This window comes from Felis catus, chromosome C2, assembly GCF_018350175.1.
Source record: "Felis catus isolate Fca126 chromosome C2, F.catus_Fca126_mat1.0, whole genome shotgun sequence".
NCBI classification, from domain to species: Eukaryota; Metazoa; Chordata; class Mammalia; order Carnivora; family Felidae; genus Felis; species Felis catus.
In genome coordinates, this window is record NC_058376.1 from 110,909,411 (window position 1) to 110,981,499 (window position 72,089).

The window sequence follows — 72,089 nt, forward strand, 5'->3', positions numbered from 1 at the left end:
AGAAGTAAATATATAATAACTGAAATAAAATAGATGGCTTAAACAGATTGAGCCAAACTAAAAGGAGAATGAATGAAGTGAAAAATAGGCCTGATGATATAATGTGGTATGTGCTATGGAAAAAACAGAGCAAGATCAGGGGGATCAGCAGTACAGGTGGAGAGACAGAAGTTGGGTGCAATTTAAAGAGAGCAGTCAAGGGCACCTGGGTGGCTCAGTTCGTTGAGCATCTGACTTTGGCTCAGGTCATGATCTCATGGTTTGTGATTTCAAGCCTCGCATAGGGCTTGCTGCTGTTAGCACAGAGACTGCTTCAGATCCTTTGTTCCCCTTTCTCTCTGCCCCTTCTCTGCTCATGCTATATCTCTCATGAATAAATACAACATTAAAAAAAACTTAAAAAAGAGAGAGCAGAGTAAGAGGTGTCACAGAGAAAGAAGTGAAGGAGGTAGCCACATGGATATTGGAGGGATCAGTGTTACAGGCAAAAGGAACAGCAACTAGTTGAAAGTAGAGCCATGGGGCACCTGGTGGCTCAGTCACTTAAGCATCTGACTTCAGCTCAGATCATGATCTCCTGGTTCTTGGGTTCAAGCCCTCCCCCCGCCCCCCTGAGCTGTCAGCACAGAGCCTGGAGCCTGATTCGGATTCTGTGTCTCCTTCTCTCTCTGCCCCTCCCCCACTTGCACTCTGTGTCTCCATCTCTCATAAGTAAACATTAAAAAAATTTTTTTAATGGAAGTAGAGCCAAATCAACATATATATATATATATATATATATATATATATATATATATGATAGTGAAATTACTGAACTTTGAGGATAACACAAAGATTCTATAAGCTTCCAAAGAGAGAAAAAAATACTGTCACAGACAAAATATACGGAATCATAATGACTTCAGACTTCTCAATAGTGGCACTGAACATGATAAAATTCTAAGCAACCATCCCAAAATTCAAAAGGAAAATTCTATATAATTCTCCACAGCCAAACTCTCCCAATCAGTGTGAAAACATTTTCAGACATACGGGTCTCAAAATTTACCTTCCTTGCTCCTTTTGCTTAAAAACTTTTGAAAAATGTAGTCCAGCAGAATGAGGAAATACACCACGAGGAAAAAAAAATTCTGGTAGAGAAAAGAGTTGATCCAACAGGAGCATAGTAAGGGGAATCCCAAGAATGGTGCAGAAGAGGGATTTCACATGAATGCTGTGCATCCAATAAAAAACACCCATTGTGGTCTGGGGTGGGTTTGATGACTCCTAATGGAACTTCTGCAGAAAGAGGAAACTGAAAGAATACCAGATACATCTGACATCTTAAGAAGAGATCTAGAAAACTGGCAAAGGTTTTAGGGCTGTATTATTTATAAGCGCATAGAAGCGCATAGAAAACATAGAGGAAGAAGGTCCATATTAGTGAAACAAAAAGTTGTACGGAAAACTTGGTCAGTCATGGTTCTCTACCTGCCTCAGTTGTGAATGGAGCTCTCATAAGTCATGATGATGCAAACACTGCTATGGGTGGGAAATAATCCTTGGGGACTGAGGGAAGGCAACGAAGGGGCTGAATGTGGTAAGACCGAGGCTAAAAATCAAAAAGTAGCAACAGAATATGTTCTTTAGAGAGGAAGTTATAATTTCCAAATCACCTACATCAGCCACCTGATTGATGAGAAGAGGTGAAAATGCATGCAGGGAGTGGAGAGGTGGAGATGATGGAGAAGAGGGAGGCGTACTGTTAGTTTTCTTAACAAGACTCAGTATGATAGTGCTTTTAATGAAATATAATGAGAGACATGGATGTAAGTTTTCTAATAGCCCCATTTAAGAAAAAGTAAAAAGAAACAAGTGAAATTAATTCAGTAATATATTTTTAACCCAATATATCCAAAATATTTCTATTGGTAATCATTATAAAAAATATTTAAGAGATTTTTAACTTTCTTTTTTTTTTCATATCAAGTATGAAATTCAGGATATACTTTATACTTGGAGAACATCTCAGGACTAGTCACATTCCCTGTACTCAGTAGCCCCACAAAGCTAGGACTACCTTATTTGACAGTGAAACTTTACATACACATATAACTTTGGTAAATTTTAAAAACTTAGGAAGGCGCACTAGCATGGACAATTTGCCCCACTTATTTTGTGAATGAAGAGGTGCACTAATACCATCAAAACAGGGGACAAAACAGTGGAAAAGGTCAGGAAAAATGGAACTTCCTAAGAAAACCTCTTGAAAAAGTGAAATCATGGGTTATTCATTCACCATCAGAGCATGGAACCTCATCACCCATATGGCCTACTCTTTATATATTATTCATGTATGTTTACAACCCACTTCCTTTATAGGTGAAGAAACCAATGCAGGTAAGTGACTTGCCTGAATTTATTAAGCTAATACGCAGCAAGTGAGATTCGAATTCAGACAGTCCAACACCACTGACCGCAAGCTTGGTCACAAGCTTCACCACATGTGAAGCGCTCCGAAAGGGGACTTCACCGGAGTGTGGGGGTGAAGTTTGTTGAAGATAGTAAATGTCTAAAGTATATTACTCACCTTGATCTTAATGTAATGCCTACCCACACAGTGGTGAAAAGACCATCAAGATGTTTCTGCTTCTTTTTCTTGAGGGAGTGATTTGGAATAAATATCCCTATTTTAACTTTTTGAAGCTGTGCCTTTGAGTGAAGTAATTTGGTTTTAGTCTATGTAGGCATTGAACGCAGTTTGAAATAGAAGGGTTGCATTTCTCAACAAACTATCAATGTCTTTCAGGGGGTTATGCAGTTAGATGGAGTCTTTTTAACTAGTGAATTTCCTTCAGCAAATTAATTCAATTGTATTGACTTTCTATTGCTGTCAACAAATTACCCCAAAATGTAATGGGTTAAAACAATAAACATTACCTCATAATTTTTTGAGTCAGGAATCAAAATGCAGTTTAATAGGGGCACCTGGGTGGCTCAGTCGGTAGTGTCTGACTTCGGCTCAGGTCATGATCTCACAGTTTGTGAGTGTGAGCCCCGCGTCAGGCTCTGTTGACAGCTCGGAGCCTGGAGCCTGCTTCAGATTCTGTCTCCCTTTCTCTCTGGCCCTCCCCCACTCACACTCTTTGTCTCTCTCAAAAATAAACATTAAAAAAATGCAGTTTAATAGTGTGTCTCTGACCCAAGTTCTCTCACAGGGCCACAGTCATCTGAAAGTTCAACTACAGAGGGTCTGTTTCCAAGACCTGTAATGTTGGAGGGCTCAGGGAGGGCTCAGGGCTCTTGGATGCTGACAAAGGGAATCATCTCTTAGCTGCCTGTGCCTCTCCATTGGGCCACTCACTCCATGGCAACTTGCCTCCCCCAGAATGAGGGCTCTGAGTAGGGCTGATCACAGCAAGACACAAGTCATAGTGATTTCATCAGCTTCACTCAGATGTCATATACCATCACATTTGCTATTCAAGTCACTAGATCCATCCCACAGTCAAAGAGAAGATATTACAAAAGGCATAAATACAAGGAGGCAGAGGTCATTTGGGCCAGTCTAGAGACTGACTGCCACAACAACAAACATTCAACATTTTGCCCTTTAAAAATATGCAATTTCTTTTTTCATGCATTTATCCATCAGTATTTACTGAGTACGAACTTTGTGCCAAGCCCTAGAAATCTGGGGAAAAAACCAAGCATTCTCATGACCTTCCTAAAACCTACAAGCCAGTGTCCTCGACATTAAACATCTCAATTTTGCTTTGATTAAACAGCAAGAAAGACGTCAGGAGCCTCTCAGTACTTTTTCTCAACTATCGTGCTTATAAATCAAATACTGATGACCTTTTGGTAAATATGAAGAATTACCCTGGTCTTCCTAGGTCATAATTATGTTATAGCCCTTTACTCGGATCTCTAGACTTCCTACCTCAGTCAGAACCTGAGTGATTTACTTTAATTTCTGTAGTGACAATATAACGTAAGGCCTGCAGATCAGAAGTTTGAGCTCCTCCAGCTGTAGAAAGAAATGCTGCTTAAGAATTTAGTTCTTTGACTCTCTCTCTAAACTATAAACTGACAGAAAAATCTATGAGGTCAGTGAGGTTCTATTCAGATCCCCTGACCACTCTTTGTCCTCTAACAAAAAAACTGAAGTTTTTCACAAAAACTGAAACCAGGATGATTTCAGTGATTGCAAAATAAACATATTACCGGTGATTAAAGGAGCCTGTGAAGTTTATTTCTGGAATTCTTGAAGTTCTTTCTGTTATCCTTATCAGTCTCTCCCCTCAGTGGATATTTCATCCAGTCCCAAGTACCCATTTCTCACACTTCAGTCTGTTTCTCAAGGGAGTGCACTTAATGGGTTTTATTTTCATTTTAGAGTTGATAATGTTTTCAGATTTTTTAAGTCACCACTGTGAGTAGATAAACAGTAGCGCCCCCCCCCACACACACACACACGCACGTGCACACACACATATACCTTGCTCCTTGCTCCTTACTCCTTGCGCTTTGCTCCTTCCTCACCAAATAGAGGTTGCATGAAAAATGTCTCAACCGGACTTATTTTCTACTTAGTTGGGTTTAAATAATCTGAGTATTTCAAGGTGGCACAAAGTCTTCCTCATAAAAAATTAAAATAGATCATTAAGCTTTGAATAACACCACTGAATATATGTGAAACAAGTTTATGTTGTAAATCATTTAGCTTAAATGCAAATCAGAATGCTGGCATACCTCATAAAAAGAACTATACCATATATTTATGATGTACATGATTTATAGAAGCAAACTGACCAGATATCTGTGCATTTAGAACTTATAAAATTCTAAGGATCCTCCTGCCCCAAACTCTAGCAGTAGCTTCAATTCTGAATGGCTTTCTGACCTGCTACTGTGTTCCAGCTTCGAAAGTTGCCACCAAAATAGTACACATATTGTTCACAGCTCAGCAATTTACTTTTACAGATCTAATCCATGAAAAATAATTTCTGCTATGGGAGCAATTTTAAATGCTTTTCTCCACTTCAGTTAAAAGTATAAAGGGGCGGCTGGGTGGCCCAGCTGGTTAAGCGTCGACTTCAGCTCAGGTCATGATCTTGCAGTCTGTGGATTCGAGCCCCACATTGGGCTGTGTGCTGACAGCTCAGAGCCTGGAGCTTGCTTCGGATTCTGTGTCTCCCTCTTTCTCTGCCCTTCTCCCATTTGTGCTCTGTCTTTCTCTGTGTCTCAAAAATAAATAAAAAACATTTTTAAAAAGTATACCTTAGAGACACACATTCTTTTCCCCAAATTAGTGGGACACTGTCAGTCCCATGCTCAAGATATGCTAATAATGAGCCCTGAAATGTGAGAATTCAATTTACACTGATTTGTTAAGAATAAACATGGTTTCTAAAATCATGTCACTTGTTTCTTAAAATTAAGGGTCAGATAATTCATATAATTTCATGAAAGCACTTGTAGCAAATGTGGGTTCTGAACCAAATGTATAGAAGCAAAATAATACAGAACTCTGTGAACTCAAAAGATGGGGTACCCTGGAAGTTTATCTGGTAATGACCTGAGAATGGTGAGTTGGCAAATATTTGTATAAAGAACTAGAATAGAAGGCAGGATGACTTCAATAATAAATAAATACAAGATTGGTGGTTGAAGAAGCCTGCAAATTTTATTTTTAGGATTCTGTCTTCTTCAGAAATTCACATACTGCACAAAGATTTATGTGCAAAGATATTTACCGCTGTTTATTTGCACAAGCAAAAGGCATATAAAAAAGTGGAAAACTTGAAAAAAAAAACTAAACTTCTAGGGAAATGCTTCTGATGGTTAAACTCCTATGGGTAGGAGAATAATTATAGCTATGGAATACTTTGCAGCTCTTAACGGAATATGAAGCAAGCCCATATGTAGTGACCAAGGAGAATATATTATGAATAGAAAAAAAACACATGTTGCATAACCATGTGTATAAATGTAGCATTATCTTATCAAAAATAAGTATGCTATAATACAATCTTACTAAAATATGTATGGGCAGAAAAATATTAAAGACATGTTGATATCTAACAACCTCCAATTTCAGTGATATTAAATGGCAGTGCAATAGCTAAACTGCACATTAAAATAGTTTCAAATGTACAGTGTAACATTATGTATATATTGTTTGGTTTATGCAATAATCCTGAGGCTGCAAATTGTTCAAGAATGAGTAGTCTGTGGCTTGGTCCACGAGGCTTCTAAGCAGGGAGACTCTCCCTCAAAGGTACATACTACTGGGGCATCTGGGTGGCTCAGTCGGTTAAGTGCCTGACTTCAGCTCAGGTCATGATCTCTCACAGCTTGTGAGTTTGAGCCCCATATCAGGCTCTCTGCTGTGAACGTGGAGCCGGATTCAGATCCTCTGTCTCCCAGTCTCTGCCTCTCTCTCTCTATATCAATAGTTCCCTACAAATCTGGGCTTGATATATTGTTTTATTGTCTTAAGAAATTGTTGTAAATAATGTTAATAGTGCAGATTAAGTCTACATATTTGTTACATCAATAGCCATTACACTACTGCACATAGTCCAAACTATGTGCAACGGTCCAAAAAATGAACCATTCTTTCAGTATTTAACGTCTCATCTGATTCAATAAAGTTACATATGTCATTGGTGGTCAAAGTTCCAACATAAGTCTTCAATGTATTACTTCTTATTAATAAAAGCAAAAATATTAACTAATAGTCCTATAGGACCTACTCATTCATCAATTGCAGTCATAAGGCCGATATCAATGAGGCATTCCATGTGAATCAATTGTCTACCTGGAACATACAATAATGAATATTTATACATTTTATTGTTTATAAACAGTGCGCTTCACATCTTTGCTATAACACACATGCGTGCGCGCACACACACTTTTTTTCAGAACTGATTGTTTAACATTTATTAACGTACTGCTGAGTTATAGTAGTGTAGTAATGCTCATCCAGCTTGAAACTTCATTAGTAGATACCGTTGGTGTATCTGTTCAAAAGAACTCATGCGTTGTGTGTGACCAAATTGGTATAGGTAAATTCAAAACAGAGAAATGGTGGCCAAAGCCTGCATTTTAAGCCTAGCTCCAAATATTCTGTTTGGCTGCATGCTTTTTAGGACTAGATGCTTAAAATGAAATTATTTTACAAAGGCCAGGGATAGGCATACTTGTACAGTAATTAATTAAAATTTCATACACACCCACCAAAAACTCTTTGGAAAATGTGCCTGAGGAAAATGTTTTTTTCCATAATCACAAATAATTCCTCCATGTTAAAAGAAGTGAACTTTATTGACTTAGGTTTGAACTCCAGAAAATAAAAATTCGACACACACACACTTCTGCAAATAAAACACCATGGACCTGGGGTTAGCCACGGGAAAGCATATTGGGATTTTGCAGCACAAATTTGAGGAGAAGCAAGTATTGAGGGACGGAGATAAACTCTGGCAGAGTAAAAACATTTTGATTTAAAATTTTGGGGGGTGGGGTGGAGTAGGTAAGCCCAATAGATTTATTGGATTATCTTTCATTATCTTGGTTGAAATGTCACAAGTTTCTAGGAATTCTTTTTGTCAATTGTGAACATACACAAAAAAATGGCTAAAAATGGAGACCTGTATAATCAATAATAATAAAATAGAGTGCAATTCATTACTTATCACATTTAATATTTAGCTCTGTTCTTGCACGTTATTTGGTCCAGAATATATTCAAGACCAATCAGTGGCTCGCTAAACTCCTCTCCTGTATAAACCCCAGAGACTCAGCATGAACAGCACGCCCAGTCCACTTTGTTCACAAGCTGGGCTTCCTAGTCCTGCCTTCAGCTACTCTTTAATACCAGCTGTTTGTTCTCTCCAGTCCTCCCCCTTCTCTACCTCCTCCAGGTCTCATTTTTAAAAACCTACCCCATAGATACCCAATTCCATCCTCTGAGTTGCCTTGGCAACTCTCAAAGATAGGATAGTTCACAGCTTCCCAAACTAATTCTATCACATCCCTCAATTAGTTCAGTCTTTTATGAGCAGTCAGCTATTCCTTAGAACTATAATCAGGAATTGGCTCACTCTGAATTTGTAGATTCTCAAAGGGTGAATTCCTATGCACATCCTCTGTGTTCTCTTCTTACAGGGTCCATTTTCCTAAGACCAGAAATCCTGGCCAGATAATTATACAGCCTATTTCCATGCTTCCCTCTACTCTCTGTTGACTTTTCCTTGAAGATTTACTCTTATAGTCTTTTGGCTGCCCTGCCCTTTGGCATCTACGAAAGGTTGGCAGGGTTCCTTGGTTGGCAGTAATTACTAAGGTTGTTATGTGTTCAACCTCAGGTCCTCATCTGAAAATCAAAATGTTCATGTTTTAAGCCAAATATTCCATTGTATACGATGTTTGCAAAGCACACAGACATAGGTCTTTCTTTCCTTATATTGTGAGAAGAGAAAAATCACCTCTGGCCCACCTTTTCACCCAAGTAGTATTGCCACACAACACTACCTGCCAAACAAGGTCAATCCAAATTATTTCCAACTTTGCTGAAGCTGCCCAGATGGAATTACTTGGCTCTTCAGATCTCTAGAAAATTATGCTAACTTTGAAAAAAATTCAGGTGGGAACAAATTGTTGTCATGAGAATTTGACAGCACTCCTTTGAAAATCCAGTTCTGGTCATTAAATGCATTTAACATAATAAGGCACAGCAACAACTAAGAAGGTGGTTTATTTTAATTCATTGCATGAAATGTATGAATTAATTAAGCATTTAACACCACACTAAAGATGGCGGAATATAAAGAAACATAATCTTGAGCTGGCTTACTCTCTTAAATAAGCAAATGGAATTAGATTTTTATACAGTAATTTATGTTCAATTAAGCCAAGAGTTTGCTATTATACATTTACAGTGAATATAAAAGCAAGGCAACAAACACAAAATTGTTATAAAGTAATAAATCACACTGAGATGGAGATGAATGGGAACATTTTCTGGAGTATTAATTCAATTTGGAGTGGCTGTTTTGGGGATCATGCAATGTTGAAGTGCAGCTAAGATTGCCTCTTCTAGTCTGATGAGAGCTATGAATTCATGCATCACAGAAAGTAAACCTGAGTTTCCAAACTGACTTGGCCAGTGGACATTTAGGAAAACTGAAATCACAATTTGTGGCAGTATCCCCCGTTGCTGAGAGCATTTCCCAGTAAAAAACCACTTTCTCTCTTTGTTATACTTCTCTCCCTTCAAAATATGTGTACGCTACATATTTTTGACCAAACCTAAGCAAAGGTGATCTGATCAACGTTTACTGCCTGCAATAAATTTAGAGAAAAAGAGCAGATTTTCTGTCTTCAGTCCTTGAGGTGGTCAAGGCAACTTGAAAACAACTCACATCCTATTATGGATTCAGGACTTACTTATTTTTAAAGCAATGAGCCCATGAAAAGTTATTTTTATTGTATGATGGCCTGTGAGGGGTAGTTATATATCAAAACGTCATGAAACTAAAAAAAAAAATATTAACACTTACATTGACCTGGAAAAGTTACCAAAGATTGTCTGGTCCATTTCTTAAGTCAAAACACTTCAATTTATTAGTTTAATCATAGGAGGGGCATTCAAAGCACATCCTGGAAAAGAGGTGCTAAAATTTGTTTATATACTAAGCAATCTTCATATATAGTACCTTAGAAATTGTTTCAACAAATGGCCCCCAAATATTGTCATGAAGCTGTCCGCATTACTAAGGAAAGTTTGCTTGTACTTTCAGATAAATAGAATTATTCCCTGTTCTTTGCCTATGTAATAGTGATTGCAGGACCAGAGTCCTTAGGAGATAAAATCAAGTTTATTGATTTTAAAAATCAGCCTGCCATATAAAAAATGTTTCATTATAATCCAGTTTAGGTAGTTCTTGCTATCATCTGCTTGTTTGTAAGACAGATTTACTGCCAAAAACTCTTTCTCTGTGCCTAACTCCAGTCACTATTTTTATAATTTGTTCTTGTTATGTTTCCAGTGAAAAGAGAGGTTAGCAAGTTATTCTTCCTCACATATAAGTCAGTGTGAATAAGCCTCCTTTTATTTTTTAAAGGAAAGGAACACTCCCTAGCTGCTGATTTATTTTTTCTATTGTGCATCCATGGAGGGAAATAGATTTTTTAAAGTGTAAGTAAATTCTTTTGTATTTATTGAAAACCCCTATCCAATTTAGCTTGTAGAGAAGAATATACACAAAAGACCATGAAGTCTTCTTGGTCCTAAGAAAATAAATCTATATCTTGTTATGAAGTATTTAGTCCTTGTTGCTTATGTTCCCGAAGTAATAAAAATCTTTGTAAATAGTAGCTTCTAACCCGAATGTGCATTTTTGCTACTGTTATTCCGATAAAGACATTTATCATAATTAAAGACTGAAATCTAGTGGGGTTTCTTTATCAAAATGAATTAACTTTACAAAAACATCCTTAAGGAATTTGTAGGGACTCCTGAATTACATTAATAGATCATTTTTCTTTTAACATTTGGCATGGAACTTTTATATTAGCCTTCCCCATTTCTACCTTGTGGACCAAGTTGTGCAGACCCAAAAGACCCATAATCCTTGGTTGCTCTTCTTCCCTCAGGCCTCCTCTCAGCATCCACAAGCTAGGCTGTCTCCTCTTACCGCCAAAGTAGATCCCAAGTCTGATCACTTCTCACTGCCATCACCATTACCATGTGGGACCATGCCAACATCCTCCCTCTCTGGGCTTTCCTACTCTCCAGTCTCCACTCAGCACGCAAAGGGCTTTTCAAAAAATGTAAGTCAGATCTTGCCTTTTCCTCTGCTTAAGCCTGGCCAGTGGCTTCCTATCAAGCTTAGAACAAACTCCGATTTCTTAGCCATGGCCATGGTGTCCTGTCCCTGCCTACCTCCCCAGCTTCACCTTTTGCCACACCCCTGTGTGCACAGTGAAGCTCAGCCACAATGGTTTCTTCTTATTCTTCACACACCTAAAGATTATGGGTCTCTGGGCCTTTTCCCCTGCTCTCTTTTCTGCCAAGAAGGCTCTTTCCTTTCAACTTCTTATTGTTATACCTCATAATTCAGGTCTCTGCACAAATATTACCTCCTCAGAGAGGATGTTCCTGAATACCTTCTCTACCTTTCTCACTTACCATGCTTAACTGTTTGCACTTATTACTATAGAAACTACCTTTTCTTTTTCCTTGTCTGCTTCCGAGGAAGTCTCATGAGCACATGGATTTCATATACTTCACTGCTATGTCCTCCAAGTCTGTTTATTACATAGTAAGCATTCAGTAAGTATTTGTTGATTGAGTAAACAAATGGGAAGAACTCTTTCAAACATGAGTTCCACTTTTAAAATCCCACTCACTCATAGTGGTTAGTATGTCTTCCTTATTTACCTTATGTCTCTTAGAAACAAACACATAAAATGCACTGATTTTCCTTAAAACACTAAGATTGCTAAAACAGAAATAATAGGGTTCAGAAAATCGTACCTAACCTGTAGTGTGAAACAAAGTAATGTAAAATCATAAAACAGTCACAAAATTTCTCCTGTTAATAGGTTAATTTCCATTGTTCAGATAAGTCTTAATCTCACAATTACTCACTTGAAGTTAGTGTTTAAAAACATCTCCTCCCTTTGACAGTGGCTTGAAGGCCATTTCTCTCTTTGGCAGTTTAAATTCAATAATTATGTCATTTGTCATTACCAAGAGTGTTCTGAACTAAATATTCTATTAGTAATATGCCAATCTAAAAATTGATGAATGTTAGTCACAAATAATTCTCATGTCATTTTTTCTTTAATATACTCAACAGGGACCATCTGTAAATCCTAGAGGATGTCTCAGATAAGCCCCCAGATGTAGTATATTCTCCCCTAATGTCAAAATAGCTGATAGAAATTGTAGGCAGTTTGAATCTTATTTTTCCTTTATCTAAATCCATCAGTCTATTATTGTGAACTTAAGGCACTTTATTAAAAGTTTTTATTAAAAGCACTTTATTGAGTTTTCCAACACAATCATTATTGTAAACTTAATATACAGAAAATGATTGGAGGTGACAGTAACTAAGGTAAGTATAATCTTACAGACTCAAAGCTCTGGTTTATTAAGAATTTAAATTGTGATAATAACAATGACAATAAATGAAAGTAATAATAGGTTTAGTTCTTGGGAATAATTAGGAAGAGAAAATACTACCTGTAGTGGTTACTCTAGTACTTCTGGGTCCCTTAGTTATATTTTTCACCCCCTAATAACTTAATGACCCAACCTGAAGTATTTTCTTTTCACCAGTGCATCTGGCTTGCTACTATAAATCAGTATCTCCCCAAGTGTATTCTATAGAACACTAATCTTAGAATGTTGAAAGGTACTTTGCAGGGTGCCTGGGTGCTCAGGCACCTGCTCGGTTAAGCGTCCAACATTGGCTCAGGTCATGATCTCCTGATTTGTAAGCTTGAGTCCTGCCTCAGGCTCTGTGTTGACAGCTCAGAGCCTGGAGCCTGCTTCACATTCTGTGTCTCCCTCTCTCTCTGTCTCTCCCCTGCTCAGGCTTGCTCTCGCTCTCTCTCTCTCTCTCTCTCTCTCAAAAATAAACATTAAAAATGTTTTTTTTAAAAAGGTACTTTGCAGATGATGATGATGATGATGATGATAGTAATAATGAGGTTCTTTGGTCAATGTGTTTAAGAAAGATTGAGCTAATCAAAATGTAGTATCTTTGTGTCAGGACTTCTCAGAGCCTTGAATATGCTAAAATGAATTTTAAATTTCCAAAAGAAATTAAATATCAGTTTCCTAAATCACCTGACCCCTGAACCATTATTTTAAGGAATATCTTTTGGGTGTATATTGTGGAAAATTCTTCTGTAATTCATCATCAACAAACATTTGAGACATTGTTGTGACCCTTCTCTGATAGTAAGACATATAGAACTTTCCTTTTTTCTTTTAAGCTGAATGGGGTTTTTATTCATTAATTTATTCATTTAACAAATTCTTACTGAGTGCATTTATGTGCTAAGGGTATTCTCTAGATATAATAACAATGAATATGGGGTGCCTGGGTGGCTCAGACATTTAGGCATCTGACTCTTGATTTCAGCTCAGGTCATGATCTCATGGTTGGTGGGATTGAGCCCTGCATTGGGTTCTGCACTGACAGTCCAGAGTCTGCTTGGGATTCTCTCTTCCCTTTTCTCTGTCCCTCCCCTGCTTACGTTCTCTCTGTCTCTCTCTCAAAATAAATAAATGAACATTAAAAAAATAATAATGTAATACAAAGAGAAATACAGACAGTGGGAGATTCTGTTTACACATTTTGGGTGAAACATAGGTTTGCAAATAGAGATTATGAGTGGAAAACTCACATCAGTTTATAAATTTAATTTTTTAAATTTTGGTTTCAAGTTTCTATTTAAATTAGAGTTAGTTTAACATTTGGTGTATGATTTCAGAAGTAGAATTTAGTAATCCATTGCTTACATATGACACCCAGTGCTTATCACAATCATAGAGCTTTCCCATTGATGTAGTGGCCATCAATGGTGGTGATCATAAGTGGTCTCTTCTCCTTTTTGCTTGATCCCTGAAATTCCAATACTTAATGTTTATTATTAACTATTAAAAATTGTTCATTGTCCAACAACAACTCAACTCTGTAGTCTTATGACCTTTTCAGAGAGAAATCCAGTGGCTTTTTTACTCCTTATCTCATGTAATGATGTTATTGATCACTCACTAATACTTAAAATTCTTGAATTCTTTGGTTTCTTCTACCTCTTTGACTCTCTCTCTCTCTGCAGTTTTCTGTATGATTCCACTTTCTCTGTTTACTCTTATGTTGTGCCCATTTTTTTGCTAGCTTTCTTTTCTCTTTACATTCTCTTGTTATTGTATCCCATCCATATTTATTGTTTCAAATGCCATTATAGGCTGATGACTCACAAAGCTACATCTCAAAGATCTTCTTTCTCATCGGTTGACAGTGTGAGGCTGTGGGAAAAACATTTAGCTTGGAGATGGGTTTCTTGAGTTTGGGTTGCATGGCTGCCTAATAACTTATATAACTCTGAGTAGGTCAGTTCACAATTCTGGACTTCAGATCCCTCATGTATAAAATATTAGATAATCCTATACTTCTTTGTTGCCTTCTTTCACTGACTATATTATCTCCCTTCATTCTTGGAAGATTTTGGGTCCTAGCTCAATAGGACTCTGTCCAATGGTATCTGTTAGTGCTTCGCTTTGTTTGTATTACCTTCCCAACGTCTTTAACACGTAATTCTCAGAATTCCTCTGCTCCAGTGGTCATGTCCTCTATAATACCTCAGCCACTTGTTCCCATTGTTGAATTGTAGACCTTGTCACTACAAATAAAGCAATCCCTCAAAAATCCTAATTCCTAGCACCCATTCAAGCATTTTACTCCCTCAGTCCTTCAACTGTACTGGGATCTACAATGCATTGATCCAAATATTTTTCCTCTGGCATTCTTCCCTCCTAAAATTATTTACTCCTCGCCTGAAAAGATTAAATTCTATGGGCAAGCCTTTGGTACGATCTTGCATACACCCTGAATTATCTTACCTTTGTCTTCTTTGTATTCATGTGGTAAAACTCCTACTCTGGTTACATTGTTACATTCTTTGCCTGACTCATAATTCCTTTGATGCAGTTAACAAGCCCAGAAGAAAACATACAATTATCTAATATATTAATCATTGATCTTCTCTTATTGGAATGTAAGGATTTTTTTGTTGTTGTTTGGCTCACTAATATATCCATAGGATCTAGCAAAGTGCTTTGCATACAGTAATTACTTAATAAATATTTGTTGAATATATAAATAAAACGTGCTCATAATTCATGCAATATTTCATTGACTCAACCTGTGAATATGTAATTCATTTTTTCCACTGTAAAAAGCCCATATGATTTGGGAAAGGCATGTTTAACTCAGAAGGACAGATTAGTAAATTCTTTGTGGTTATCTTCAAGGCAGCCATAAGCATATTTGTAATTATTGAATCCAAAGTTAATATTTTCACTTTGACTATGGAGCTTTTATATCAAATATGTGACGATTTGCAGAAACTGTGGCATTTTCCTGCCTCAAAGCTTTAAAATAATTTTATCTTTAATTTATTATTGTACCAGGGTAAGTTTAGACTAGAATGTTATAATATTGGTGGTTTAATGATGAGAGAAAGCCAGCAAGACTTTGGTATCCATAGCAACATGGAATTCTTCTTTCCATCTTTCAAGTGACCAAAGGTGATATTGTTTCTTTACATTATCATATCAGAGTGTTGTGACGGAAGTAAAGAACGTGTTCTAACATTCAAGTAAGGTGAGGTATTAAGGGCAGAAGTAGATACAACTACCACTGGACTCCCCACAGGATTCTTCCCCTCCCCCAAATGAAGGAATTTATATTTCTATTAGAAGAAAAGGGGTTATAAACAAGACTTAAAATATTACTTGTCAATTAAAACTTTCAACTAGTTTGGATAGAAAATAACTATGGTATGAAATCTTACCCATTAAAATGATGTCATAAAACATTAGGGAAGTAGAAGGAGTATCAGTGAGATCCATACAAGTCCTAAGAAGTTCAGCCTATTGAAATAAGACCAAAGTTCTTTAGGCAGCAGAATTTACAAGAGATAGAAAGAGAGAGAGACAACGATAGAGATAGAGACATAAAGACAATATGGCAAAAGTTAATATGAGAATGAAAGATTTTAAAAGAGGGAAGTTATATTATTTTCACTATTTCATGTACATTTGAAATATTTCATAATTAAAATAACTTTAAGGTTAAAAGAGAAATAATAAGATGGATTTAAAGAAACAGAAAATTGTAGGATTAAAGGGCCTGAAAGCTAAGTTACTCTTGAAACTGGCTTTGTCCTATATGACTTGTTAGTTATGTTAGTTAATAGATGATTGGGGAAAAGTTTATCACATAATGTATAAAACTAGTTTTATCTATTTTTAAAGAATTGACCAAACCGGGGCACCTGGGTGGTTCAGTCAGTTAAGCATGTGACTTTGGCTCAGGTCATGATCTTGCGGTTCTTGTGTTCAAGCCCCGTGTCGGGCTCTGTGCTGACAGCTCAGAGTCTGGAACCTGCTTCCAATTCTGTGTTTCCCTCTCTCTCCGCCTCTCCCCCGTTTGTACTCTATCTCTCTTTCTCAAAAAATAAATAAACATTAAAAAAAATAATAAATTAAAAAAAAAACGAATTGATCAAACCAGTTCTTCCATGCGATGAGATGCCAAATACTTATGGACACCTGTCTCTTATTTTCTAGGAACCAGTAGTAGATTAATATGTTTAGGTCCATGATAGACTCACCAAACTTGCAGTTTCCATTTCCCCTTTTATTCTGCCAAAACGATGATTAGAAGAGCAACATCAGCACATATCATGCCAAGTACACATCATATTTAATTTAATTAGTCCTCACATCACCCTTATGAAGTAGATGCTCTTTAGTATCCTATTTTTACAGATCAGGAAACTGACTTACAGAGAGATAAGAAACCTGCCCAGGATCATAGCGGTGTTCTTAAACATTCGTCCATACTGCCTCTTGATCATGGCTCTGGGAAGTTAAGGAGCTTTTATTAATCATACACTATAATTTATTCATGCCATAAATGGTTATTCTATTTCAGTCTCCTAGGTTCTAGGGATTTTAGTGAATGAGGAAAGTTCCATCCCGAATCCCAGGAAGAGAGAATTAAATAAACAGTAACAACATGAGGTAAGAATGATGGTGCTGAAGCCGTTAGTAATAGCGAGAGCAGCTGAAACTTTGTAAGGAAAATGCGACTTCTTGCCAAAGAATTCATACAAATTAGAAGAGGCAACCAGAGCATCGTTCCATGCAGGTGGCAGTGAGCTCTGAATGAGTGAAGCAAGTGGCCAAAGGGTGATTATGCACCAAGCTACACCCAAAGAAAATTCACCAAGTTTACAAGGCCAGCTAAGAGCCTGCCACTTTGCCAGGGTCCCTGCTAGAAGACAGGGAGTTAGGTTCGGATTTCTTATTGCAGGAGACACAGAGACGCGCTGCCCAGAATTCCCTCCCTGGAAGGACTTGCTGCCCAACTGTGTGAGGTCAGCAACAGACTCCAGATGTTAACTCCAGGTTTGCCCCAGCTGTAAAGGATGACCTTCCCTACACCCCCTCCTTCCTAGGGTAGCCTACCAGTTAATGTCACGATAAAGGAGTTCAGATAGTTATCTCAAGATAAAAAAATACGTGTGATTTTTATTTTATATTAAAAGCATGTTCACTTATGTAAGTTCCTTCACATCCTGGGTTTTGATTCAGGCAAATTATTTGGATAAGGTTACATTATGTAGTGTCCATAAAAAAGTATCCAAAGAGCAAGTGTAGGTGAAATACTTCAAAGTCTGATGTTCAGTGATTATTTTGACATTTTTATAAAGAAAAAAAAATCTCAATGTTGAGATTTTGTTTCTGTGCTTGCAAAATTGGAATTGGTTTGTGAACGTTCACGTACAATTTACCTGAACACAAATCCCCAAGGCTCCCACTGAAAACAATTCAGATTTGTTTGTCGCACTTATCTTTTCTTCCACCCTGTTTACAAGATCAAGGCCGCCTGCTTCCTTTGTGCCTCATTTTCAATAGCTTTCCTCAACCCATCTTACCCTCATTCTAAATTGTTCCCCTTGAATTCACTTTTACGAAACCAGCATTATATCTATCTAAACTTACCACAGAATGGAAAAAAAATGAAAGAAGACAGAAAATAAATGAATAGAAAACCAGGAAATTGCTCTCCAAAGAACAAGTAAAAGAGACTAGTAAAAAGTAAAAAGCGGATAGATGTTAAATATAGCTAGTTCTTTTTGGAGCAGTTCAAGAATAAATCAAAACTCAAAAAAAAATCTTCAGGATATATTATAATTTACAACAATTATTTTCTGAATGCAAACAAAAAGCAATCGCTTATGTTTACAGCCAGACTTCTGGTTTCAATACATTTGGATTTTTCCCATTTGCCTCTCAGAAATCACCCAAAACCCACAAGGAGAACAAGAAACAAAAGCAAACTCCATGCTTGATGATTCTGGAAAATAAATAAACTACAAATCAGGACATAAGGAAACGGGCTACCAAAATCAGTGAAGGTCCAACAGGCGAGCATGTAGGAAAATGTGAAAGGAATATTCCTGCAGCTACACATTCTCAGAAAATGATGACAGGGTACTCTTCGAGGAAGGAAGGAAAGGAAAAGAAAAGAGAGCAGGGGGAAGGAGAAGAGGGGAGAGGGGAGGAGAGGAGAGGAAGTAAAAAGATTTCAAAACAAGCAACCTCCTGATCATGACATTAGGAAAAAGGTGAGAACTTGGCTGTGGTGGGAGCTTGTCTACCCTCAGTGTGGCTCTGAAGAGTGGAGGAGGCAGGGCTGAGGGATAAGTCACCTAGCATCAGATGTACAGGAAAGACGTCATCAGTGAGGCAAGGGTAGTAGAGGTCCTCTGCCTTATCATTAGCCCAGTAATGCTAATCCTGGTTGGTCTTTGGGGAAAAAATGTTAAAAGAATTCACATGTGCCAATCTTGAGAGATAACAGAAAATTTCTGTTGCCATAAAATAATGGCCTGGCCCCTCCCTTACATGAACTTCTAGCAAATAAATGATCTAGAGAGAATGTACCTAATTTAAAGATTAATAAAAATTAAAAGGAACCAACACAGACATTACACAGGATAAAGTTTAAAAAAAAAGCGTGTGTGTATGTGGGGGTGGGGGGTAATGGGAATAACGAAAATAGAGAGTAAGTAAACTAGAAAGATAGTTGCCTGGAAACAAATTAAAATACAATCAAACTCATTGGTGCATTTTTTTAAAAATTAAGAGTAGTAAATGATGTATCAGAGTTTAGGATGGTGAGATAAAAAAATGAGATGAAACATAATAAGCTAGCAGGGCTCAAAAAAAGAAAACATAAAATATTAGAGAAATGAAGGCCAAGAAAAAATAGAAGGCAGGTGAAAGAAAATAGAGTAATTCATATAAAGAATATAAAGAATAGAACCAAGATTCCCGGCCCTACCCGCGGGGCATGCCCCGCTGGGGGTCAGGACCCAGACCCGACAGGGAGCGGTGCGGAGAGCTCCTCACTGGAAAACGGGGCGCAGCCAGAAAGGGGGCCGCCCCCTAGCCCTTCACGCAACACACATTCGTGGGGGTGGGGAACCTGGTGCTAAGCCATTCGTAAATGACCTGCTTCTGAGTCGGGGTTCCATAGGTAGGGGAGCAGCTCCCTGGCTACCATCTATTGAAAGACCTGGACACAAGGGTTTAAAAAAAAAATAGAACCAAGAAAAGCAAATGACGTAAAATGTGAATGAATACAATGTTTTAAAAGATTTTTTGAAGAAAAACAATCTGCGGAATGGGCAAAGGATGGGCAATATGTACATAATTGGTGTTCACGATAAAGGGAACAAAAATAATGACGACAAATACATAAGAGTTAACCTCAAGAAAATTTTCTAGAAAGAAAAGAAGAATTGAATCTGTTGATTTAAAGAATATAGTGCATCCCAAACCAAAAAATAACCCAAAACACAAAATGGTAAACTGAGATATATGCTGGTAAAATTTGGGGGCTCTAATATAAAGACTCTTCTAAATCTGCAGATATAGTAATCGTATCATCGATAATAACACAAGCAGGCTGGCCTCAGATATCTACAAAGAGATAGTTGACTCTAAGGAACATTGGAGCCGCACCCTCAAAAGCCACAAAGTGTGACCCAAACACTGTCTTCTTAGCCAAACCATTGTGCAAGTGTAAAGGTCATTGGAAAAATTTCTGAATATGTGGGAATCCATCTTTTCTTCAAAACTGTTAGACTGCAATATATGTGTATTAAATCATCCCATCATACACCTTAAATGTACATAAAGTTATAGATCTATTATATTTCAATAAAACTAAGAAAATTAATAAAATATTGATAGAGGACAAACTTCAGTCAATGAAGAGGTGACAGGAAACACCATAGCAAACTGACTGGAAATGAGTCTGAATTCGTTTTATCAGTAGCTGGCAAAATAAAAAAAAAAGTGTGATTATAGAATATAATACAGAAATGATTAAAAAATAGCAATAGCCCAAAGTAAAAAGGAAAAGGGGAGAGAGAGTAAAAGTATGCTGATTCCCTCATCTATAAATATCATTGAAAAGTGATGGTCTTTCATATACATAGATCTATCATATACATTTATCACCAGTTCAGATGTAAACATCAAATATTCAACTTAATTTTATATCTCCTGCAGTAAAATGTCCAAGTGGAATACAGAGCAATAATTGTATTCAACTTATATTTGTCTAGTATTTACCAGACTTCCATAATGATTGCAGATTTTCACCTATAATATTCACCAGATTTCCCTGCAATAAACTTTATTATGACTATTGTTTAGATTGGGAAATTAATGTTCTCCATAAGTGAAATAATCAGGGTCAAGCAGCTAACAAGTTGTGTATGACCTTGTATATGAAGATAAGTGCTCTGATTACCAAATCCTGTTGACTTGCTGGGTTTGGATATTTTTCAACCCAGCACATATGGTACATAGCATGAGAGTAAAGAGTACAGGCTCTGGTGGGGATTCCAGCTCTACCATTACTTGCTGTGTGATCTTGGAAGAGTTGCTTAACCTTTCTGTGACTTACCTTCATCATGTATTCATCTATAAAATGAGGATTAAAAAGTACCAATGTCATGGATTTGTTGTTATTGCCTTTGCTTCTTTTTTATAACAATTTAGGAAACATTTGAAAATAGAATTCTGTGTTCATAGCTACACAAATAGGGAACTGAAGACTTAAAGTCATTGAACCAACAAAGTATTTTTCATGGATGTTTATTACAAAAGGAATTCAGACATTGTATAATTTAGAGAAATTATATAATTGTGAGTTTATGTAATTATCTAAATTATATAGTTTTTGAAGTATGTCCCCCCAAAATAACTTCAAAGTAGCTATTTTTAAGTTTGTATTTTTCTTTCCAAAACCTTTCTATGCTTTATTTTTCACAGTTGTGATCAAATTATATGACATTTTACATTACATTATATAAAATTTCCCACACTATTCAATATCTTAAAAGTGATTTTAATAGGTATATAAAAGATGATTTGAAAAAAATTTTGATGTTTATTTTTGAGAGAGACACACAGAGTACAAGCAAGGGAGGGGTAGAGAGAGAGGGAGACACAGAATCTGAAGCAGGTTCCAGGCTCTTAGCAGTCAGCACAGAAGCCGACGCAGGGCTCAAACCCATAAACCAGGAGATCATGACCTGAGCCAAAGTCGGATGCTTACCGACTGAGCCACCCACATACCCCAAAGCTGATTCTTTTAAAAATGCTCTCATGTCTAACTATTCCTCTTTTTGGTGTAATATATTTTAAGAACAAATGTTTTTCTTCATTTGTAATTATTTACTTAGAGCCCCAGAAATGCATTTACATGGTTAAAACTGATTAATATTTTTAAGACTTTTGATATATATTTACAAATAGCTATGTGATAAATGATTTATTTAAAATAATGCTGGAGGCATAGAAGAATGTAGCAAGGATATTTTTAACTGTTTATTTGTTTTAAACATTTCCCTTTTGGTGGTTTGTTTTTTAAATATACATGTGGTCTCTTTTAAATGTAAAATTTTACATTTTAATTACATCCATTGATCCTTTTGTTTATAATTTCCTTTAATGCTTTTTCATCTAATGAAATTCTCCCCCAGATAGATATCTAATATTTTCTTCAATTTCCTCATTTAATAGCTTAAACCAAAGACTTTATTTATAATCCCACATGATTTAACTACATTTTTCTTTAACATTCTACTTATGCTAATGAGTCTTATGATCTGGATGAAAATCAAAGTTATTAAAATTAGTTTAGACTTAATCAAAATTTGCTATATGTCCAGCTCAGAACAAAACATATTTCAGATATAACTTAGAAAGCAGCGTTTCAAGGTTATTCTGGCTCTGTTTTTATTTATTTTTTCTAATCAGCAAATGTTCTCCAAAACTACAAGAGATATGAAATTCTTGGGGCGCCTCAGTGGCTCAGTCGGTTAAGTGTCCGCCTTCGGCTAAGGTCACTATCTCGTCGGTCCCGAGTTCGAACTCCGAGTCAGCTGTGTGCTGACAGCTTGGAGCCTGCCTCAGATCCTGTGTCTCCCTCTCTCTCTGCCCCTACCTCACTCGTGCACGTGCACACGCTCTTGCTCTCTCTCGCTCTCTCTCTCTCAAAAAAATGGATATATAAAAAAGGAGATATGAAATCCTAGGAAAATAGTAAGTTAGATTGCTTTTGGATTATTAGTCTTAAACTCTTGCATTTAAGAGATGAGAAGTAGGGGCTCACTGTTTTGTAAAAAAAAAAAATCTGATAGGTGTTAAGGTTTATTTATTCCATTGGTTGGAGGATCATCTTGATAGAAATCGTTGCAATTAGAAGGCATCGTCAGAGTTATCTACTCAGCCACCTACTGTTACCACGTTGTAATACGTTAAACATTTGAGTTCAAGGCCTGAATGTGCCAAGAAACTTAACACAAAGAAAAGATTTTCTTATATCCAAACTAAGCAACGAGGTCCGACATTTCATAAACTAGCAATCAAATGAAATTGGATAAATATCACTGTTGCTATAGAGTGAATTCATACAACAACAACCATAAAAATTAGGGTGATAATAATGGTTAGAATATTGCCCCTGGGAAGAAACCTTGGTCTGATTCCAATTTTGTTATATTAATGAGTCCCCTCAAGAAAGGAGAGTAAGATGATAAGTTAGCTTGCCAGTCGCTCTCCTACTGCTTTTGTGGTATATATTTGAAATATGGTTAGTTTGTCAACAAAATGCCCATTTTATTTCCAAAAAATATTACATTAAAATGAAGAGCTTGTAAACCAAGAATATTAAATAATTTTTCAGAGCCCTTAAGCAACGATGCTTTTAGGATTTATATTACATCACATTTCCGGCAACCATATCATAATAACCAGCACTTTACAAACAAGAGATCAACATGTATGTATTCGAAAAGAATTATATTTATAAATATATTTTAACAATAACCAAAAGAACCCCCACTTGAGTATGGCTTTAAGTTACTTGGTACCCCAAAGCTGATGATATTTTTATCTAAGTTCTATTACAAAAATAACTTGACCTATTAGACAAATATTTATTGAGCACTCACTACATGCCAGACCACTGGAATACATCAATGAATTAAACAAACAAAAATTCCTACCCTGATTCTTGTGAGGGACCTATATACATACACAAATGGATTCGTGTAAAATCATGACACCTGAATAAGGTGGATGAAGTGCATCAATGTCAATTTTCTGGTTGTGATAGTGTACTATTTTTTGGTAAGATGTTACCATTGGAGGAAACTGGGTGACTGGTATATATGATCTTTGTACCGTATCTGCCAACTGCTTGTGAATCCACGACCATCTGAAAATGAAAATTAAAAAAAAAAAATCTTACCCTCAGAGCTTAAATTCTAGTGGCTGAAGACAGACAAAAAATAGCAAACGTAGTAAATAAATTGTATAGTAAGTTAGCGAGTTATTAAATGTTACAGGAAAAATAGGGCATGAGAAGGAGATATATTATGGAGTATCCTAGATGTATTATGAAGATGATATCTGAGCAAATACTTAGGTGGTTGGAGTTTGGCTGTGGGAAAAGCATTCAGTGGAGGGAACAGCCACTGTAAAGCCTCTAGGGTAGGAATGAACTTGAGTGCTTAAAGAGCTACAAGTGGCCAGCTGGCTAGAGCAGAGGGAGAGCAGCAGATGATGAAGTCAGAGAATGACAAAGCACCAAAGGGTAGAACACTTAGGAGGCCATTGCAGCGACTTCGGCTTTTTCTCTGAGTTGAGAAGTCTTCAAAGGGGTCTTTGAATAGAGTGACTTATTTGTAAAGGATCACTCTGGCTCCCATGTCAGAAACGGTGTCTAGGGCAATAAAAGTGAAGGCACAGAGGCCTGTCAGGAGGCTAATGCAGGCATCCAGATGAGAGAAAATAGTGGTGGATAGGGAACTTAATGAGAACTATGACAAAATCTAGCAATTTACTGATTCTACACACTAACTCGCACATCAGTGCCTAATACGGCACTTATGGTTTCCACAAACTCACAATGTATTTCCAAGGAGAACTGTATATAAGTAGATTATGTAATGCCTAATTTGCATCATTACAAATTTTGCTTTTTATAATGAGAAATCATAAAAATCCAATTTGTAAATGGTAAGTCTTTTCTCTACGAAATACAGAAACACATAATAAAAGTCTTGCCATATCTGATTCAGAAAACTTCTGCTACCCTCTCTGCCCCTATTCCACTTGTTTGGAACACAAAGGAAACTCTGGCTACAATGCTCTTGTCTGAAGCATGCTAGGTCAGGGCCACTGGCTAGGTAACTTTGGCTCCCTCTGCTGACTCGAAAAGAAGGCCAACAAGAAACCAGATTCATCAGCCCCATCTAAAAAGAAAGCGAAATCAAAAGAAGTTTTTCTGTATGTTATCCAAGTACATTTTCATCCAAGATAAACATGTTTAAAGCTTTTGAAGAACACAGATGTCTGCATTGCCTATTGTTTAGAAACTGAACATACCTATAAGCCGAATACCACAGATACTGAGCCCCTTCTGTACCATGCAGCCTATAGTTTCTCTCTGTCATTTTACTCTGAGTATATAACAGGTGTCTTATTAACTGTGTATATGGCCCATAAACAACGTCTCTTTAAAATCATGAAAATATACATGCTTGCTACATAACACATGACATTTTGAAACAATTCAGTCTCTTTGGTAGTCAGAAGCAGATGTTCTTTTGAAAATGTGGTTTATCCTGAAGTTCTGCCAGCCAGGTGGAAAAGTTTTAATACAATTAAATGTGCCTAAACTTGAAGAAAAGAAAAATGTACAATGTGGTAGAGGAAAATAAAAAGCAACAGTCTACTTAAAGAACTCTTGAAAGTAACAAAAAAGCTGCATATTCATGTATTAAAGATTGCTTCTCTTTTTTTCTTTTCTTTTTTTTTTTTTAGCAACATGATCTTGACAATGAAAGTTTTTACGTGTCCTGGACATTAAAAGAAAGTAATCTCAGCGCCATTAATTCTATGAAAACCTCCACATTTTAACATCTCTCAACCATAGGCTCTGTTTTCCTGTTCCTAGACAACACAGCAGGGGGAGTTGCCTCCTGCAAGAAGGTTTCCTGCAGCTTAAAGGTGTTTCATAGGCTAGAATTTTCTTTATGCTTTTCTAGATGTCATAATCTTTAAGAAGTGAAGCTAAGTGAAGATTTTTAAATTTCCATACTTCCCATCCTGCTCACAAATTAATCTATGAAAGTAGATCATAAATCTGACTTAAAAATATACTAAGAAGGAAAAAGCATTTATAACTCAAAGGTACAGATCCCACAAGTTCCGTTTTTTACATAGTAACAAATAAGCTGGTTTTGCATCGTTTGTTTATTTGCATACTCATTTTGTAAATTATTAATTTAAAACACATCGGACACTTAACCAACTGAGCCACCCAGGCGCCCCGATTATTTATTAATTTCAAACACCATCATTCTACATCACATTAAGAATGATACAGGCTGAGACTTTAAATTTGGATCAATAGAATATTTTACCCTTTGGACACATTCATTATATTCGTCAATATTGACAATAGGTCTTCAAAACCTCTTAAACTTTCTGGACATAATGCTTTATTTAAAAACTGTTATAACAAGTTCTTTCCTTGGCTTATTCAGTACCTGATATTTATAGCATAATCAAAAATTCTCCTGTGCTTTTTCTTTCTATCGTATTTCTTCTCAGAGAAGGAAACATGCCTTTATTATGTCTATATCTGAATAAATCTTATACAATTAACTACCCCAGACCCTGCGATTTAACTCCATTTCTGAAGAAAAAAATGCTTTGGTCTCTATAGTTTAAAATTGTATTTCCTCTCCCTCGTTGCTGATCTCCAAGGGAGTTAACACATCACAGCAACCTGCTGCTAACTCTTCTCCCACAACCACTGTATTCAAACTAAATGAATTCCATGCATTTCCTGCTGCCAGTCACCATTCTCGCCTGCAGTCAGCATCACATGATGTTTTTCAATGGTCCCTGAAATGACTCCGTTCTCCAGAATCCACTTGAGAAGTCTTTACCCACGCACTCACTCTTCTCTCAGCCTCTTGTATTGGTCACTGTACCACCCCCTGCTGCCTGCAGTCTTACTGCAAACATTATCCTCACCAGCTGCAAACAAAACCTTGTTTCCCTTCAATTTCCTAGTAAACCAAATCCATATGCCGTCCTTGAGAGCCTCTGTTCTTCCCATCCACCAATCTACCCTCTCATTCTGCTTCTCAAATAGAACTTTTGCTAATTCGCCTCTCTCAAACATGGAGGCAGGAGGTCAGGAACCCATGGGGCTACAGTGTTGAGACAGATAGAGGAGAGTGTGCAGAACTGACCAAGGGCTTTAGTACTGTCTGATCAGCAATATTTCCTCTCCCCCACAGTTCTCCACATATTCTGAAATCACACTGGGAACCAAAGCAAAACACGAAGTGTCAATAGTTGATATGGTAAATTCCCTTTGACTGCCATACAAAGTAATTACTCTGCTCTACTAAGGGGAGAGCAACTAGAGAAGCAGCATGTAAATAGCTGTTGCATTACCCGTCTTGGAAATCAGCAGGAGTGAAACAACAATAAAGTTCAAGGGAGCACGAGGTAAGAACTGACTCATGAGTTGGTAGATATGAAAGTATGCTCAGTCGGATTTTCTTGTCCAATTTTAAATGAAGACATAATTGCAGAGGCCACTTTTATGCCACGGACTTGAGCAATGGAAACTTCAGCAAGGCAAAAGGGCCCACAGTGACCAGAAGCTGAATGCAAACAAGGCTTATTAAGTGACCCACCTCAAAATGGCCATCGGCCCTAACTAGCCAGTGGGCTACTTACAACCAGGCACTGTTACCAAAAAGGGAAAATTCCATAGTTCCCATACTTCCTCACTCTACCCTGTAATTATAGCCCCTCACGGCAGACAGTCTCTCCTTTGCTCTCCTGCCCGCTGCGCCCTTGCAGTGTAGTCAATACATTTCTAGCCCCTTTGTCCTACCTTGGGTGAATTCTTTCACCTCCCATTCAACTAGCCCCCACCCAATCGGAATGCACCAATAATTTCTCAAGGAAAACTAAAATTATGAATACTTTCATTTTTGTATTAAGGATCCTCAAAGAAGAAGAAGCAAAACCATAGCCCCTCAGTTTATTCATACTCCTTTGACTCTTTTCAGTATTTATCCTTCCTTGAGAATTGTTAGCAGTGACTCTTTGTCATTTCATCTCAAGCTGCTGCTTAGTGTCACTTACTTTCTGGAAACACAATACTGACAATGAAAATACTTACTCATTTGTTTCTCTGTCTTTGTCACTTTACTCTGAGCGTATTAGAGGTGTCTTAATACTGTATTAAATATAGTCATGTTGTTATAATAGAGGTAACGTTCCATGTGTCAATACCATGCTAGGAAAGAGCTGTTGTTGACTTTACCTCTTGGGAATCCCTCAACACAGTGTTCTGAACGTAATAAACTTGTGCTGAATGATAGTGTGCTGTGCACCTGCCAATCATGGGATTTTGGTCCTCGAATCCATCAGTCCATGTCTTCATGTGATTATCATTAAATCATTATTTTGCATATAACTCCTCCAATCCAAAACAATGTGTGCATGCGTGTGTACGTGTGTGTGTGCGCGCGCGCACACACACACACACACACACACACACGCTTTTTTTTTTTTTGCTAATTTTTCTCAAGTTCAAGTTTCTCCACAATCAGTTCCTTGTGGATTTCTCTGATCTCATCTCTGCAGATCTCTACACAAATGAGCAGTATTAGCAGCAGGCATGAGGAGTCTGGCTTTTCACCTTTGCCCCATCCAGAGTTTTAAAATTCTAGGACTTCTTTAAATATCAAAGCCAGAGGAGACTAGATAGGACAATATGGATAAAATTCTCCAATTTTATGTACCCAACAATGATACCATCTAAAGCCAGCCACAGAAACAACAGGTCAACAGTGCCTGGAAATTCTCTCTTCTTTGGCCCAGGTCTTATTTACTTTATTTGCTTTTAATGCCACTACTACAAAGCAGAGATCCTATTGGTGGGGCAAAAAGGAAAATGTGCAAAGCAGTTCTGGCAAAGACTTAACTAGACCTTGTCAAAAGCCCACTGTCTTAGGCTATACTCACTCTTAAAGGAATGCAAACCAGAACAGACTTCTGCATGTTTACTCCATTGTTTTGTCTCTCCTTTCCCATAAAGTCTGGCTGACCTGTAGGTAGTTTTTTTTCTAAATCTATTGGCTTAACTTCTACTAGCTAAACTGGGCATCTTTTATCTCACCTTGTGCAATAGATTCATATCATGATAAAAATATCCCATTACCCTATGTATTAGTCCGGGTTCTCCATAAAAACAGAATCAATAGGGAATACATATATATAAAATGTATATATTTGTACTTATAGGTAACATATATAATATATACAATGTATAATATTTTTATGCACATAGTTATGTGTAGAGAGATGTTTATTATACTATAAGGAATTGGTTCATGAGCCAGTTATATATAGATGCTGCAGTAAGCAAGATGGAGACCCAGGAGAGGTGAAAGCCCTGAGACATCAGGAGAACCAGTGGTGTAAGTTCCAGCCCAAGCCCAGGTCTAAAGCCTGAGACATGTCCCAGATCAAAGACAGGCAGCGAGAGCAATTTCTTCCTCACTTTGCCTATTCAGGCCGTCCATGACTAAGGCTCACCCACACTAGGGTGGATAATCTACTCAGTCTACCAATGTATACGCTAATCTCATCAAGAATCACCCTCACACACCAAGAATAATGTGTAACTAAATATCTGGGCATCCTGTGGCCCTGGCAAGTTGACACATAAAATTAACCATCACAATACATGACATGTTTTCATCTCTACACATTCACTCAAATTCATATACACGTGAAAGGGTGTTTCCCATTATTTCTATTTAAGAGTTCTGCTTTCTTCAAGGTGAAGCCCATGACTCTGTGTTTCATGAAAGTCTTCTCAACCACACCCAACCCCTGGTGATTCTTTTTTCTGTTGAATTCTTATAGCATTGATGTGTAGACTCATAGTATACACATGTAAAATGAAAAAAATATATATCCTATAAGATGGCATGTGCTAAATCCCAACAGAACATACATATTAAATAACTACCATATGCATATTCTTCAGACTGAACTATTCTGAGGGCATCAGGTAAGGTCAGACCAAATATACGTTGAACTCATAGCTCCTACAAAATACACTTGTAAATTATTTCCTGGAATCAGGCTTTCTTTCAAAGCTACAGACATTTAATGCTACAGAGATAACTCAATATTTCTATACTCAGACTCACTCTACCAGGGAGTGTGAATGTGAGCATTACAGACTCCAAACTCATTTGGCATTAAAGCATCTGTAAGCTCCATGTAACTCTATACAAAATATTGTGTTTGTAATATACTTGTGAGAGTTCAGGACTCTGCTCATATTCTCTAAAGTCCCTGACCCCAAGAGGTTAAGAACGAGTATCATTGGTCATTTCCTATAGTATCTGTTGTGGACATCAAACTTTTTTACCCTAGTATTTTTAATGAATCATTTTTTTTTCTCCTTGGTAGACTGTATGTGCTTGTATTGAATTATTTTTCTATTATAATGAAACAGTTTGATTTAAAATCTATTGAAACATGGCTATTAACCACTGTGTCTCTTGGCCATTGCTGTATAATAACCACAAAATCTTGCAGGCTCAGAATAACAGAGGGTATGTATTTTACTCAAGAGCCTGTGAGTCCCCTGGAGCAGCTCTGCTCAGCATGTCTGATATCCTCCTGGGTCCATCCGGGCTGGGTTCTTCTTGGGGGCAATGGCAGAGTATAAGAAAGCAAACCCTATCTTGTAAGTCCCATTCAAGACTCTGCTTGTGGTGAGTCTTTTAGCAACCCTTGGCCAAAATAAGTCATGTGGCCAAGTTCAAAGTCAGAGGAGGTCAGGGGTGATGCTGGAAAATATCCACCTTAGAGGGAGAAACTGCAAAGCTGTAGGCAAAGGAGAGGAATACAGGAAAGGATTTAGACTTGAGCCCAAGACTTACCACATTTTCTAACTCTAACTGTAAATTAGAGCTACAATTAAAGTATGCCACAGATAATAATAAGAGCAGGTACAATTTAGAGACTCAGAGTAATGCATTTTACATACAGCATCTTATTTAACTCACACAACCACCCATAAATAAATCATTGTGAATAAATCTTATCCTTATGACAGATGACAAACTGAATAGAGAGTTTAAATAACTTGCCAAGGACACACAGCTAGTAAGTGATAGAACAGGAATTCTAATCTATATCCACTTCTGTGTTAGAAATAAAGTATTGTGGATGGCAACTAAAGACATGATTGTTCAATTTGCAAATAACAAAAACAAACCAGTTTACACAAAAATGTGGGAGGGAAGTGATTACTGGCTACATGTTCAAAATACGGGAAAGGAAAGGGGAAGAGTTGCAGGGTCAGCAGGACTGGGGGCTCTTCCCTGTTGGGCATTTCCCTCTTTAGGTTTCTTTTCCACCTCTCTCCGCAAGTGGGCTGTATTTTCTCAGATAGGCTTTTCTGAGAAGTAGATCTGGCTTCCAGAAGCTTCTGATTTATACTTTACCTAAATGTGTCCAAAGAAGAAGCAAATATTTATCCACAACCCCAACTATAGTCACTTTCTGGAAGGATTTTCTTGGCTGGACTGAGTCACAGGTCCACCTCTAGACCAATTACTGTGCTGGGGAATCCGGGAGTACTATGATTGGACCAGCCTGCCTCCCCACCAATCACCATAGTCAAGGATCTCATTAGAATGAGGCTCTCATTACAATCCCATGGGCTTTGGGCAATGATGGGGAAGGGAGTAGGAATGCTATTCCTAAAAGAAGAGACAGACAAAACAAGTAATGATAATGATCACTAAATTGCAATAATTATTTAACATCTTAAAAAAAATTGTTTTGATGTTTATCATTTTTGAGACAGAGCGTGGGTGGGGGAGGAGCAGAGAGAGAGAGAGAGAGAGAGAGAATCTGATGCAGGCTCCAGGCGCCTAGCTGTCAGCGCAGAGCCCAGTGTGGGGCTTGAACTCACAGACTGTGAGATCATGACCTGAGCTGAAGTCTGATGCTTAACCCCCTGAGCCACCCAGATGCCCCTAATTATTTAACATCTTATTTCAAACTGTTCTCAAATGATCAACTGTCCCTTCTCCAGTGTTAAAAAATTATGTTTTCTTCGTCATGTAACAACCACATTCCAGTGCTAATTTGATTAAGAGCAGTCCTGCTTTTGAGAAATGTAATAATCTCAATTTGCACTTATTCTGAGTGTTCCACTAATCAATCCTGAATCTGTAATGTGAATCAAGTGTTCTGATGTTCATCAATAGTAATACAATACAAAACTGTCATTGAAAATAGAAATGGTAGAATTAATTCTTTTAGGGATAAGCTTTATCAGTATAGTGGGAAGAGAAAAATAAGCAGGAAAGATTACACATTTCTAAAAATCAAGTGACTTTGTTTTAACAAATTATATATCCTATAGATATTTAAGAACATAATTTTACTCAAAGCCGAAGGAACAGAATGTTACATTGAACAAGAAATTCCTTTTAGGAGATCATTCTTCTGCAGGGAAGAAAGGTGTTTATTTGATTCCACCTTCTGACCCTGGTAACGTTACTAGCCTAGCTTTGTAAGCTGTGTCATAAGGCGTGTATGTGCATGGTGTAAAACAAACAAACAAAAAACAAAAAATGTGTGGAGCATCAGCAGCCTCGTCAGGTTAAAAATGTGGAACACATTCTCATTTTTACCCTTCCACTTTACCTAGGGGTCTGAAAGTTTGATCATACAAAATATGGCTGTCTTTGCAGATGAGAAATAATGGAAGGATTCATAGAAAAACAGTGCGATTAGGTGAAATGGACCCAGAGATTTGGTGATTAACTCAGACCTTATAGTTTCTTTTACCTCTCTGACCTATGGCTCCTCTTGTTTAAAATGAAGATAAGTCTGATAATAATCAATTTTTAGTATTGTAAAGAATTAAATTACATTTTGAGGGTATTTGAGGTTGCAAAGTACAAAATACCCCAGAAGTTATGGAATGAAAGAATATTACCAGATGACACTGCTAATATGAATTCTCTCCTCATCAGACTTGAGAAATATAGGGTGTCCTTTTTTTGACCACTAATAAGAAGAAAGGGTGTCCTGAACAAATTAATACCATTGATGAGACCACAGAAGGCTTCTTTAATCTTCTTAAAGGAATAGATTTTTATCATCTGTTTTTCTTGAATGATAAATTATCAATTTCAAATGATCCATCCCCTTATGGAAACAAATCAGGATCTGCTATTTTAAATGAAAAATTAACTTCATTAGTAAATTCAAGTTACTAAATAGAACTATAAAAGTAAATTTCACAAAATAAAAGTAAACTATATAACTATAAAAGTAAAGTTCATAAAAGTAAATTTCACAAAAATAGTGACACGCTTATTGTGGTCATATTTTTAAAAAGTCCTTATCTTATACATAAAGAAAGATTTGCAATTAATTATATGAAGTCTAAGTTTTCCATAAAAATTTGAGGAGTGAGTGAATGAGTGAGGGTATAAGTAATAGAAGATTACCCATGAGTTGATAATCATTGAAGTACCAGGGCTCATTCTCTGTACATCTGTATTTGCAAATTTTACGTTTAAAAAAATGTAATAAACATCCAGTGATAGCATTTTCTTAAATTTGAAATGGCTAATCAGTTTTTATGTGTGTGTATTATTTTATATATATAAATGACTTAAGTTTTGATAGGTACTTTTCCCAGTAATTGACATCATAGATAATTTTATATAGGCTAAAATATCTGGCAGTAATCCTACCATTATATCAAAAATTTTTTAAAATGTATGTATATATGTACATTTATACACACACACACATATATATATGTGTGTGTGTGTGTGTGTGTATATATACATATATATACATATATATATATATACATATATATATATATATATATATATATATATATATATATGGCAGAGAGAAAAAGAGAAGGAAGGAGAAAAGGAGGGAAGGAGGGAAATTGAGAAGAAAGGAGGGAGGGAAAGGTAGGGGACGGGAGACAACATTAAACAGGTAGCCTTCATGATACCCCAGGCTTTAGGCCTTAGGTTTCCTAACATTTTGTAGCTCTATAGAACACATTTGTTTTGGTCTCTAGAAAGACTTCTATTAGTTATACCTCCACTGGGGTAGCTAACTCCTCCCTTTAAGGTGGTCTTACAAACAGTATACATTGTATATGGGGAAAAAAGTAGGGAGATGTTTTCAGACAGTCCAGCAGAATTGCCATCTGTCCACTCTGCCCCCAACCAGGGACATTTCTTCTTTCCACGTTTTTAGTCTCCCCTTCTACAGTCTACCTCAGCATACAAAAAGATTCCCCACTGCAGATCTGCCATGTGTGATGTTCCTACTTTTAAGACAATTCCATACAGCGAATGTGTCGAACGCCCACAGCATGTCAGGCACTAAGCCATTTGCGTGGGGTATGATGAAACACAAGATGGATGGATGCCATCCCTACCCTCAGAGAGTGCATTCTCTTGGGAAATGAGTAATTTTTGAGTGTGCTGAGTTTTAAGAAGGTGAAGTGCAGGAAACTATGGGGAGTATATAGCAAAAGTTAAGCTCTGCCGTGTGTTAGACTACAGAGATTTGTTTGGGCCCGAAGAACGCCATGACAAATCTTGGTTTTAGACATTTAGTAAACATTAGTAAACTTGTGATTTGTAAAACTTCAAGTTGCACTATTTCTGATGACATAAACTTTTCAAATCATTCACTAATCAAAATTTTAATTTCATTTGATGATCAAGTTAATGCAGTTTTTGAGTGCATAGCAAACTGAGCTGGTATTTTGGGGGGTGTTGGTACTTCTGGATATTACATTCTGAGAGTCTCAGATTCTATCTAAAGAATGCTACTCCTTTCAGAAAACTTGGCTGACTCCATCCAGCATAGCCTTATCCTTCCAGGTTAGGACTCTGAATCTGTGATTGCATAATGTCCATGGGTGTTCTTTCCTGTATTATATTATTGTGTTAGTCTGAACTCCCGGATGTTCAAAGAAGCAAGAGTAGGAAAGCTTGGATATAAGTGATCAAATCATGTCATAATGATAATGTCTCTTTCCGTGTGCTACTTTTAGTTCCCTCTGTCTGTTGTTCACATCCTCAGGCTAGCCCTCTCTAAATGGGAGAGTGCTGGTTGTCCCAAACTTGCAATCCAAAAGGAAGAGAGATATCCTGATACTCATATATCAAATTTTATAAAAGGGCCCTGGGTGAAATTTTTCAGCTCGTATTTTTACCATTGGACTAGTCTATGAGTTTTGTGAAATAAACATGGAGTGATGGAGGACTTGTTTCTCAAAGGCACATTTGCTGTTCAGACAAAAATGACACTTTATGTATTTTATGACTTTTTGACTATGTGTCTGTCTCCCCTAATGGACTACATGCTAGAATAACGACTGTGTCTTATTAATCTTTATATACTCAGTAACTAGTATAGGACCTCAGTCATAAAAAGTATTCAATAAATACTACTTAAATAAATATGCTATAAAAGAATGTAAATAAGCATCTAAGAAGAGAAGAGAGAAAGGATAGACTGTGCTGAAATAAGTCCTTAAGCACATCAGAGTGTGTGAGTGCCCAGATTGCCAATGCCAGGCAATGTGTAGAGGATCAGAACTATTAAGAATAAGTACCTCTTAACCTTTAAATCACTTTGAAAATGTTTCTGAGAGGATGTACTCCCTTATTACTCAGCTGACATCAGTCACAGAGAGGCTTCATTTAAATCTTAACGTCTCTCTTTTTAATAACAACAAGAATGCTCAGGGGATGATTAAAATTGTTCATGTTCCTATACTTTGTGCCAACTCTGCCTCTGTGTCATTGAATATTCTAGTCTGTGATGGATTAGGGATTGGGGGCCCAAGGTACCACCTGCGAAGCCAGAAGCCTTGCTGACTTCAACTTAAGTTTTGGGAACTATAAAGTGAAAGCATTCAAAAGCAGAAAATTCTATGCCATTTTTATTATACCCTGATGTTTCTGTTCACATAACTAAATTATTAATTTTCCTAAGTGATGAGCTAGAGTCTAGATGAATATGTCATATTATGTAGGGGGCAGTGGTGATGATTCAAAGTGGTCGAGCAATCGTAAACAGGACCACAACACTATAGTCAAAAGAAAACAGCATTTCAGAAAATTCTAGTCCCTTCAGGAACTAGAAAAGCAAAAAACAAAAAACTAACAAACAAAAAAACTTAGCCAAAAGTTAGCTGAAGAAAGGAAATAATAAAAATCAGGGCAGAATTAAATGAAACAGAGAACAGAAAAACAATAGAAAAGATTAAGAGTTGGTTCTTTTGAAGGATAGACAGAATTGAAAAACGCCTGGTAGACTAACAAAGGAAGAAAAAGGAGGTCCTAAATCAACAAAATTATAAATAAGAAGGGAGACATTACTACTGATACCACGGAAATTCAAAGGATCATAAGAGGATACTATGAACAACGATATAACAACAAACTGGACAACCTAGAAGAAATGGAAAAATTCTTAGAAATGTATGACTTACCAAGACTGAGTTAGGAAGAAATAAAAAGTCTGAATAGACCAATTACTAGTTAGGAGGTTGAATCAGTAATCAAAAATCTTCCAATGAAGAAAAGCCCAAGATCAGATAGCGTCACAGGTGAATTTTACCAAACATTTAGAGAAAAATTAACACCGATCCTTCTCAAACTCTTCCAAAAAAATTGAAGAGGAGAGAATACTCTCAAACTCATTTTAAAAAGCCAGTAATGAGGTACATGGGTGGTTTAGTTGTTTAAGCATCCAACTCTTGATTTTTGGCTCAGATTATGATCTCATGGTAGTGAGAATGGGCTCTGTGTTGGGTGTGGAATGTGCTTAAGACTCTCTCTCTCTCTCTCTCTCTCTCTCTCTCTCTCTCTCTCTCACCCCCCCTTCTCCCTCCCCCTCCCCCTCCCCCTCTCTTCCTGCCCCTGCCTCTCTCTCTCTAAAAAAAAAAAAAAAGGTCAGCATTATCTTCATACCAAGACCAGAAAAAGACACAACTAGAAAACCATAGACAATATCCCTAATGAATATAGATGCAAAAATTTTTAATAAAATACTAGCAAGCTGAATTTGGCAGTACATTAAAAGGATCATTCACCATAATCAAGTGGGATTTATTCCTGGGATGCAAAGATGGCTCAAAACACTCAAATCAATCAATGTGATATATCACTTTAATAGAATTAAAGAAAATAATCACATGATCATCTCAATAGATGCAGAAAAAGCACTTGACAAAATTCAGTATTCATTAATAATAAGGTAGAGAAGGAACATATCTCAAAATAATAAAGGCCATATATGACAAACCCATAGCGTACATCATTCTCAATGGTGAAAAGTTGAAAGCTTTTCCTTTAAGACCAGGAATAAAAAAGACAAGGGTACCCACTCTTACCACTCCTATTCAACATAGCAATTGAAGTCCTCAGTAGAGCAATAAGATAAGAAAAAGAAATAACATGTATCAGAATTGAAAAGGAATAGCTAAAATTGTCTCTATTTGCAGATGAGATGTTCTTATATATAGAAAACCCTGAAAACTTAACCAAAAAACTGTTAGATCTGATCTATGAATTCAGTAAAATTGCAGGATACAAAACTAGCATACAAAAATCAGCTTTTCTATACACTAACAATGAAATTTTTGGAAAATAATCTCACAATAGCATCAAAAACAATATAATACTTAGGAGGTAAAAGATCTCTACACTGAAAACTATAAGACACTGATGAAAGAAATCAAAGAAGACACAATGGAAAACTATCCCATGTTCATGGATTGGAAGAATTAATATTGCTAAAATGTCAATACTACCAAAAGCTATGTATAGATTAAAAGCAATCCCTATCAAGTTTCCAACAATATTTTTTATAGAAGTAGGAAAAGAGTTTCTCAAAAAAATTTTAAAGTATTTATTTATTTTGAGAGTGTGCACATGGGGGAGGGGCAGAGAGAGAGAGAAGGAGAGAAAGAATCTTAAGTGGTGTCTGCGATCAGCACAGAACCTGATGTGGGCTTGATCTCACAACATCAAGATCACGACCGGAACCAATATCAAGAGTTAGATGTTTAATTGACTGAGCCACCCAGGTGCCCAAATAGGAAAAACACTCTTAAAATTTATATGAAACTACAAAAGAAACTGGGTAGCCAAAGAAGAATGAAGCAAGAGGCATCACACCTCCTGATTTCAGGCTATAGTCATCAAAACAGTATGGCACTGGCGTAAGAACAGACAAATAGACCAATAGAACAGAACCAAGAACCAAGAAATAAACCCAAGCATATATGGTCAACTAATATTTGACATGAGAGCTAAGAAGCCTCAATGGAGAAAAGACTGTCTCTTAAATAAATGATGCTAGGATAATTGGATATTCACATCTTACAAATAAAAGAAATTTGACTCATATTTTACACCGCTTACAAAAAATAACTCAAGGTGTATTAGAGACTTGAATGTAAAACCTGAAACCATTAAACTCCTAGAAGAAAACCGAAGAACAAAGCTCCTTGGCATGCATCTTGGGAATGATTTTTTGGATATGACACCTAAAGCACAAGCAACAAAATAAAAAAATAAACAGGTAGGACTACATCAATCAAATAGCTTCCGTGCAGTAAAAGAAACCATCAACAAAGTGAAAAGATAATCTATGGAATGGGAAAAGTATTTGTAAAACATGTATCTGATAAAAGATTAATATCCAAAATACACGAAGAACCCATACCATTCAACATCAATAACGTAAATGATCCAAGTAGGAATGGGCTTGAATAGACATTTCTTAAAAAAAAAGACACATGCAAGGCTGATAATTACATGGAAAGATGCTCAACATCATTAGTCATTAGGGAAATGCAAATTAAAGCCACAATGAGATATCACCTCACACCTGTTAGAATAGCCATCATCAAAAAAACAAAAGATAACAAATGCTCTTGAGGATGTGGAGAAAAGGGAACCCTTGTGCACTATTGAGCTTGTAAATTGGTGTAGCCACTGTGGAAAACAATATGGAGAGTCCTCAAAAACTTAAAACTAGAACTACCATATGATCCAGCAATTCTAGTTCTGGGAATATATCCAAAGAAAACTAAAACACTACCTTGAAAAGATATCTGCACCCCCCATCATAGCACCATTATTTACGATGGTCATGGAAACAACCTAACTGTCCATTGATGGATACAAGGGCAAAGAATTTGCGATATACATACATACACACACACACACAAACATGCATATATAAAAAATTGTATATTCATCCATTAAAAATGAGAAAATTCTACCATTTGTGACAACGTGGATTGACTTTGAAGGCATTGTGCTAAACAAAATAATCTCAGAAAAGACAAATGCTACATGATGTTATTTATATTAACTGTATGTGGACTCTAAAACAGAAACAGAAACAAAAAACCTTATAGAAAAAGAAATCAAATTTGTGTTTATAACAGTTGGAGAGAGGAGGGGAGAGGAGTTAGAGGAAAGTGGTCAAAAGGTACAAACTTCCAGGGTACCTGGCTGGTTCAGTTAGTAAAGCATGCAACTCTTGACCTTGGGGTTGTAAGTTCAAGCCCCATGTTGGGTGTAGAGATTACTTAAAAATAAAACCTTTTTTAAAAAAGGTACAAATTTCAGCATGGTGGCTATAGCTAACAATGCTGGAAGATTTACAGGAAAGTTGTTAAGAGCGTATACTGATACTAAGAGTTCTCATCACATGGAGAAAAATTTTGTTTTCTTTTTTCTTCTTTTTTTTTTATTGTATCTATACAAGATGATGGATGTTAACCTATTGTGGTAATCCTTTCACAATATATGTAAATCAGACCACCATGATGTATGCCTTAAGCTAATGCAGTGATGAATGTCTATTATTTCTCAATAAAACTTGGCCGGGTGGGGGGGGCGGGGACTCAGATTACAATGGAAAAATTCACTAATAAAAATAGTTCCTTCTAATTAGAACGTAATGAAATGAAAAGGATAATATAAATATAAAATGCACATATATGGAAAAATTAAACCTATTAAAATATTAGGAAAATTAAATAACCAGACTATTCAAAAGTGGAATAATTCAGGATATTCAGAGTCAATGCCCTCAGAAACAAAAATACAATATAAAATTATATTAGAACAAAAGTCACTCATAGACATCTGTATTTGTTATTGTGCCATGGGGAATATTTATTTTTTTTAATATTTATTTTTGGGACAGTGCAAGCGGGGGAGGGGCAGAGAGAGGGGGACAGGGAATCTGAAGTGGACTCTGCACTGACAGGCTGACAGCAGCGAGTAGGGCTCCATCCAGCTCATGAAGCTAGGAATCATGACCTTAGCTGAAGTCGGAGGCTCAACTGACTGAGCCACCCAGGTGCCCCAGGAATAAAACATTTAAAATAACTTAGTGCCTTTGTTTAGGAAAGTGAATCCTATGCATGTATACACACACACACACACACACACACACACACACAAATGTAGAAAGGCAGGGGGAAAATCCCACTTTCTATTAATGTTTTATAAGGGAACAGCCTATCCATACCAAAAACATGGAGAAGGATGGGGGAGGGGAAGGAATCCATTATTCACCCTGGGAAGGTGCATCAGTTCTTTGGGATCAGTTGAGTTTTTCTATAAATTGACTTATTCAGAGCACTCATGCAAATGTCCTTTTCAGTCCAAAGGTTAAACACCAAAACAATACATGAAGGTAGTAATTTGTCTTTAACCCTTATGATGAAGCACAAGTAAATTGAAGGTTTTCTCTGAGAACCAACAAAATATGAAACCATTCGTAGAACAAATAATGCATAACTACTTATGGCAGTTCTTTCTATTTTTATTTCTGTGTTGGAAAAGGTTTTGGTTATATAACATAATAAAAATAAATCAGACAGACTTGATAATATTAAAGTGAGAGCATGAGCTAATCAGTCAAAAATGTGCTCTAGTTATTTTCAAACTGGCTCCACACCTGGAAGCAAACTTAGTCATCATCCCCATCTTGTCATCACTATGAGAATTTTTGAGTGACTGCCTAAGACAGGAGCCACAGGATTTCAAAAGACCAAGATTCAGACTGATAAACAGCTAAAACCTATTTGATAAAAGGCTTGGCATTTTTTAGAATCAATTAACTTGGAGAAACTACTTAAGATTAACTGTGACTGAATCTTACTCATTTCAAAAGTTGCTGAGTCCATTAAACAAATAAATTCTTGGAATTATCATTTTTCACATATAATTACTGCCAGCCCATGTATTAAGTTCCTCCTGCCTCACCAGTCTGGAGATAAACTGAGGTCACATAATAAAAATTCCTTCCTAACAGAGGTCTCTCCCCAGTATTCTGGGTAGTCCTCAGGGCAACTCTCCATGTATACCCATGCCCCTCCAAAAATCAATTCAAGTTCTTCCTCTGCAGCCTCTTGGTGACACCTGTCATTCAAGAAGCCATTTGGAGGACTCTGAGCGCCACTGCCTAGGCAGCGCAAGAGGTGCCCAAATGTCTCATCAGCCTTCTGACATCAGAGGTGCACGGCACTTTCCCTGTTCACCAAGAAGCGAATCTCTCCTACCTTACTCTGGGTTGAGGGTGAATATGTCATTTCCTTTAATATGAACAACTCCTTTAAGAGTGAAACAGGGCTCTAATGAATAGTGACCCCAAGACAGGTGATTAAGCTGGGTCTGTCCCAGACAAACCAGGACAAACAGTAACAAACCTATGGTTCCTTTTTCGTCCAGAGCTCACAGTTCCATGGGCCTGCTTCCTAGTTCCTCACAGGTGTTGGGTTAAAACTGCACCTTTGGCTTCTTCTTTTTCTTCATAGGCCTCAGACTGAGTCCCCAGGGCTCCGTAGAGAGGAATGCTATCCTGTCCTCTCCAATGTCCGCCAGGCTCGCTCCAGCTGACCACACATCAACCTCTGTTTCACAGGCTCCCCCTCCCCCAAGACACACCTCAGCTGAGGTGCCCAAAATAAATTTTAAAAGACACCACAGGGTGGCAAGTCCAGTCTCAACTCACTGTTATCAACTTACTATCCTAATGGAAATGCAACAAAACAAAACAAGAGAGGATAACCTTTTCTCTGCCAAGGCTAATTAATAACTTTGCCTATATTGAATGTATAGAAAGAAATCTTGGTTATTACCCTTCACTTTGTCATTAAATATTGATAATTACATCTGCCCTGTATCTGAAAAAATTTGCAGTGAAGCAATATTAGTGAAATAATATCTATATAGCATTATTGAACCCTGGGAAAAGGGAATTACATTAATAGCAATAATCATGTTGTCTTCAAAAGAGAAGTTGAGATTGACAATAACATATTCCTACCAGAAAATTATCCATGAAATGTCTTTAGTATTGATTATTTAAAAAGAATATACCAGCCACATTTATTAACATTTACTGACTGTGGGTAATCCATAAAAAACTAATGATCACAGTCTAATAGTCAAGTGTGTATGTTCAATAAAAGACTCACATCTTTGAAGAGCATTTTTAATAATGGACTACACAACAGTCTTCTGAAGCAGAAAGCTTTTAGGGACAGATCATGACACAATCATACATACAACTTAAAAAGAAAATAGTTCTAGTGGAAAACTTAACAAAGATCATGCTTTGCTTTCTATTTGCATTCAAAGCAATTCCACTATATTTGGTCAAACATTAAAGAATCAGACTACCAATTTAAAGTTTGTTCTATTAATCTGGATTGCCCTTAAAGGGCAGAGAAAATAATGACATTAGGCAAACATTAAGCATGGCACTTTGCACATTTTGGTTGCTCAATGGGTGTTTCTTGATTTGATAACCTTGAAGTATCCTCAACCAGACAGGCAATGTCACATCTCTTGAGATAAGATCCTGAATTTAGGCTAAAAACTAAGGATATCATTTCTGCGAATAGAGGAGTCATGCAATTTCTGAGACTGTTTTTCTAGGCTCAACAAGAAGTTTCACAGGGAAAGAGCTCAGCTCTGAAGCGGGGGAGAGGAGGGACAAGTGATAACATGAAGTCTGTGAATAATAGAACAATTCAGCTTGAATCCAAATCAGAACAGCATGCTGCAGAATTGGAGCTCTTAATGTGAGCTTCCATGGGGTTGGTGAAAGGGTCAGTGTTATCAGGCAGGATACATCAGGCTCCTGCCAAAACAGTGTCTCCTCCTCTTCCTAACTTTTCTGACTTTCTCAGTGCCTGAAATTCCACCATTAGAGTGTCACCCGTGTAGATCATGAGGCCTTTTTGGTCTTCTAGAATTTCCCATCAAAATGAAAAGCACTCCTGGGAAGATTAGATATTTAATCCCACGTGTCTAAAGGTATATATATTTCTAGTACCTCAAGATGCTTCATGCTTAAAAAAAAAAGAAATTTGGTAAATTCTCCATATTTTGGTAACTTTTTAAGATTCATAATGCCAGGAGCATATTAAATAAGGGCTCTGAAATATATTGCAGAAAAAACATCATAGTGGTTTAAACTAGTATTTGCAAAAGTATTTTGTCAAGAAAATAATTTGAAATACTATTTAGCATCCATAATACTGTAATATCAACTCACAATGAGTCACCAAGGTCTGAAAACATGGACAATGTGATCAGCAGCCGGGGAGCCAGGAATTGTTTCTGGTGACTGGACTCATTGTCATTGCAGGTATTCATTATTATTATTGAATAATAGCATCAGCCTCAGCATGTTTTCTAAGTTCTTTGGCTCCATAGAATAGCATATATCATGGCCCATATATTTAAAAATTTACCATCTCCAGGGGCGTTTGGGTGGTTCAGTCAGTTAAGCGTCTGACTTCGGCTCAGGTCATGAACTCGCGGTTTGTGGGTTCAAGCCCCGAGTCAGGCTCTGTGCTAACAGCTCAGAGCCTGGAACCTGCTTCGTATTCTGTGTCTCCCTCTCTTTCTCTCTCTCTTCTCTTCCCCCAGTAGTGCTCTCTCTCTCTCTGTCTTTCAAAAATAAATAAATGTTAATTTTTTTTAATTTACCGTATCCATTATTAGAGAAATAAGACAGGCCCCACATGAGAAATGAATGAACATATAAGCACATATACACAGCATTTTACATGTAGTTTCAGAACTCCTGTGGAGTTAAGGTACATCCTTTAAACTTAAATTCAGTTCAAATTGTCTGTGAAGACTTTATGCTGAATTAAGCTGAATGAATCACCCACTCGATTTTTTGATAGCACTTAATTTATATCTCATCTTTGTTACTGTAATGATTGCATTTCTCTCTTCTTTATTAGATAGTGACCTCTCTCTCTTTTTCTTTCCCTTGAATAACAAGCACAGAGCACAAAACTGAACCAATGTACTTTGTATTTAGGAATTGATTAAATAATTGAATGAATTAGACTGGACTGGAAAATTCCATGGGAATAAGGGTCATTTCTGTTTTTACTAGTTACTATATGCCCAGCTCTTAACACAATGCCTGCCATGTAGGGATTTTGTCAATATCTGTTGCATAAACATTGGATGACTTGGTTCTGTTTATTGGAAGTACCTGGTGTTTAGATCTCTCATGAAACTATGTGAACAAATATTGTGTATTTTATGTCAACTTATTCTTGGATGCAAAAATGTCAGTAGATGCTCCTACCTATTCTAACCTTGTATCACTGGCCTGGCTGAATATTTCAGGAAACTGTGCAAAAGCCTGAGACTCTTCCTATCCAACTTTTCCCTTTTCTGTCTCCTTCACAGGAGTCAGACCAGTATTTTGATCTGTGGGTCTTCCTTGCCTTCTCTAGATCTTTCTCTTTATCCTTCCCTTTATCTTTCTCAGACATTTCTCCTGATACATTTCCTGCACATCTAATCCTGATTTGGTGTCTTCTCAGAGGACCCCGACTAACACAGATAGCCAACTATGACACAATCCATTCCGACATTCCATTCTTTTGAGCTTTTAGGTGAAATCTTTCTCTCTCACAAGCATCCAAACCCTCCACAATCATACAAAGATCACTCTCTTGATATTGAATTTCAGGGTTAAATCTTCCCTTCCTCCTGAAGGAGATTTGATTTGGAAAGGATTTTGTTTGATAAATGCAAAGGAAAGGAAATTAACTCTGGAAAATTGTCTACTTAAATAGAAGGAAAGAGGATTTACATGTGGAATAGAAGAACTTGTCCAAAATTATCTCTTGAAAAGCCGAACAAAAGGTACCACTGATTTTTCAGTGAGTGAGAAGTTACTATTTTTTTCCATTCTTAGTGTATTAGATTCCTAGGACTGTGTGACAAAGCACCACTAATGAATAGTGCTGAACGACAGAAATGTGTTCTGTCACAGTTCTGGAAGCTAGAAGTCTGGAATCAAAGTTTGGCAGGGCCCTGCTCTCTCTGAAGTCTCTAGAGAAGCATCTGTTTCATGCTTTCCTCTTAGCTTTTGGTGTTGCAGACAACCCTTGGTGTTTCTTGGTTTATCAATGCATCAATTCAATCCCCGCATTGGTAGCCATATGATTTTCTCCTTGCATGTGTCTGGGTCTCTTCTATTCTCATAAGGACACAAGTCATAATGAAGGGCCCACCCTAAGACCTCATTTTTACTTGATTACATCTGCAAAGACACTATTTCCAAATAAGGTCACCGGAAGCTCGGATTAGGACTTCCATATGTCTTTTTGAGACAGACAATTTAGGCCAAACACTTGGGTAAGGATACATTTCTTTGAATAGAAAAATGGAAAACTGCATAATTAAACAAAATTTCTCAGAGTCTTGGTAAATAATGAAACAGAGTTTTAGTTAGTGAATTGTGCTACTTCTTGTTCTGTGTCCTTCATGTATATCTGATGTGTCCACGCCCTTTACCTCCTCAGATGCACTTAGCTCTTTACATCACTGCTGAATATTGCTGGATGGGAAATGAAACCAACTAGAGTCTTCTAAATGTCAGCCTGTGAATGATATGAATTGATCGGCATATTTATTACCACTGGTAAAGAACTGCTGGTTTAAGTAGTGACCTTTCCAGCTGAAATTAATTGGGTCTTTTCAATGACACTACTTGTATATGAATACATTTTCCTGATTTAGAGAAAACAGAATAAAGACATCAGCAAATCAATCAGCTAGAAAGGGTTTCATGAAGTGCTTTCTAGATAATAAATCAAAGCACACAAAAACTTCACATATATATGAGAAAACATTTTTAGCAGCTTCCAAATTCTTGCTCATCCCATCTGCCACAAGAAAGTGGCTGAACTAGGATGGGAAGTTTAGCCAATATAGTGAATGGGCTATTCAAAAACCATTCAGAACAACTCTTCTCCCTGACATTATTATAGAGACTGAAAGCTGAGCTAAGCCACCTTTTCTTCATGACTAGAGGCAGCCATGTGACACACTTCTGGCCAATACTATGTAGGCAGAGCCACTGGGGATGGCATTTCTTCTCAAGAAAATGCTTGCTGGGAGAGGGAAGGGCAGAGGGAGAGGGAGAGAGAGAACTTTAAGCAGGCTACACACCCAACATGAAGCCCCAAGGCTTGGTCTCAGAACCCTGAGATCATGACCTGAGCCAAAATCAAGAGTCACTGGCTTAACTGACTGAACTACCCAGGCACCCCAAATATTACCTCTTTAAGAGGAGTGTTCTTATATGTTATTATTTGCCAGTCTCCCATCATCCTGTCAGGAATGTATATGTGATACCTGGGATGCAGCAACCATCTTACCACCATGAGTTGAAAAGTTCTTATTGAAATGGTGGAGTAAGGGGCACCTGAGTGGCTCATAGGTTAAGCATCCAACTCTTGATACTGGCTCAGGTTGTAATCTCAGGTCCTGAGTTTGAGCCCCACATAAAGCTCTGCTGCACTGAGTGCAGAGATTACTTGGGATTCTCTCTCTCCCTCTCTCTGTGCCCTTCCCCTGCTCTCTTGCACTCTCTTTCTCTCCCCACCAAAATAAATAAATGAACATTAAAAAAAAAAAAAAAAGAAAGAACGAAAGAAAGAAATGGCGGGGCGCCTGGGTGGCTCAGTCGGTGAAGCGTCTGACTTCAGCTCAGGTCATGAATTCACTGCTCATGAGTTCGAGCCCCACATCAGGCTCTATGCTGACAGATGGCAGCCTAGAGCCCACTTGGGATTCTGTATCTGTCTCTCTGCCCCTCCCCCACCCAAGCGCTTGCGAGCGCACTCTCTCTCTCTCAAATATAAATAAACATAAAAAAGTTAAAAAAAAGAAAAGAAATGGTGGAATAAGACTACTGAAAGTGTAATAAAAAGCACTGATGTTGAATTTTAACATCGGATTGTCCAATTATTGAACTTGAACTTCTATGGCAGTGATTATCAAAAAGGACTGACTTTCCCTGCCAGGTGACAAGTGGCAATGTCTGCAAAAATTTTTGGTGCCACAACTGTATGAGAGAGAAGCTACTAGCATCTAATTAGGTAGAAACCAGATATGCTGCTAAACATTCTACAGTGTACCAAGACAGCCCCCAACAACAAAGTATTATCTGACCCAAAGAGTCAACAGTGCTGAGATTCAGAAACTCTAGGCTATCAGTCCCAATTTCTTTAATGTTAAGAAAAGGAGATTTTAAATTATTTTTTAAACATTTTTACTTATTTTTGAGAGACAGAGACAGAACATGAGTGGGGGAGGGGCAGGGAGAGAGGGAGACACAGAATGGGAAGCAGGCTCCAGGCTCAGATTGGTCAGCACAGAGCCCGACTCGGGGCTCGAACCCACAAACTGTGAGATCATGCTCTGAGCTGAAGTTGGACGCTCAACAGACTGAGCCACCCAGGTGCCCCAATAAGGGAGTTTTTAAAAGATGACATCTATGGGTGCCTTAAAAAAATAGAAGGTAGTATGCATAGTTCTGACAAGAGAATACTTGAGTAATCGTTTACCCACTCACTCGATAGTAATTTAAACTATCTTTTAAAGTAATACTTATAAAGACTACATAAGAATAGCAAAAGTTGCACACTAAGTGAAAAAAAATCAATATGTTCAAGTATAGGTGTTGAATGATTACTTCCATTAAAAAGAAAGTGTAGGGGCGCCTGGGTAGCTCAGTCGGTTGAGCATCCGATGTCGGCTCAGGTCATGATCTCACAGTTTGTGGGCTGGAGCCCCCAGGCTCTGTGCTGACAGCTCAGAGCCTGGAGCCTGCTTCCCATTCTGTGTCTCCTTCTCTCTTTGTCTTTATCCTGCTCATGCTCTGTCTCTCAAGAATAAATAAACGTTAAGAAGGAAAAGAAGGAAAAGAAAAAGGAAGTATAAGTGATTATATCAGAGTGATGATAGTAGTTGTATTGAAGATTTTGAGTTGGTTCTTTCCTGTTTTACAAAGTTATTCAATATGATTATGCTGTTTTTATAAATTGAAAAATATTTTTAAGTAACGAATGGGAGGAAAGATTAAAATACTCGAGTGGTGTTGATTTTTCTGACATTTATGAAATTTCCTCCTAGCCTTACAAAAATACTATGTAGGCTAATGAAATATTTTATGCAATTGAATACCACTTACATTGATTCTTTCATGTCAGCAACATTCTTTTTAGTTCTTTATATGTCCCTAAATATGGAATTACTGGAATTTAACTCATAGGACTATTCCCCTCCAGGGTTTTATGAAGATGTCAGAAGCACCTACAACATTAAAACGATTGCGTGAAAAATTGTCACTGCAAAGTCTTATGTTTGTTTTAGATTCCAATGGCTGCTGAAACAAATGACCACACGTGGGGGACTTAAAACAGCAGAAATATATTCTTTTACAGTTCTGGAGGCCAGAAGTCCAAAGCAAACATCATTGAGCTACAATTAAGGAGTCATCAGTGCTGTCCCCTCTCTGGAGGCTAGAGGGAGAAATCCTTGCCTCTTCCAGCTTTGGGTGCCTACAGGCACCCTTTGGCTTGTGGCCCCTTCACTCCAATCTCTGTCTCTGCCTTCATATGTTTTTCTCCTTTGTGTGTTTCTCAAGCTTCCTCTTGAGCATCTTTTCTATAAAGATACATGTCATGACATTTAGAGCCTATACAGACAATACAGGATAATCCCTTCATCTCAAATTGTTGATACAATGACATGTTAAAGGCCCATTTTCTAAATAAAAGTTCCAGAGATTAGGATATAATATTTTTGGAAGCCATTATCCAAGCCACTAGTATATGATATAAAGAAAAGATAAAGCTCATTGCTAATCTCATCTGAAAATCTGAATTTCTATTTATATCTAGCTAGGATTTAAAATCTGGCACAATTATCCAGGATCTTAATCCTAGGAAAGTAGAGTGGGAGCAAAGAACCTGTTATTCCCTATTAAATGAAAGAAGCATGAGATGATAAAGTTTAGGGAAACTAATTTTTTAAACACATTAATGTAAAATGTTTTTTTAATGTGAATTGACCAATGAAATTTGTTTCAGCTATGTCAACATTTGAATACATAATGGCCTCTTATATCTAAAAATAAAATGCTTAACATTATTTCACTGTATTTCAACAACTGTGCAGTTTCTGAAAACTAATTTGAGGATTTAACTTTAACATCACAGTTCAGTAAATATAAGGCTGTGAAATTACTAAAAAGGCAGGACTGTACTTACTTAGCTTGAGTTGTCTAAGAAGCTGAACATACCTTTAACTCTCCAATTAAAAGATATTTTAGCAAAATTATGAGAGTACACAAATAATTAAAGCCTTAGAGCTTTCATTTCTCTTCCCCATTTGGTTATTTTAATTCTTTAGATTTAATTTCAGAATAATTCTGCCAAAGTCTTGAATTTGGAGGTAATCACATGTGATCATTGTTTTTACATTTCTGTTTTTGGCCAGGAATATTCCTAAATCTAAACATTAATTTTCATATTACTCGGAATTTTTTGATCTTGGAGTTTAAGAGCCTTTCACAATACTCACTTAGATGCAATTAATCAGTAAAACCTACTCCAGTTGTTTCCAAAGTCAATATTAAGGAGGCTACCTGCTGAACTTTAAGCCAATAGAATTATCCCCACAGTTAGGCACATCATGATCCAACTTTATTACAGTTAAGACTGTGAGAGGGGCACCTAGATGGCTCAGTGGGTTAAATGTCCAACTTCAGCTCAGGTCATGATCTCACAGTTTGTGAGTTCAAGCCCTGCGTTGGGCTCTGTGCTGTCAGTTCAGAGCCTGGAGCTTGCTTTGGATTCTGTGTCTCCCTCTTTCTCTGCCCCTCCCCTGCTCACGCTCTGTCTCTCTGTCTCTCAAAAAATGAATAAATGTTAAAAAAAAAAAAAGACTGTGAATATGCCGCCTAACAGGAAAAAACATTCCCTTGGCACAAGATGGTCTTAGTGTAAAGCTAGGTTTATGTCTTTTATCTCTTTCAAGCAAAGACAAATGGCTTAAATGATGTTTTTTTAAAGGTGTATTTAATATTTTATTTCCATGAAATAAAGGTTCAGCAATTAGAAGTTTCAAAAACAATCTTTCAGATCCCCTAAGTGGTAAGAGACTATAAAGGTTGATATATGTCTATCCCCAAACTCCTCCCTGTTTACAAGCCCCTCCCTCAGAGGACTACATCCTATGTTCTGTCCCCATATACTTGCTGAGTGATAGATTTCAGTCACTGCTTTCTTTTCCATGTCTCCCATTTATTCTTTAAACCTTCTATAATCAAACTTACATGAGATAATACCTTCATAACAGTTTTTTAAACCTTAGTTTAGTATGTTTTTTTTTTTACTGTGGTTAAATGTATGTTTTTATATGTAACATGAAACTTTATTATTTTCACCATTTTTAAGAGTACAGTTTTGTGGCATTAAGTACATTCATATTGCTGTGCAACCATCACTACCATCCATTCCCCAAAACTTTTTCATCTCCTTGAACTGAAACTCTGTATCCATTAAACAATAATCCCCTATCTCCTCTATTCCCAGCTCTCCCTCCACACACTCACCCAGTCCCTGGAAACTACTAACCTACTGCCTCTATGAATTTGACTCATCCTGGTACTTCCCATAACTGAAATCATACAATATTTGTCCTTTTGTGTCTGGCTTATTTTTCATTTAGCATAATGTTTTCAAAGTTTATGTTGTACCATCTGTCAGAACTTCCTTGCCTTTTAAGGCTGAATGATATTCCATTATGTATATACCACAATTTGTTTATTTATCCATCTGTTGATGGACACTTGCATTGCTTCTACTTTTTGGCTATTGTAAACAATGCCACTATGAATATGGGTGTACAAATATCTGTTCAAGTCCTGGTTTTCACTTATTTTGGGTACATACCCAGAAGCAGATTGCCAGATCGTTTGGTATTTTGATTTTTTTCTTTTCTTTTTTCTTTTTTAAAAAATGTTTATTTAATTATTTTATTTTATTTATTTATTTATTTATTTATTTATTTATGTTTTTTTTTTTTTTTGAGAGAGAGAGAGAGAGAGAGAGAGAGAGAGAGAGTGCAAGCAGGGTAGGGGCAGAGAGAGAGAGAGGGAGACACAGGATCTGAAGCAGGCTTCAGGCTCTGAGGTGTCAGCACAGAGCCTGATGTGGGGCTTGAACTCATGAACAGTGAGATCAATACCTGAGCTGAAGTTGGAAGCTCAACCAACTGAGCTGCCCAGGAGCCCCTATGTTTAGTTTTGAGTGATAGAGAGACAGAGTGTGAGCAGGGGAGGGACAGAGAGAGATGAAGACACCAAATCTGAAGCAGGCTCCAGGCTCTGAGCTTTCAGCACAGAGCCCGACACAGGGCTTGAACTCGAGAACCATGAGATCAAGTCAGATGCTCAACTGACTGAGCCACTGAAGTGCCCCCATTTTTTGCTTTTTTTTTTTTTGAGTAATTCCTATACTGTTTTCACAAGTAGCTGCTCATTTTACATTCCTACCACCAATATGCAAGGATTCCAAGTTGCCCACTCCTCACCAACACTTATTATTATTATTTTTATTTTTATAATAACTACCCTAAGGGGCATGAAGTGGTGTATCATTATGGTTTTGATTTAGTGATACTGAGAATTTTTTATGTGCTTATTGGCCATTCATTTTTCTTCTTTGAGGAAATGTCTATTCAAGCCCTTGGCCCATTGTTAATTAAGTCTTTTAATGAAGTCATTCAGTCAAGTTGATGTTGACCCATAGGAGTTATTTGTATATTCTGTGTTCTTTATATATGTTCTCACCAGATATATGATTTGTAAATATTTTCTCCCTTTCCATGTGTTGTCTTTCACTCTGTTGATAGTATTTTTGGTACATAAAAGTAACATGACACTATTTTATGCACAATGTATTTAATATTCATAACTATGAGGTAGGTACTAAACATAGAGGGTTTAAGTATTGTACCAACATCCTATGATAATGAATGAGCTTAGACTTGAGTCTGTGATGAACTGAATATTTTTGTCCCCCCCAAATTCATATATTTGAAAGCGCATCCCTCCATATGATGGTTTTAGGAGAGGGGCCTTTGGGAAGTAATTAGGATTAGACAAAATCTTGAGGGTGGGTCCTCATGTGTGGAATGAATGCCCACATAAGAGTTACAAGAGATAGCTTGCCATCTCTGTTCTCCACAGGTGAGGGTATAATGTGAATTTAGCAACCTGTACACTGGAAGGAGCCTCTCACCAGAACCCTGTCATGCTGACACACTGATCTTGAACCTCCAGCTTCCAGAGCTTGAGAAATAAATTCCTGTTGTTTATAAGCCAGTCTATGACACTTTATTATAGCAGCCCACACTAACTAAAATCGAGCCCATGGTGGTTGTCTCAGAAACACTAGGTCATAGACATGTCTTATAATGGACATCAGTGGCCTTCTAATTACCAAATCCCATTATCTTTTCTCAGTCCTCGTTCTATATTTCCTTTTTATCTATCACTTAAATTCATTATTCTTCCTCTGAGGAACTCTCCTTCCCTTGGCTACTGCACTTTTCTCGTTTCTTCTTCTATTTCTGAGAGATTGTGGCATCTCTTTCTTCAGTCTTCTGTGCCTTTCCTCATGCTCACAACTTCAAAGGTCTTACTCCAACTTCTGTCTTGGTTTGTTCTACAGACTTCAAGAGCCATCTTTCTTTTATCTTATGGGCTGAATTGTGTCCTGCAAAAAGATGTTGACGTCTTAACTCCTAGTACCTGTGAATGTAATCTTATGTGAAAATAGGGTCTTTGCAAATAATCAAATTAAGGTGAAGTCATTTGTGCATGTCCTAATTCAATATAACTATATCCTTATAACAGGGAGAAATTTGCACACAGACATGAATAAAGGGAAGACTATGATAATGTACAAAGAGAATGAAATCTACAAACCAAAGAACATCTGAGGTTACCAGAAGCTAGGAAAGAGCAATGTAATAGATTCTCCCTTGAAGCTCTCAGGAAGGAACCAATCCTGCTTATACCTTGATTTCAGACATATAGCCTCCACAACTTAGAGACAGTAAATTTCTGTTGTTTAAGCTACCCAGTTTGTAGTACTTTGTTGCAGCAGCCCCGGGAAACGAAACACTTGCCAAGGGCTTAGAGACAAGGATTCTGTGAACACTTTCTCATACTCCTACCTCTGGTCCTAATTTTCCTTCTGAGTTCTAGGCCTCTAATATCAATAGAATCTCATGACTACCCAACCATGATCCTGCCTTTTCAGAATATTACTCTTCTCCCATGTCCCTTCTTTCTTGCCTTTGGCCCCCACCCTGCAACCTTTGTAAATGAGATATCTGTGGCCCCAGTCACTCTGGCTGAAAACCACAAAGTCACCTTTGAGTCCTCATTTTCCACCCCCTCAAAGCTGTCTCCATTTTTGTAATCCAAGAATCATGTGTGGTCCATTAGTTTAGGAGACTAGTATCAGGTTCCCAGATTTGGCAGCCCATATATCCCAAGACCAGAGCCCTATCTGCAGCCTCAACCCTACCTATTTAGTCAAAAAAGATTTAAAGCTCTGTAGTCCAAATATTGGGAATCCTTGTTGTTCTCCCAGATAATATTATGACCCAGTGTCTGGCCACTGGCCTTGTTTCTCCTTGTTTAAATAACCAAAGTTCAGGGGTGCCTGGGTGGTGCAGTCGGTTAAGCATCCGACTTCAGCGAGGTCACGATCTCGTGGTCCGTGAGTTCGAGCCCCGCGTCAGGCTCTGGGCTGATGGCTCAGAGCCTGGAGCCTGTTTCTGATTCTGCGTTTCCCTCTCTCTCTGCCCCTCCCCCGTTCATGCTCTGTCTCTCTCTGTCCCAAAAATAAATAAAAACGTTGGAAAAAAAAATTTAAAAAAAAATAAAATAAATAACCAAAGTTTTGCCTAGCCTCTTAACATTTAAAACTGGGGCTTTCTGCCTGAACCTAGCCCAATGGCTAGAGTTCTGGTAACTGCTCACAGATGTCCTTGAGATCTAAGATTCCAGCTATTGCTTGGATCTGGATTACTTACCACAAATCTTGACCACTGAATAATACACCACTATAATGTCACATCAGAGATTCAGAATCAGATTGTTTGCCTAATTTAGTGTTCACCATCCATCTTTTTTTTAAATGAGCTTAAATGTATTTAATAATTTATAGTTCACAGAGCATATTTACATCTACTCCCTTATTTAATCCTAGTAGCCTCAAAGAAATCCAGAAATCTGAGAAGTTAAATAAGTCACATGAGCTCATGGAGTTAGCATTTGTAGCACCAGAGCTTAGACCCAGGCCTCCTGGCTCTGAATTCCATGTTCTTTTCACTTCACAACATTGCATGCTCCTGTGTTCCTGGAATCTACTGGTTAGACAAAACTTTGTTCCAGCCCGTGTCAGCTCCATGGGGACCTCTAGCTCCAGATCCCTCTCTTGCTTCTTCTGCCCTCCCTGCTCTAGATATCTGATCCATATTCTGTCGTATCCTAAGATTTGACAGATGGCTGCTTTTGGAGTGACCTTAAGACTAATGATCCCCTTTCTCAAAAGGCTGAAAGCAGTTTAAGGAATTGCAAAACTACATACTACTGTAAACAAGTATGTAAGCTCTCAAGTGTAAGATAACCATGATATCTCTAACATGAAGAAGGCATATTTTCTGAGAAATTGTTTAAGATGAGATAATGAGGTTCCATGCAGTGTCAGTGTATGCTGTAATTGCAAGAGGAAGGAGCACAAATACTGACTCTTGAATAAGCGATCGCATAGGACTGATTTCTTTCCCCCATTTTTTTTCCCACTTTTCCATGTCAAGATGATGAATGTGAATCCTTCATTAGTCCTCTCTCTCTTACTTCATACTGGAAGACAGCATGTTGCATTGTGTATTTTCACTTCCTGCCTTGGAGTCTAAGATGCCTGACATGTAGGAAAAAGCAACAGTGGTGAAGAACATGGGCTCTGGAGCAAGACTGCCCAAATGGGAATCCTGGCCTCACCATTATCAGCAGTAACCTTGACCAAGTTATTTAACCTCTCTACACCTCATTTTCCTGACTGTGAAATGGAGCTATTAATAGTACACTTGCCTCAGTGTTGTTGGAAAGATTAAATTATTAATATAAGTAAAGTGCCTAGAACAGCACTTTGCCGTAGAACTTGCTATTTAACTATTTGTCATTCTGCATGTACAGGAATGAGAAAGTAACATGCCCAAATCCCTGGAGGAATCATTACTGCTGGATAGTCAAAGGAGATTTAAAAATGAAGACTTTAGAAAATTCTATTAGTTGCTAAGGAATGTCTCTGTACTTCTTCCTCCCACACAACAAATGTAAATAATTAGTTTTTTATATGAGACAGTCTTTTCAACCTAATAAATATGTATGACCCTCATAGTAGTAGTTTGAAGATGCCAGCCACCTGACTTGATATAGAGTGAGCAAACACTATTGCAGAATAAATAGTTTTTGGTCATTAGGAGAAAAGCTGGCAAAGGGTATAGGGTCAGAGCAACTTGCCAAATAGTTTCTTGAAAAAGGGGAGGTGAGAGCCCATCATAATTTGTCTCTAGTGCCTACTTATAATTGTTAACAAATTAAAGATCTGCGATGAGTTATATCTTCCTGTGTTTTCTTTGTATACTCTTAAAATTTACAACCCGAGTTAATTAGTGCAGAAGAAAATTAATCAAAATACAATAGCATAATAGCACCATATCTTGTGCTTCTGAATTACTTCTTTACAAAGAAAAAAAATAATATTTTCTATGACTGTGTCAGGCTGTACAGACTCCTTAATAATATACATAGAATTATCCTTATTGTTCTATCTACTCATTTCTGCATTTGGAAACATCTTAACAAACTATATTATATTATTTCTCTGGATTGCAATGTACGTTTTAAAAATTAAAATATGAACACTTTAGATATATGAAGTAATCGTCTATAAATAAAAACTGACATACCAATTATAATGGAAAAATTAAATTGTTAAGGAAAAGAAAGAGCAAACGAAATATATTAAGTCATCTATGTTTCTAGGCATAGAGGAGCTATAGTTTTTTATAATACTCCTTATATATTTACTTTTAAAAAAATTTATGATTGAAAATGGGTGTGCCACTTCTTCAAACCCTGTGTAGAGTTACATTACAAGAGAAGCAACCACCATAATATAAACAAAGACCAGGAATAAGAATTTATTTAAAGACACAAACAGGAGATATTGCTCATATGAAGTTTCATTGTCTTAATGAATCAATTTCAAAGTTTTCTTTTTGATCTTGACCTACAGAATATTGCAGTACATCATTACCACATGAAGTGCCCTACACATACCATATAGTAATTCCAAGAAAGACCAATTAAACTGGTTCTTTTTGGATTTTTAAAAGCTAGATTGAATATCCAATGGTAAAACTCCCATCCCGATAAACTCCTCTTTATCTAAATACCTGCCTTTCTCCTAATCTCCATTGACTCCACCAGCCCTGAAGATAGCAGCCATGCCATCTGATAGAAGATAAACCCTTGTGCCTGTTTTTCACTCTCATTGAAGAAAACTTTGAATTTGTAACTTGGGCCGAAGATACTTATCACACAATCTTCAGTTGCCAGGAATTCAAAAGTGGGCCATGGCGGCTAATGCTGGAATCTGGCCTCTCTGCTTCTATTTGTTTAAAAAAAAAAAAAAAAAAGTCTCAGCCCAGAATACTTAACTGAATTTTAGTGCACTTAACCAGAAAGATCTTACAATACCTTCTGGAGGAGTTTATTTAAACTATGTGGCAGGTCTGCTGAAGAAAAGCTATTCAAATGTTACTGATAGTGCCCTAGATCTCATTACAGTTCTAATTTCATTCAGGCTCTGGATTCTTTTAAAATACTAGGTGTTAATACAGTTTCTAACCCAACGTGACACAAAATAGGTTTGGCTTTGAGAAGTCAACTCAAAGGAGAACCAAGACAAAAGCTAAACTGACATTTGAAGTTAATCTAATCAAAATCTGGTTAGGCTTTCACCTCCCTCCCCAAGTTTTTAAAAAGCAAAATAAGTCAATCAGAGAAAGACAATACCATATGATTTCACTCATATGTGGAATTAGAGGAACAAACAGGAAGGGAGGTAAACCACAAGAAGCTCAAAGGTAGAGAACAAACTGAGGGTTGATGGAAGGAGGTGGGTGGGGGATGGGCTAGATGGGGGATGGGCATTAAGGAGGGCACTTGGGATGAGCCCTGGGTGTCGTATGTATGTGATGAATCACTGAATTCTACTCCGGAAACCAATATTGCACTGTATGTTAACTAAAATTTAAATGATCAATCAAAAAGTCCAAGTCATAAAAAAATAAAATAAAATAAAATGTGTTGCCTATCACAAGAAGCGTTTTCCAAAATTTTATTAGTATACTAGCATCATTTCCATTGAAATAAGTTAGTAAAAAAGGAAAGGTTTTGCTTCCATGTCCCAAAGACCCCAAAATGCTGGAATTTGAGTGTACCCTCAGGCAAATGTATCCAGTGCAGAATTATTTTCAGCAACTTTTTTTCTCCAAATTTTGCTCTTACCTGCTACTTATTCCCCTAGGTTACTGTCCTGCTCTCTCTTCCTTCATATGTACATTCCCTTGGCTTGGGACACCAAACTAACCTAATAAATAAATCCAGGCTGATATGTGAAGGGGCCTCAGAAATAAGAATGGACCTGACTTTTTCTTAACTTAACACTTTTCCCCTGTGCTATCAAATCCAACTCTTTCCTCAAATAAGAACTACCCATATTGGCAGTCTATGGGAACTAACATGTTCGCTGGCTTTCTTTTTAGTTCACTGGTGACCACCTACATTTATGATGTATTTTCTCCCCAGCATTTTAAAATGCTTGATTTTCTTCCTTTATTTAATATTCAAACAATGTTTATTGAGAACCAAACTTAATACAAAGTGTTGAGGGCTGGATAATTCAGAAATGATATCCAAATAGGTCAACAGTATAAATAGTGCAGAGAAATAAATGGGACCCACATCTGGTTGTCTTTTGGCTGCTTTGAGGTACCACCGTTCTCATCATTGATCCCCTGTTTTAGACCCATTTAAAAATGAATTTGTAGAGCCTGCAATGAGAACATGAAATGAGTCCACAATGTCCTGTTTAGTAAATTGAAATAAGACCAGGTTTGGAAAGCGGTTATCATCCATAGATAATCAAATCTCTATTTCTCAATTTCAAGGACTTCTGTCCAAATGAAAATAGTAGTCCAAATGAAAATAGTAATCAAAATGAAACTGTTTTGCTAACCAGAATTAAAAAAACAATACGAATTCACGAATTACAAATAACCTTTTAAAAAATATCTAATGAAATCTGCATTTGTTGTTTTTAGTTTTACTTTTCTTTTTTCTTGAAATTCAGATTGAATGTGTCTCGTGGGTTGAGGAGTTTCCAAGGACAGATCAGAGAAGTTTTAAAATTTTATCTTTCTTTTTTCAACGTTTATTTATTTTGGGGACAGAGAGAGACAGAGCATGAACGGGGGAGGGACAGAGAGAGAGGGAGACACAGAATCGGAAACAGGCTCCAGGCTCTGAGCCATCAGCCCAGAGCCTGACGCGGGGCTCGAACTCACGGACCGCGAGATCGTGACCTGGCTGAAGTCGGACGCTTAACCGACTGCGCCACCCAGGCGCCCCTAAAATTTTACCTTTCTGATAGGACCTTCGCTGAACCATTGGCATTTATTTTATGCTAAAAGCTATTTGTTTATCTTTACAAGTCTTTTGCATTCAATGAAATGGTTTAACTTGAAGTGACACATTTCAGAGTCTGTGTCACTCTCCTTGAAACCCTTCTCTGCTCCCCACATGTGGTAGATACAGAAACATGGTTGCACCAGGTACTACCTCTTAGTCATTAACTTTCAAACAATTTGCAATTGACTTGTAGTTGGGCAGTTTCTCTTGCACCTGCTTCCCTCCTCAGACCTGAAGCCTCACTGATGGTGGCCACGAAAATGTTGGACGTGATAGTGAGCCTCTGGGTCCAGAAAGAAGCAAGAGCTGTAAACCATGGGATCCCCTTGGCGAGGGTGACTCTGAGGACAAATGGGGGGGGGAGGGGGCAGTCGCTCAGTTGTGATGATGGTCCCTGTACTCTAAAATAGCAACTATTTATTTTTTTCTTCCCAAATTCATTCACTTTATTTTACTAAAGGCTGAAACTCTGTCAATTAGAAATTTACATGAATTCACAAATACATACTTCTTTTTTTTAAATATATCTACAGAATTTATTGAGATTTCCCCCCATCTCACAGGCACTCATTTGTGTGTGTATATAGCTTCATATAACCACCATTTTCTTTATAGCCACAACCTTCTCATCCTACCCCAGTCCTTAACCTCTGGCAAGCAGTAGTCAAACATATACTTCTAAAAGTGAAAACACCTCGGGAGGATTACATTTAAACCATTTATAGGAACATGCTGGAGTCCAGCCTCTGCACTAAGGTCTGCCATTAGAATGAAGGTGTCTGTGAAAAAAATCCAATCCCTGTCCACCTAAAACCACAATCTGTTAGGAAGAAAAGGTGAATGAACAGATAGTTCTACAACACTGTCTTGTACGGTAGAATAGAAGTAGGTTCTAGGGTTTTTTAAAAGTGATTTCCCGGGGCACATGGGTGGCTCAGTCAGGTAGGCATCCAACTTCGGCTCGGGTGGTGATCTCATGGTTCACAAGCTTGAGCCCTGCGTCAGGCTCTGTTCTGACAGCTGGAAGCCTGGAGCCTGCTTGGGAATCTGTGTCTCCCTCTCTCTCTGCCCCTCCCCCAGTTGTGCGTTCTCTCTCTCTCTCTCTCTCTCTCTCTCTCTCTCTCTCTCTCTCTCTCAAAAATAAATAAACATTCAAAGAATATTTTTTTAAGTTATTTCCTGAGGTATTTGCAAAGGAGTCCCTGTGAATGTGACTGTGCCTACAGGGAATCAGAACTTGTCAGGAACAAGATCTGATGGGTAGATGATAGCTGGGTTGCAAAGGATCTAATGTGCTAAATTATAAACATCAAATGGTTTCTTTTAGTCAAAGGAAAGATATGCTGGAACTTGGGTGATGGGTTCATATTTGTATTTTCAAAAGATAATTGTAGTAGCAGTCCTGCTGCTGTTGCTGCTGCTGCTTAATTTTTCTTGAAAGCTAGGTGGGAAGCTATACCCAGGATTCGAGAAAGGCAGGAAGGAAAGGTTAGACACATCCAAGCAAGAGATAATTCGGCATAATGTCCTCCTGTAGGGGATTTAGAGCAAAATAAGAGTATAGGGCACATGAGGGAGTTAGACTAGTAGGCAGACAGAGATTTAGCAAATTTGAAGTTAGTATGAGTTGTTTTACAGCAGGGTTGGCAAACTGTGGCGTATGGGCCAACTCCAGCCTTCAGTCTGTATTTACACAGCACAGCAAAGAATGTTTCTCCATTTTTAACTGGTTGAGTAAAATTGAAAGAAGAAGAATATTTTGACCTGTGAAAATTCCATAAAACTCAGTTTTCAGTATTTGTTAATAAAGTTTTATTGTAACACAGTTATGCTCATTTACTTATGTATTGCCTATGGCTTCTTTCACACTGGACCAGCAGAGTTGAGTACTCGTGACAGACTGCATGGCCTGAGAAAGCCTAAAATATTTACTATCTAGTTCTCTGTATAAAAAGTTGTCAGGGATGTCTAAAACAAGCTATAAGTCTAGGAATAAGAAAAAACAACTCTCTTCCTTCATCCTGCCGTTGGGAGGCAAGGTGCAGTGCAAACCAGGAGCAGTGCAAATGTTTGTGCTCTATATGGTGCTACACAGAATTTGCAGACAGGAGGCTTTGCTCCACTGGTCTATTCAGGCACTCAGGGACACTTGTCCTTCTCTGACAACGTTATCACAGCTCCCCAGTTTCCTGCACCAAGGCCTGCAACCTACGGTCCATAACTTTGAATGTAACTATTAGCATGATGATTCAACTACTTTTTAAAAAAGTTTTAGAAAGGACTTGGTGGGCTGATTTGGGAACTTATGAAAGTGTTCTCCAAGTTGCAGGCACTGATGTGAAAACAGACTTCTAAATACATATAGCCCCTTCGTATATTGTAGACCTGCATATGGTGGCAGAAAGTATCGTGGAATTTTCATTCATGTGGTTGAGCCTAAGTCATTGTGACTTAACAGTGTTAAGGCTCATAAAAGATGACTAGGACTTGGAAGCACGCCAGCAAAGGTTTCCTGATTCCTACATGCTGACTACTTCAGATTATTGTTGGAAAGCTAGTGAATGAGGCAGACAGGATATAACACTAGAGATTAGTTTTATGAATTGGAATTTATCACTGACTTCAAATTATGTCTGGAAGAAAAGATCCTGGAGTGGGGATCTAAGAAGGCACAGATTAGTTCCTGCTCAAAGTAAAGTGCCTTTATTGATAAAATTTATATATAACCACTCTACAAAATCATTTCTAGTTTTTCACATTAAAAGCACTATATTAAGTGTTTTATAGGAATTTTTCTTCATCCATTGCAGAAACATGGAGTGCTAATGAGGTGCATGGAGCCATGTCAGGGTTTGGTGATACAAAAATAGATAAGATATATTACCTTTCCTCAAAAATCTTACTCTTGGGGAGCCTGGGTGGCTCAGTCGGTTAAGCGTCCGACTTCAGCTCAGGTCACGATCTCGCGGTCTGTGAGTTCGAGCCCCGCGTCCGGCTCTGGGCTGATGGCTCAGAGCCTGGAGCCTGCTTCCGATTCTGTGTCTCCCCCTCTCTCTGCCCCTCCCCCGTTCATGCTCTGTCTCTCTCTGTCTCAAAAATAAATAAAAGTTAAAAAAAAAAAAAACCTTACTCTTACAGAGAGAAAACCAGAAGAGTGAATAAAATCTAATAATAATAAGGCAATAAAAATTCATACATGAAAGTATTGTTAAGCTCAGTTTTGACACAAAGAGAACAGTCACTTCAAGATAAGTACATTAATATCTGTAAAGCATCTGGAGTTTCTTGCCAGAAAGGCTCTAAACAAAGACAAAATTATCAAAGATCAAGTCAATCTCTATTTTTAATTCCAGACACAGTAGAAGGGAAAAGACTTAGATGGTCCATGGACTATGGACTTGGTCCATCCTGAAGTTGCGAGGGCAATTATTATTCAAGATATGATGCCAATGTTTGGAATCCTCACTTAGTTAAATCTGTATCCCCATAGGTTAACACCATGCAGCATATACAAAATATAGATAGGTTTGTTGAGTAAATGGATTTCACTACTTTTTGGGAAACCAAATTTTGGATGTGTTAAAAAAAATAGAACTGAAACAGGTTTTAGGAAATTCTAGCTTATAGTCAAAATAATAGTATTTTGGCTACATTGAATTACAAAACATTGTGAGGCAAGAAGCTTGCCCCTAGCAATTATTAACTCTCTGGATTGAGCAGGAGAAGAGAAGGGAAGTTCCCAGCCCGACCTATCATTTGACTTTATTCTGCACCTCCTTGATAAGCTTAATGGGACTTTCTGAGATTCATGGGTTTGTGAGAAGAACCTGTTTTAAAATACCCAGCAAGAGCATTATTTACTATCTGCAAAATGGAAAGAAAATAACAAAAGTCACAATAATGATAAACTCTACCTAATATATTAATAGGTATAATGTAATACAACATATCATAGCATCATATACAAGAGGAGAATTAGTGTATAAAGTTTTGAATGTGCTTACACAATGTCGGAGACATAACAATTGTTGATTATGTGTTTTATTATTGCTATCCACACTTACTGGGAAGAACAATAGTATAAATAGACCAAAACAATTTGGGATTAATTGCATAAATTTTCATTCAACACTAGATTTTCACTCCTCAAATTAAATCTGCCCTGGTTGGTTTTTTACTTGCTCATTCATTCATAAATTTGTTCAATAGAAACCATTCATTCAAACAAACATTTAGTGAGCTTAATCAATGCTGTCTTCCCTTATATTTTGAGGGCTGGACTGAACCTTTAAATACATCCTGGTTCCTGCCTTCAAGGAAATCACAGTTTACTAAGAGAGTCAGACCAACAAATCAAGGATTAAGGTGACTGCCATGGCATAGGTATGCTTGAGTACAGTGAAGTAGAACTTCCAGTTCACAATTCAATGTTAGGAAGAGAGACTCTTAGATACAGAGAACAAACTGAGGTTTGTGGGAGGGGAGGTGGATGGGAGAAATGGTTAAATGGGTGATGGGCATTATGGAGGGCACTTGTTGGAATGAGCACTGGGTGTTCTATGTAAGTGATGAATCACTAAATTCTGCTGAAACCAATAGTATGCTATATGTTAACTGAACTTCAATGAATTTAAATATATAAATTAAAAAAGGAAGGAAGGAAGGAAGGAAGGAAGGAAGGAAGGAAGGAAGGAAGGAAGGAAGGAACCTCCCTTAAAGAGGCAGTTCTTGGGCATAATTTTAAGAAATGGGTAAAATTTAGCCAGGTTAGGGAGACGGGAGCCAGAATCATCCCATGCAGAGGAAACATGGGAAAATATAATGCTTTAAAAAAACAAATAAATTTTATTGTTTTCTGGGCTGAAACAAAGAATACATGTTGGGTGCCTTAGCTTCCTCAAATCAGATGCAGGGCCATGGATTCAGTGTATGGGTAAGGTGTCCCCAGGAAACATGGAGAGGACTGTGGAAAAGTAAGCTGGGAAAGGAAAGGCAGTCACCAAGACTACTTTATCAAGCCTGTTACCACTGTGGGGAAATGGAAATCAGCTACACTGGGGAACCCTGGAAGTTATACAAGACAAAGGCCTCAGAGCTATCCACAGGGAGGTAAGAAAGTTGGAATATCCATTTATTCAGCAACTTTTGAAATGTGTTGGTGGAAGACTTCTACTCAGGCAGTAGGAAGTCAGCCTCACTGCCTGGTAAGGCCCCAGTGGGGGGTGGGGGGTGGTGATGAGGGGGTGGAGGCATCAATAGTACTTCCTGTTTGGGGCTTATCTGGAAGCTGGATTGTAATGGGCATGGGGAGATTTTATGTAATGTGAAGGAACTTGAACTTTATCCTTAATATTACAGGAACTTTTGAAATATTTTTTTAAAGAGGTGAGAGAAACTGGTTGTTTTATAAAGTCAACTCCCACTATCTCTCTGGAAGATGGATCTTAAGGGGCTAGAGTAGAGGTAGATAAGTGGCTCTGGTCTAGAAGCTGCTAAAGTCCTCCTGACAAAAATCTTGGTGTCCTGAGGTAGGGCAAGTGTCAGGGGGAAGGTAGAAGAGCAGGCGGGCAGAGTAGAAAGAAAGTAAGGTGGAAAGAAGTGCAAAACTTGAATTCCGAATTTATACGGAAGGAGGAGAAGGGGGAGTCTGGGAGGTTGCAGGTTTCTGTCTTGGAAAACTAGGTAGAAGGCAGAACCTTTCACCCAGATTGAGAATTCCAATAGGAGGAAACAAGTGAAGGAGTAATCAGTGAGATCAGATTTGGAAATTCTTTGTTTGCAGCAGCTGTATAAATCCAGAAATGAACAGACATTTCTGAGATGGGGACATAGCTTGGAGCATTCTCAAAATGTAAATGCTGGTGGAAACCACGTGTAAGAGATTAAGAAGGTCCTAGGTTCTTAAAAGATAAAAAAGGGAGGTGATGAAAGTCTAATGGGGAGCAAGGCAGGTAGACAACTACAGGATGGAAGTATTGGCATAAAATGTCACAGGAAAGTTTTACGTTTCCAGGGGAAGCCAAAGAAAACCATACTCAGAGTCTTTGGATCTCAAACAGGAAGAATGAGTTGATGTTCATTAGGTGGATAGGGGTGGGGTGGAACATTGCTGGCAGGGAACCTGTGCAAAGACCAGTAGAAAAGGGCTAATCATGGAATTTGTGATATGTTAATATAAAGCCAGACTGCAGTTTGCCTCTCCATTATCTCTGAAGAAAATAACTCCCTGAAAATGAATGTGAGCTCCCTGTATGCAGGAATAATTTTTTTCTCCCCAATGTCTAGCACATATTAGGTGCTCAATAAAAGTGGGTTGAAATGATAGGGTCTGTTCAAATAAATAATTTAATATAACAATTTGAGAGCACTACTTGCCTACTTGAGAGAAAACCTTGTGATCAGATAAATTTATTTACTTAATAACTGTTTAATTGCTATATAAATTGCAAGCCTCCATATCTATTTCCCAAGGAAGGCCCCATAAGAACACCCAGCAAGCAAAGCAATGTTTACCAGACTGTCCTTAGTGAATGGAAACAACAGTCCATTTACACAGGCTCTTCCCTACTTAGTCCTGATTAGAGAAGTTCTATTATAAACATATTCCATCTCAACTAGCCTACTTACCGTTTGCTTTAATTTGTGGCCCTTGATCTCTAGTAACTTCCTTATTATATCCCTAAAACCCAATATGGCACCAGACACAGAATACTAAGTGCTATATAGGGTTGATGTATTTTGGGGGTGCTAAGTATTTGTTGATTAACACTCAGGAATTAGTTGACTTCTGAAGAAAATGAGGACTTTGTATTCAGCCTTCTAAAGTTTTATGTTTTATGGTGAACCTGCTATTTTTGACTGTACAGAAATCTTCCTCTACTCTTCTTGTAATGGCACTGCTATTTTGTTTTGGATATCTATGCCTTGGTCACTAGATACAGTTCTAGAAGTTGCCCCTAAGTCATAAACCCTCCTCTGGTCAAGTTATGGGCAGATGGCCAAGCTAGGCAAAGCTTGTGCTGTCCCAATGTAATTTGAAATTTGAATAAAATGACATAGGAACTGAATACAACCAGACCCTTCTACTCTTCATATCGGGGGCTCCTCTAGGTCTGATCTGTTCCTAACGGTGAGTCTTGAGATTTATGAGTTACCCCCAGAAAATGTAGTAAACTTTGTTTTAGCCTAACTCATTCAGAATTAGCTTCGGTTGCTTATAACCAAAGAATTCCAATCACCTGTACTTCAAAAATTCTATGAGACTTAGCAAGAGGAGAGAACAGACAAAGAGAGCAGGAAATGACATAGAAGTATACTGGTTGGAGAGGCTTAATGAAATATAAATATTTTTTCCCAAAATATGAGTTGTATATTGTTAAGTTGTTATGTATGAGCCTACATGGTTTGAAAATTTGGTGATCACAATAATCACTTGGGATACTATTTTAAATGTAGACGTCCAGGTCCTGCAACAGAGGCTCTGGTTCTGTTGGTCTGTGTGGGGCCTGGGAATCTGTATGATTGACACATTTCCTAGATGATTCTCAGGCCGTGTTTTGGGAGACAGTGTTTTAGGTTCTACTGTATATGAAAAATGGCAGGTAATCAGATCTGTGAACACAACGGAATATGCCTGCTCCCTGCTCAGTTTTGCTAAACAGTCCCAAACTTCTAGTTATGACTGTCTCATATAATACTCTAGTTTTGCCAGTGATAATGGCGGCCTTTGAAATAAAGGTAAAAAATTCATTATTAAAGACTATCCCTTAAAATGGAGGTGCCAAGACACGAATATGTTACTAGACCAGTTCCACAGGTAAGATCACATGACAGATCCTGTGTGCTGGTAACAAGCAAGGTCATCTCTATAGGGTCAACATATAGCACATACCATGTAATTTCCATAGAATTATTTAAAGGATTGAGTTTATTTTTCAAAAGCCAATGTAACAGAAATTAAGGATCCCATATGGTTCACCCAAGCATTTTTACACAACAACAAATTCCAAATACTTTTTCGTAATGTAGTTAATGCTTTTACAGATAAATCTTTATATAAAAAGTATGACAGATATGTTACAGGAAACAGCCAAGACCTGAGTGTGTTTGTATACAATGCCCACTTCTGGTTAACTGCTATTTTTCCTAACAATTTTATGATATTTTATAATATTTAATTTATAATAATTATCCAGTTATAGTATTTTTCTATAGATACCATGCAAAACTTTCCTCCTAGAAACAAAATGTAGTAGTTCAAAATTTCTTTTACATTTTAGCGGCCTATGGGTGGCTCAGTTGGGTAATCGTCTGACTCCTGATTTAGGTTCAAATCATGATCTGTAGGTCATGAGACGGAGCCCTGAGTTGGGCTCTGCACTGACATTGGCGAGCCTGCTTAGGATTATCTCTCCCCCACTCTCTGCCCCTCCCCACCGCTCAAAAATAAATGAATAAACATTTGCAAAATAAAAAGAAAATTTCCTTTTTAAAAAAAATTTTTTTTAACGTTTATTTATTTTTGAGACAGAGAGAGACAGAGCATGAACGGGGGAGGGGCAGAGAGAGAGGGAGACACAGAACCGGAAGCAGGCTCCAGGCTCTGAGCCATCAGCCCAGACCCCGACGTGGGGCTCCAACTCACGGTCGGTGAGATCGTGACCTGAGCTGAAGTCAGACACTTAACCGACTGAGCCACCCAGGCGCCCCAAAAAGAAAATTTCCTTTAAATTTTAAATTCAACTTAGAGAATTTCAATTCTATATTGAAAATCCACAATTTGTTCATTATTCCACTAGACCCTGGGAGGGATGGGGAAAAAAATGGATAAAGTGAAAGATTTTGTAGTATAAATATAAAAACCAGGAGATTCAAAAGTAGCTTTTAAAAACCAGCAGCTAGGGGCGTCTGGGTGGTTTGGTCGGTTAAGCAGCCAACTTCGGCTCAGGTCATGATCTCACGGTCCCTGAGTTCCAGCCCCGCGTCGGGCTCTGTGCTGACAGCTCAGAGTCTGGAGCCTGTTTCAGATTCTGTGTCTCCCTCTCTCTCTGCCCCTCCCCTGCTCATGCTCTATCTCTCTCTGTCTCAAAAATAAATGAACGTTAAAAAAAATAATAAATAAAAATAAAAACCAGCAGCTATTCAGGGCATCATATAGAGGGATATGAGGTCATGGTTGTAGCATCTGGAGCCCAAGCACACAGAACTGTAGCAAGCCCATGTGATAGTTCTCAAGTGAACAGAAAACCTCTGTGTGCTGTCTGCGTGTCTTACTTCCTGCACATGACACTCACAAGGCTTACAATAGGGGAGAATGTGCATAAAAGCTAGTGTCTGAGTTAATATTAGGAATTAGTCATGGGCTTGGAGAAATCCTTTTCATCATTTATATACAAGTTTACTAGTCCCAAAGTCAAAGAGATAATATGAAATAAGCATGGGACCTTTTCTTATAACTTCAAGCTTAACCACAACCCCCCCCCAAAAAAAATCTCTTTTCCTTCATTCTCCTGGTACATGTGCCAATCACATGTTACCATGTTTGTTGTAACTTTTACCAAGCATTTGCCAAACGTCTTCTGCCTGCAGCAGAGACAGGACTAGGTTAAAAAGAAATCATTTTCCTTCTAATCCTTTTTTGTACTAGTATGCATTGGTCTTTGGCTTTTTCTTCCCAGCAATCTTTGTTTACCTTCCTTTCGAGGATAGCTCTCAGACCATGGAGAGCAGGACACATTCGGCTGCTTCCTTCATTAGCACAAGAAATATGCAGATATTTAATTCAATATTCAACATGACACCACAGTTGCTCATTGAATACCCACGTGTCGCTCAATACACTAGTGGACGCTAGGAAGGATGCAAAAATGCATGACAGGATCCCTGCCCTGTGAGAGCAGAAGATCCTGTTGACAGGTGGATGGACAAGGAGTAGATGGAGTACTGGGACACTATAGGTGAAGCTCTGGGGATGATGGTGCTGCTGGTGGCTCTGTGCCCCTAGCAAAGAGTGGTCTTGCGTGTGCTACACTTGTTTTTAATACTCAGGAGAATAACAGTAGGAATACTCAAGCAAATGAGTATCTGCAGAGTAGAAATTTAAAATTATCAGTTGATGGTTGTCTCCTAGTGCTAGGAGAGGGCCGGCTTACATAAAGCAGATGTGGATAATAAAGGAAAGGAATTCCATATCTGCTGAAAAGTGCATCTGGAAGATTCCTCTGTCAAAGAACAGTGATCTCTTTTAAGCCTGAAGCAATTTTAAATGAAAATAATACATGGTTGGCCATTTCAAAATCTTGCCCAACCAGTGTCAAACACAGAATTATCAGCAATGAGTAATAAACTGAGAAATGAAATTTGAAGAAGTATAAAATGGAATTGAGTTCCAGGGAGGTGAAATTTTTTCTTCAGTTCAGAGCTAAAGCAGCCTTCAGTCCCTTCTGGATTTTGTCTATTTTTTTGCGAAGACTAAGCATAATGTTGTAACCTACTTTTCCTCTGCTAAAAGTGATTGATTGACTAACTGGAAGTGAAAATCAGTTTGGTACTACTAGAAAAATGGTAAATTTTTATGAATTAATTTTATTCATGCTGCGTGAGAACCATCTTGGCTCTAATATAAAATACTACAGAGCTTTACCGTAGTTTCTCATGCTGCGGGAGGCAATTGGTCTTGGAGAACAGCTCTCTAAGGAGCTCATGGGTCAGCTTTAACTATTTTGTAAGCAATAAATTAGACAACATTTTAGCAAGCAGAAAGGCTGTGAAAGTCTATATAAAAGGAGGGTGACAAACATGTGAAGGCTCATTAGCAATCAAGATAACAGAATACAGTTTTTCTAAAAACAATCAGGAAGTAAATCACCTAGAAAACGAGTTGTAGCAAGCTGATGAGGTAGAACTGGTTAGAATAATGAGTTGGCTCCGTTTCGAGAGTAAAATACTTCCTTCTATTCCATGCTGTTTCCCATTTTAGGGCTCCTTCTATATGCTGTGTAAATAATATAGGCTCCCAGACAGTAGAGGTCCCTTGTCAAGCCTTTCAAAGCCGTGTTCTGAGCACCCGTTTTGCTCCAAGAACTACTCTAGTCTCTGAGGATACGGTGGGATATGATGTAATCCATCCAGGGTTCTATGGAATTTTCAGTAAAGATGCAGATCCAGGTGGCAGATTTGCCTACACTTTCAGGAAATGTGAAAGACTCACCCAAGGACTTAACATTCCCTGCTCTCCATCCTTGAACTACAGCCACAGCACATGCACATGCTTGTACAGGGGCCTCCGCTTTTGTTAACGGTGGTGTTTTGATTCTTTGTTATGCACCGGGCAAAGCCCAGGGTGCAGCTGGAGGATGCCACACAAAAGATGCAGCTCCAGACTGGAGAGCTCTAGCGCAGGTGGCTTCAGGGAAATCAAATCATCTCTTCCATACCCTGTCAACTTTCTGTATCAAAGTGAAATGTATCAATAATGATGGCAGTGTTCCAGCTCACATTTTTTTTTTTTTTAAATTAGCACACCGCAATCAGACTTTTTTTTTTTTTCACATAGCTGCCCTTATTCCCTCATTAATGAAAAATGTCAGATCTACAGAACAGGTAAAGGAACAAAGCGACATAATTTTTTTAATGTTTATTTTTGAGAGAGAGAGAGAGAGAGAGAGAGAGAGAGAGAGAGAGAGAGAGAGATGGAGGGGGCAGAGAGAGAGGGAGACACAGAATCCGAAGCAGGCTCCAGGCTCTGAGCTGTCAGCCCAGAGCCCGACGGGGGAATCAAAGTCACAAACTGCGAGACCATGACCGGAGTTGCAGATGGACGTTTAACTGACTGAGCCACCCAGGCGCCCCACGATTTTATGTAACAGTGCTTCCCAAACTCTATCATACCATGGTACACAAAAAGTCATGATACTTGAATGGAGTACTAGGGTAAAGGAATACCTTTGAAGATGGACTGCTGCGGGGCTCTGATGCCTCAGGTCCAAGGGAACCAATATCTCAGTATACCTGTAACCCCTCATAAACATCATTTGGGAAGCTCTGGATCTAAGAATTTAATTGTGAAGTATTTGATTTCATATTCAGAAATAACTGAGGTGCTTTTTTTTTTCTTTTTTTTAAGTTTCTTTATTTTGAGAGGGAGCAAGTGGGGGAGGAGCAGAGAGAGAGAGTAGAGCCAGAATCCCAAGCAGGCTCCACACTGTCAGCACAGAGCCCAACACGGGGCTCAAACTCCAGAACCATGAGATCATGACTTGAGCCGAGATCAAGAGTTAGACGCTTAACCAACTGAGCCACCCAGGTGCCCCCCAAGGTGCTTTTTCCAACCTCTTCCTCCACCCAATACTTTCAACAAAACTAGAATATGTTGTCAGAGAAGAGGTTCACAGTTTGAAATGGCTGTTGGAATGAGTCTTTTGTACCGATGGGACTGTGCCATAAATTTTCAGGTGAGGTAGGCAGAAAAAAATGAGAAGTACTGAGCAAGAATTTACCAACTCAACCCTTTTCATTTTACAAATGAAGAAACAACGCACAAAAACCATACTTTAGTGTTTTAGTGGAGGGAAGATAGAAAATCAGATGAAGGCAAGATTTCATAGCTTTCGACCACAGGCTCTTTGCTCCACAGCAGTGGTGCTTAAGGGTGCTCTCCAGACTGGAAGCATCAGCATCACCTGAGAACTTGTTAAAGATGCCACTTGTCAGGCACCACCCCAGATCTAATGGATCAGAAGCTCCAGGACTGAGGCCCAGTAGACTGTTTCAACACGCCCTCTTGGTGGTTCTGACATACACTGAAGTGTGAGAAATGACGCACCCCGATGTGACTCTGTCATATGTGGCTGATTGGAACCAAGACTATACCTGTGTGGTCAGAAAGCCAAGCACGAAGATGGGGCATTTGCACATGGAGTGCAGGCTCACTCTGACAGGGGAGATGGACTTTGGAATAAAAGGTAGAAGTAGAAGGTTACTAGTAGAAGGGAGATCCCGAATTCAGGATCAAAGTGGGATCTCCAGTTCTCTAAATGCTACCAGGTCTGTTATGGCCCAGGCCTTGCCGCCATCTTAATTCCTTCAGAAAAAGTGTCAGCTCTGCATATTTGGGAAACTTAAAAGGAAAACCAGTAGAAGAAAACAATTGTACTTTTCACAGTTGCCCTTTGTGGCTTCGTGTGTTAAACATAATTATTTTGAAAATGACAAACCTCTCTAGATTTAGCTTCTAGGTATTTATTGATTTATTTTGAGAGAGGGAGAGAGAGAATCCCAAGAAGACTTTGTGCTGCCAGCACAGAGCCCAGTGTGGGGCTCCAACTCCTGAACCGTGAGATTATGACCTGAACTGAAATTAAAA